The 72,089-nt window shown below is 34.3% G+C and overlaps 1 protein-coding gene across 1 annotated transcript; it reads left to right on the plus strand.

Annotated features, from left to right (window-relative positions):
* Positions 1-12,711: 12,711 nt before the first annotated feature.
* ZC2HC1A (zinc finger C2HC-type containing 1A) lies at positions 12,712-56,427 on the plus strand (the record flags this gene model as incomplete). The annotated part of the gene is made up of 10 exons (XM_079722137.1): positions 12,712-12,769; positions 14,215-14,288; positions 16,616-16,732; positions 21,580-21,721; positions 24,092-24,240; positions 36,472-36,571; positions 37,209-37,308; positions 46,299-46,415; positions 50,239-50,346; positions 56,262-56,427. The coding sequence occupies 10 exons, from the start codon at positions 12,712-12,714 to the stop codon at positions 56,425-56,427; spliced, it is 1,131 nt and encodes a 376-aa protein (XP_079578263.1).
* Positions 56,428-72,089: the final 15,662 nt, after the last annotated feature.

The raw sequence follows: 72,089 nt of genomic DNA on the forward strand, positions 1-72,089 counted from the left end.
AGCTTTAGAGCCGGGACAATAGATTAACCGCAGGATTTAAGGGTTTATTCACGAGGACTCTGTCAGGAAGAGCCAGCACTGATTCGTTATCTTTAGGTTTATCTTTGTGCTGTAACCACGACTCCACATTTTGCTTTGTTCCCAATTCTTTCACTTCTCTATTCTCTTTACCCATTTTATCTTGTGTAATACAGCATTCGCTTAAAAACAACAAAGGGGGGAAGAAAACCCAGCTAGCATTAGCAACAACAGTGTCAAAATTCCTTTTCAAATTGTGGTGAATCCTTCTGATGAAGAATAAGCCTGCAGAATTGACAGATCCTGTTGTCTTGATTTTTTTTCCCCTCTTAATTTACATAGATTCAGGTGGAATTAGTAAACAGAGGCACTGAGTTCTGTGTATTGTTGCATGCTAGAGAGTAAATTGTTTCAGGTTGTGTTATGAAAGGAAAAGTAATAACTGATGACTGCAGTGACCTAGGGTCACCAAAAAACAAATGCAGTAATGAGTATGATAGTATTTCATGCTTTTGCTCCTAGCTCATAGTAAACACCTTGAGGATGATAGATAATCAAGAATTCTGATGATTTTTCCACTTGTGAGCTGCTGCAGTATGCTACGACAAATGAAGTTCTTGTTCTTTGCTTGTTTAATTTTAGGCAGATCACTCAAGTTTCCATGAAATAGGAATTGTTATGAAAGTATTCCTTACTCAAGATACTTTTGTTTAGAGAGCTTCTGGAGGCAGCTTTTTTTTTTTTTTTAATAAATTTTCAAACGTGGTATTATAGCATAGTGGGTAGGATCATGGGTCCTGAAATTCTCATGAAATTATCATAATGTACATAAAGTGCCTTAGAATAGTTGTTTTTCTGCAGATTTCTATTATTTTATTCAACATTTATAATTGAGGCAAAGATCTTCATCTGATTTTTCATTTATGTATTCTAAGCATCTAAAACAGTGTCTGACACAAAGTAGGTATTCAGTAAATATTTCTTGTTAGATAAATGACTTTGTCTATGAGAGGCTCTGCGGATGCAGAAAAAAATAAAAATTCAAAGCCCTGCTCTCATGGAGCCTACGTTTTAGGGAATCTTATATTTTAGCAGTGCTAAGACATTACTATTGAAATCTTACCAAGGATGCTTTTAAAATATAATGAAAACCTATTATAATGCTCAATTACATGGGTGGAGGAAAACATGAATTCTGGTGTAATATGGTATGTTATCGTGGGCGTGTTTTAGGGGACCAGCTTGTGATGTTTCATGTTAAACAGTACTTGTTCTTCACTCATTTTTTTTTAAACAAAATAAGTTGCTGTCATTAACTATGATGTGTTTAATTGTAATGAATTAGGTTAAAATATATGAAATTATTCTTGTAGGCCAAAACAGTTGAATATTGGTAACTTCAAATAGTAATGAAATACAATTTTTTATTTTAATAAAATAAAAGCTCTAAGGGTGTTTTGTTGAAGTTAGTGCCTTTCTTTTACTCCTTTTTTAAAATTAGTCCTTGTTAGGTCATACTTTATAAAGATGAACTTTGAGTCTCAAGGTTACCATTCATTAATTCATTCATCTATGCCTTCGTTTAATAAACAGTGATACATTGGTACAGTGATAGTTAAGATAGTTCTTCCCTATTGGAAATTAAAACCTAGCACTTTGAAGGTGTCTAATGAACATTATATTACAACATCCAGTAGAAAATCTTTAAGAGTTTGCTTAATATATATCATAGTAATTGAACAAATATTGTACTGCTTGGCATTAGACCCATGTTTTTAGTTGAAGCCAGTTAGCAGACTAATCTTGATTGTAAAACCAGAAAATATATGGACTCCTGAAAAATTTTATTGAAGATTATCATACTCTTTATTTTTAAAATTACTTGCGTGTAGATCATATATCGCTTACATTATTTTTGGTCTTTCTGGGACTTTTATATTTCCTGGATTGTCAGGAGTTGAGCTGTTAGGCTGAACACTGTATTTCAAAATCAAATATAAATTATTGCTCATGATTTTGTATACTCTGTATCTGAGCACTTCTGCATTGTGTGCAATTAGAGTAAAGCCTTTAATTCTTTTTCACCTAAAGCTTGTGCCCTATAGGTATATCTAAAGGCAATAGAAGTATTTCTAGATTTGGGAGAGTTCAGTCTCTCATAAGCTTTTTATCTATAAAATGGAGAGGTGACAAACCCTAAGCAGATTTTATCCATATTATTTTCATTCCTTTCATAATATCTTGATAAGTGATTATTAACAAATATGACAGAGATCAAGCTGCCTTTTCCTCTTTTGGACTGCTAAAATTAGTAGATCTTAGTGTACTGCCCTGTAAAACTTGATTAGAAGTCTGATTGCTCTTTTCTAATGTAGCTCTTGATGTAGTTGAAGACAGCCATGCTGTCCCATTAGGGTTTTTTGTTTTGTTTTTCCCTAATCTAAGCAATGGTTTAACTGAATAATTCTTCATCTTTATTAATTTATCTAGATTCATTTTTTGTGTGAGTGCTGAATCTGATGCTAGGTTATTTTAATAGTCAGTGTATTGGACAGGTCTGTGTTTGGATTCTTGCTTTGTTTTGTTTTTTTAGCTCTGTGATTTGGTTAATCTGAACCTCAGTTTCCTGAGCTATAAAAAATGGAGCTAGTAAATACCAATCTACCTGAACTATATTAAGAATTTAATGATGAAAACATGTATAAAGCATTTGGCAAGCTGCCAGTACATAGGAGGCCCCCTCCTGTACTTGTTTATTGGATGGATAAAATCACAGGACATGTTTTAGGACCTTGAGAGTGGTTCAGTATAGGTAAAACGTAGCAGACTTGGAAGGGACTGTGGGCAATCTCACTAGATAATTATGGCAGCAGGATAGATTGGAGAAGGGAGAGGCTGGAAATACATATATGTGATAAGTATTTGAACTAAGGCAAAAGTAGCAGGAATTAAAAGGGGTATAGATTTAGAAGACATATCTGAGATGGAAAGATGAAATAGAACTGCTCGAAGTGAGAGGGAAAAGGAATCAAAGATAAAGCAGCTTTCTAGCTTGGACTTAGAGTTAACATTAAGATCTTTAACCAAGAGAAAGACAAGTTTGGAAGATGAGGTAATGATTTTGGCTTTAGAAGTGTTGTGTTTGAATGGTACTTGGGGCATATCTGGTGGAAAAGTTTTATAGCTACTTGTAAATATCTCTCTGGAGTTTTTAGTTTAGTAGTCATCAGCATATAAGTGACAGCAAATGGATGTGTTTGCCCAGGAAAGCTATATTTAACAAAACAAAGAAAAAAACTTGTGAGGGACTGATGCTTTAGGGTTGAGCAAGAAAGGAAGTTGGAGTGGGGAACAGTCTTTAAAAAGGTTTAAAATTGTCAAGAATGGGAATTGGGGGAGAACAAATATTTATTGAGTAATGAATATGCTAGAAAAAGCTTATAGCACCTGGTATTCCTGGAGATCTAAGTACTAACTAGGTCAAACTCTGCTTCGTTGTGAAATCTGAAAAACTTGGGCTTAGGAGAGAGAAATACCATTGAAGCCAAGAGAGAAAGGACTTTAAAGGCAGAAGGGATTGATCAGCAGAGCCTTATGATGTGGAAAGGTCCAGTAAGGTGAGGATTCAAAAGAGGGCTTTCAGTTTGACAATTAATAGATTAGCAGCGATCAGTTGCCTCTGTTTCTTAAGGTCTTTACTCTAATGCCTCATTTTTTTTTTAACAGTGAGTCTAAATTACTTCATTTTCAGATTTCTTCAGACATGAAAGAATTTGAGTCTATGCATTGTTCCCTGAATATAAACTCAGTTGGTTTAATATAAAGTGTTAAATGTGAAGTATTCTCCTTTCCATGCTTTCTAGATAGTATGTAATTTCAGTTTAAAATTTCTCTCTGATTCAGAGGTTATTTATGAGAGTGTTCCTTAACTTCCAAAATGTTAAGATTTTTTTTTTGTTAAGATATTTTTAGTCATTAGTTTTTATTTACTTCTCATTTTTGAGTAGTCTACCTTTCAAAAAGTTTTCTTTGTGGTCAAATACACCATCAATTTCTGCACGTTTTATAGTCATACAAAAATGCACACTCTGAATTGGTAGGAAACAAAGTACATAATTTTTAAAAATAAATTTATTTATTTTATTTTTGGCTGCTTTGGGTCTTCGTTGCTGCTCACGGGCTTTCTCTGGTTACGGTGAGCGGGGTCTACTCTTCATTGTGGTGCGCGGGCTTCTCATTGCGGTGGCTTCTCTTGTTGCGGAGCACGGGCTCTAGGCGCGTAGGCTTCAGTAGTTGTGGCTCGCGGGCTCTAGAGCACATAATGTCTCCTTATTAAAGAAGCTTTCACTGATCTTACCCACTTCTCAAACACACACACATAGGAAAATATATAAAATGTCAGGTAGTGAAAAAAAGTGATTTTTTCCCCCCAAAGAATAGAAACTCCATAAGATCAGGGTCTTTGTTTTTTTATCACTGTTTGCCTAACTCCTAGAACAGTTCCTGTGTCATGCTAGGTGCTCAGTAAATACTTGTTGAATCAACAAATGGGTCTATTTTAATATAGTGTTTAATCCTGATAAAGCTTGCCTGCAGTTCAGATAGGGGGAGAATGAAAGGTAGAAAGGAGCTAGTCAGTAAATGTAAGCCAGTGTTTCAAAGAATATGATACTTGGGGCATCAGTCCTAAATACCTTTTAGGGGCAGAAAGGATTTCTGTTGGGGAAATAACAGCATACTAAATCTTTCTGTCTTTTTTTTTTTTTTTTTAAGACTGAGGAAGTTCTGTTCTAAGAAAACCAGTTTGTTTAATTTAGCATTTTCCAAACATTTGACCATGAGCAAAGGATTTGAGGGTGCTTGGTAGAAGTAGTGGAAATGACTAGTCAGGTTCAGACTGGATAGGAAGGGAAGTGCAGTCAGGAATGGGTTATCAAGAAAATGCAAGTCACTCTGAGATCAAGAAGGTGATTTAGAGGTAGATGGTAGAAGCCTGTGGTTCCGGAGGGAGCTTGTGTATTTTAAGAGTCCAGAGGTGGATCATTCTAAGTTGTTTTAGCAGTGGTTGTTTTTGCTGAACTGGAGTGCAGGTCACTAAAGTGGAGTGGAGGGTGAAGGATGTGTGCTGAGTAGGTTAAGCATGAATGTTGAAACTTTGAAATCTAGGATGAGCTGAAAAGGAATATCTTGTGAGATATTAGAGATTGTTGACCTGGAAGTAATTCGGTTTTAAAAAAGGATTGTAGGAAGAAAGTAGTAAAACGGGTGCCGTGTACTTAAAAAGAGAGGTTTGTTGAGTTTTAAAGGTTGGTTTCAGATAAGCAGTGACCAGTGGTGAAGGAATAGACATGAAACACAGAGCCCAGAATTGTTCTTGATTTCCAGATTTTTCTTTTGGAAATGTTCTCTACTATTTCTTAAATATATACATTTTAGGATGTCATAACTATTTTAGATAAGAGCATATTATTTCACATCACCTGTATAATAGTATTTTATAAAGATACCATTTTAAGTCTTATTATTGTGCAGATTTTGAAATTACTCAATACAGTAACTCATAACAGAATCAACAGTACGTACAGGATACATTTTGTAAGGAGAGGTTGGCTTCTTTAAAGTTTTAGAATATTAAATACTTATTCACTCGGTTCTGTCCATCAGTTTGAGTGCTTCTTTCAACAGTGAATATCATCTCTCTCTACTGTATTTTTATAAGCTGCACAATTCTCTAGCATTCGCCACTCAGGAGAAAGTAGTGGAGTTTGCCTGCATGCCCTGGAGAGTAGTATTTTTTATTTCATTGGTTGTGAAACATTTTTATATATAAGCTCTCAGTTGATCCTCTTAAATTTTAAGGTAGATTGAGCGGATGTTATCTGCATTTAACAGATGTTAAACTTCAGGCTACCTATATGATTAGTCATACATTTTCTTGTAGTTCATATAGTGAAAACTTTTCCAGCAAGGAGAGAGACATCATGTTCTTTGCTATAGGTCCTCGCAGATTCTCAGTTCTGTATATAGACAAGTGGAAGTGATTTCCTCAGCATCCTGCACACTACCTGAAACATTCATTCTACTGTCCACAATCGGTCAATTGGTTTAATCATTCTTATATGTGACCAACTTTTTTTTTTTTAATATAACATCAGTAAGGGAGGTGTCTTATCATCATTTACTTTTCTTATTAATGTGGTCTTAAGGTAGATTTTATTAAATAAATATGCTATATTTATTATGGCATAATAGAGGTAGAAGCGGGCCACATAGTTCATTTAATCTAACTTTCTTATTTTATACAAGAGGAATTTCTGAACCTTAGGTTAAATATCTTGCCCAGCAAGTCATAGCTCTTAAGTGACAGAGCTGGGACGTGAACTTAGATAGTATGAGACAAATTCCAGTGCCTTTTCTACTACACTCTCGTGTCTTTTAATGAATGCCATTAGAACAAAATGTGGTGATGTGACTCTAAACCCTAAGCTGCTTATTGTTACCTGTCGGTAGAAGTTCTTTTCAGGGGATGTTGATACCAACACACATGACATGACATATTTTGTGGATTATACGGCTATACTCTATAAGAGGAAACTGCAAATTTATTTATTTATTTTATTTTGAATAAAGTAATAACTTAAAAAAATTTTTTGTGATAATTGTTTTTAAATGTTTTCTCTTTAATGCTGTTTTCTCTTTTGTATGCCTTGTAGCGATAATAATTTTCTTTTCCTTTAGAGACAATCTGAACATGTTTGATGACTTGTAGGAATTAATCCCAGGAGTTGGATTTTATTTTATGTTAGTATTCTAGTTGCTGTTATATTAAGTTTTAAGCTTTTGTATTAAAAGAAAAGGAAGATGATTTGGCTCTTTGATATAGTGAAGAAGTAACTCATGTAGACTGTTGGCTTTATGAAGCAAAGATTGTGTGACTCCACCCTTGTGTCACTGTTACTTGGTACATGCTTGGCAAGTATTGATAGTAGGTACTCAAGTAGACACTCACATTATTTCCATGTGTTGAATTGATTTTTCTCAATAGTTAATTTTTTATTAGATTTTGCTTTGTTATCTATTTAACAAGGAAATACTGAAATATACTTGTAAGCAAGTAACATGGTACTTTTCAACATTTTATATGGATAAAGTTTTAAATTATTGTTTGGAATTTAAAGGAAGACATGAAAACTATAAATAGGCAGGCCTAATAGATTATGCAGTGTGTGGTATCACTTTGACAGTCGTTATGAAGACATTATAATCTTCATATACCTAATGGATTCCATCCAGCAACTGCTTCAACTTTTTGTATAGTTAATGGAACTAAGTGATCCAGATAAATGAAGTTGCTTTGCTGTCTCTCCCTAAATAACCTCGTCTTTGCTATTGGAAAGGACAAATCAGGCAAATCTTAGTTTTTGCTTTCCTAGTGTTCACAGCTTACCTGCCTACCTACCACTGAAATAGTGCGGTAGAGTACTTGGAGAATGAGAGAACAAAACAATTCTTCTGTTACTGTTTGATTGCGTTCCCACCAATGTCTTTTTTGATTCTCCTAATAAGTTTTCTGTGGACTCTCTAAATGCCTGGAACAACACATTACATGAAGTCCATAATCGTACTTTTTTCATGAGTTTGTTACTTCTAAAAGAAAATGTTTTTTTTTTACTTGTCTTTCATATGATAAAAGAATTTTAACAGAAATTCAGCAGAAGGTATAAGGATATCATTTTTGTCATTTTTATGAAAATTACAGGTATGGAAATAAATTTAGGTGTGATGTTTGGCTAGATAATAAAATGACAAATTGACTTAGTTATGTAGTATCCCAAAGAATGTAGTTTGTGTGTGTGTATATGTGACAAAATTTGTTATGTGCAAGTACATGATAGATGCATTAACTTCTGATTTTGTAAAAGTTGCAGCTACTTCTTCCTTATTTAATCAGTTGTGCCGATAAGGTCAGATTATCTCAATTTGTTGGTCCAGTGAATCTTAACGTAATATTATATGTATAAAATAATGAACAATTCACATAATGCGAAGTAACTAGGTGATCTTTTCCTTAAAGCCTAATACTTCTGTTGTCGGGGAGGACAACATTCTTTTTATTCTAGACTCCCTAATCATATCAGGAAGCCACCTCACTGATCTCCAGGGTTATTTCTTACTTTTTTTTTTTTTTTAGTTTAAAAAATGTTGTATTGTGGAAAAATAGACATAACATAAAATTTACCATTTTAACCATTTTTAAGTGTACAATTCAGTGGTATTTAGTACATTCACATTGTTGTGCAACTGTCATTACTATCCATCCCCAGAACGTTTTCATCATCCCAAATTGTAGCACCTGTTTTTATCTTATTTTTTTCTTCCAGTTTTGTATATATAATTGACATAGAGCACTGTGTAAGGTGTACAGAATACTGATTTTATTTATATACATCATGAAATGATTACCACAATAAATTTAGTGAATACCCATCATCTTATACAGATATAAAATAAAAGGAAAAAAACATTTTTTTTCCTTGTGATGAGAAACTCCTATGATCCAATCTCTTAACTTTATACACAACATAGAACAGTGTTAATTATCTTTATCATATTGTACATTACATCTCTAGTACTTGTTTATCTCATTACTGGAAATTTGTACCTTTTGATGATGTTCATCCAGTTTCCCATCCTCCCCACCCCCCCACCCGGTAGCCACAAACCTGATCTCTTTTTCTATGAGTTTGTTTAGGAAGTATATTTGACTACAAAACTATTTTTGTTCCTGGTACACAATTTAGTAATTTGATGCTTCTCTACATTTCAAAATGATCACCATGATAAGTCTAGTTATCATCTGTCACCATACAAAGATATTACATTATTATTGACTATATTTTCTACACTATGCATTTCATACCTGTGACTCATTTATTTTGTAACTGGAAGTTTGGTTGTCTTAATCTCCCTCACCTATTTCCTCCCCACCCCTGGCAACTACCTGTTTGTTCTCTGTGTCTATGACTGTGTTTCTGTTTTAAGTTTGTTCATTTGTTTTTTAAATTCCACGTATAAGTGAAATTATACAGTATTTGTCTTTCTCTGTCTTACTTCACGTAGCATAATACCCTCTAGTTCCATCCATTTTGTCACAAATGATAAGATTTCATTTTTTAGGGCTGAGTAGTATTCGTGTGTGTGTGTGTGCACGTGTGCACACACATGTGTCATTTTCTTTATCCATTCGTCTCTGGATGAGCACTGATTTAGTCTTGGGGTATTGTATATTTCTAGGAATTTGTCCATATCTTCTGACTTGTCCATTTTATTGGCGTATAATTGTTCATGGTAATCTCTTATGATCCTTTGTATTTGCATGGTATTAAGTGTAACTTCTCCACTTCCATTTCTGATTTTTTTAAATTTGAGCCCTCTTTTCTTCTTGAGTTTAGCTGAAGTTTTATCAATTTTGTTTAGCTTTTCAAGGAACCAGCTCTTATTTTAATTGACATTTTCTATGATTTTTAGTCTCTATTTTATTTATTTCTGCTATATTTTTATGATTTCTTCTACTAAGTTTGGGTTTGGTTTGTTCTTCTTTCTATAGTTCCTTTAGGTATAAGGATAGGTTGTTTATTTGAGATTTTTCCTGTTTCCTGAGGTAGGTTTGTATTGCTATAAACTTCCCTCTTAGAACTGCTTTTGCTGAAACCTATAGATTTTGGATCATTGAGTTTTTCATTTTCATTTGTCTCCAGTTATTTTTTGATTTCTTCTTTGACTTCTTCAGTGACCCATTGGTTGTTTAGTTCTACATGTTTATGGGGTTTTTTGCAGTATTTTTTCCTTGTTGTTGATTTCTGGTCTCATAGCATTGCCTGAAAAGTTTCTTGATATGATTTCAGTCTCCTCAAATTCACTGAGACTTGTTTTTTTGCCTACCATGTGATCTATACTGGAGAGTGTTCCATGTGCACTTGAAAAGAATGTGTATTCTGATGCTTTTGGATGGAATATTCTATATTTATTAAGACCATCTGGTCTAATGTGTTGTGTAAGGCTAGTGTTTCTGTATTGATTTTCTCTCTGGATGATCTGTTCATTGATGTAAGTGGGGTGTTAAAGTCCCCTACTGTTATTGTGTTGCTGTCCATTTCTCCCTTTTGGTTTGTTAATATTTGCTTTATGTCTTTAGGTGCATCTATGTTGAGTGCATATATATTTACAATTGTTACAGCTTTTTCTTGGATTGACCCCTTTATTATTAGGTAAAGTCCTACTTTGTCTCTTGTTACAGTCATTGTTTTAAAGTCTACTTTGTCTGATATAAGTATTGCTACCTTGGTTTTTCTTAAATTTCCATTTGCATGGAATACCTTTGTCCATTCCCTCACTTGCAGTCTGTGTGTTCCTTTAGATCTGGACTGAATCTCTTGATTAGCATATATACAGGTCTTGTTTTTGTATCCATTGAGCCACCCTATGTCTTGATTGGAGCACTCTGTGTCCATATATACTTTAAGTGTAATTGTTGATAAGTATGTACTTATTGCCATTTTGTTAATTGTTTTCAGGTTTAGTTTGTAGTTTTGTTGTTGTTGTTATTCCTTCTTCTTTTGCTCTCACTCCGTGTGATTTGATGACTGTCTTTAATATTATGTTTAGATTTCTTTCAGTTTTTTGTGTTTGTATCTGTTATAGATTTTTAGTTTGGTTACCAGGAGGTTTATATATAGCAATCAATATATATGTGATTATTTTAAGTTGATGTGATGTCCTCTTAAGTTTGAATGTATTTTAACAACCCTGAGTTTTTACTCCCCTTCTATGTTTAATGTTTTTGACATCATAGTCTACATCTTTTGGGTATTTCTTAACTACTTATTTTGGGTATAGAAGATTTTACTAGTTTTGTCTTTTAACCTTTCTACTAGCTTTTTAAGTGGTTGGTCTACTACCTTTACGGTGTACTTGCTTTTACCAATGAGATTTCTCCTTTCGTAACTTTCATATTTCTAGTTGTGGCTTTTTCTTTTTCACTTAGAGAAGCACCTTTTCATTTCTTGTAAAGCTGGTTTTGTGGTACTGAACTTTTTTAGCTTTTAATATTTAAAATTTATTTATTTTATTTTATTTATTTTATTTTTGGCTGTGTTGGGTCTTGCTGCTTGTGGGCTTTTCTCTAGTCACGGTGAGTGGGGGCTACTCTTATTTGTGGTGCGTGGGCTTCTCATTGCAGTGGCTTCTCTTGTTGCGGAGCATGGGCTCTAGGCGCACGGGCTTCAGTAGTTGTGGCTTGCGGGCTCTAGAGCGCAGACTCAGCAGTTGTGGCACACGGGCTTAGTTGCTCCGCAGCATGTGGAATCTTACTGGATGAGGGCTCAAACCCATGTCCCCTTCATTGGCAGGTGGATTCTTAACCATTGTGCCACCAGGGAAACCCCTTTTTAGCTTTTGCTTGTCTGCAGTACTCTTTATCTTATCTTTCTGAATGATAGCTTTGCTGGCAAGAGTATTCTTGGTTGTAGGTTTTTTTCCTTTCATCACTTTAAATGTATCGTGATATTCCCTTCTGGTCTGCAGGGTTTCTACTGAAAAGTCAGCTAATAGACTTATGGAAGTTCCCTTGTATGTAACTAGTTGCTTTTCCCTTGCTGCTTTTAATACTCTGTCTTTAATTTTAGCCATTTTAATTACGATGTTCTTTTGGTGTGGTCGGTTTGGGGTAGATCCTGTTTGGAACTGTCTGTGCTTCCTGGACTTGTATATCTGTTTCCTCTCCCAGGTTAGGGAAGTTTTCAGCCATTATGTCTTCAAATATGTTCTGTGCCTCCCCTTTTCCTTTTGGAACCCCTATAATGCAAATGTTAGTATGCTTAGTGTTGTCTCACAGGTGCCTTGAACTGTCCTCATTTTTTTTTTTTTTTTTTTGCGGTACGCGGGCCTCTCACTGTTGTGGCCTCTCCCGTTGCGGAGCACAGGCCCTGGATGCGCAGGCTCAGCGGCCATGGCTCACAGGCCCAGCCGCTCCGCGGCAAGTGGGATCTTCCCAGACTGGGGCATGAACCCGTGTCCCCTGCATCAGCAGGCGGACTCTCAACCACTGCGCCACCAGGGAAGCCCCTGTCCTCATTTTTTAAACTCTTTTTTTCTCTTCAGGTTGAGTGATTTCTACTACTGTCTTCCAGCTTGCTGATCCATTTCTCCGTATTATCTAATCTACTGTTGATTCCTTCTAGTATGTTTTTATTTCACTTATTGTTGTCTTCAGCTCTGTTTTGTTCTTCTTTATATTTTATAACTCTTTGTTAAACTTCTCACTATGTTTTCCCATTCTTCTCCCAAGTTCCTTGAGCATTTTTATGATCATTACCTTGAACTCTTTATTGGGTAAGTTCCTTAGTTCCACTTCACTTAATTCTTCTGGTGTTTTATCTTATTCCTTTGTTTGGAACAAATTCTTCTGCCACCTCATTTTCCTAACCTGCTGTTTTTATTTCTGTGTATTTGGTAGGTTGGTTACCTTTCTTGATCTTGTTGAAGTGGTCTTTTATAGGAAAGGTCCTGTGCATCCCAGCAGCTCACTTCCCTTTGGTCACCAGAGCTTTATGTTCCAGGAATGTCCCCTATGTGGGTTTCATGGGCCCTTCTTTTGTGGTGGGCTCATTTCTATTGGTGGTCTAGTAGGCATGGATGGCCCCTGGTCTGATTGGTTGCCACGCTCTGCGTTTGTGGATGCTGACAGCTGCTGGTAGGTAGGGCCAGGTCACAAGGTGGCTGGCTGATTGTGAAGGCTTAGGGGGTCCCAAGGCTAGTGCTGGTCCACTGGTGGGCAGAGCTGGATCCTGGTGTGGCTGGCTGAAGGTGTCTCACAGATGGTCTGTCCACTGATCGGCAGCACTGGGGCCAAGGGAGTCCAGTGATTGGTGCCTGCCCATTGGTGGGTGAGGCCAGGTTCTGGAGTTAGTGCCAGCCCTCTGGTGGGTGGAGCTGGGTCCTGGGTTCTCTGGTGGCAGGGCTGGGTCCCTGGGTGGCTGGGGGAATCAAGGTGCTTATAGTCATTGCCAGCCTGCTGTTGGGTGAAGCTGTGCCCCCACAGTTAGCTGCCTGGCCTGTGGGTCCCAAGGACTGTTGCAGACTGGCTGGTGGGTAGGGCTGGGTCCTTGCACTTCGAAGCTAGAGGGAGGACTCCGTAATGTTTCTTGCCAGCACGAGCATTCCTCATGGTAGAATGAGCTCCAGAAAATGGCTGTCATCAGTGTCTGTGTCCCCAGGGTGAGTCCCACATGCCTCCTCCTCTCTGGGAGGCTCTCCAAGATCAGCATGTGTGTCTGACCCAGGCCAGTTTAAAATGACTGCTTCTGCCCTGGGTCTTGGAGCATGTAAATTTTCTGTGTGCCCTCTAACAGTGGAGTCTTTATTTCCCACAGCCCTCTGGGTCTTCTGAAAGTAAGCCCCCTGGGTCTCATCTTCTCATTGCAGGACCCTTCGGGCTGGGCAGTCCAAAGTGGGGCTTGGACCCCTTGCTCCTTGGGGAAAACCTCTGCAATTGTGATTATCCTCGTGTTTGTGGGTAGCCTACCTGCGGGTGTGGATCTTGACTGTACCATGTCTCTGCCTCTCTTACTTGTCTCAGTGTGGATCCTTCTTTATATTTTTAGTTGTGGAAGATCTTTTCTGCTAGTCCTTAGGTTGTTCTCATCATGATAGTTGCTCTGTAAATAGTTGTAATTTTGTTGTGCCCATGGAAGGAGGTGAGCTCAGGGTTTTCCTACTCATCTTCTCCATTCCACTAGCCACCAGTGTTATTTTTTAATGCTTTGAAGATAAATAATGTATTTAACCTTCAGATAAATTTGGTTTTTAAACTTCAGTAATTTACACTAGAGACAGCCTATAAATTAAGAGACTGTGACAAATTGATTTGGTTAAAATAGAAGAAAACCAGATATTTCCAACATTATCAGTTTGGTTCTCCTTAAATTATGTATTCTGTATTTGGCGTTTGCCTTTTTGACCACTGATAATTTTAAGTCTTCTGCCCATTTTAATTGATGATGTTACTTATTTCAAAATGACGTGACATTTTTCACAAGAACTGACAACTTACACATGAAACTAAGTGAAGACATTAAAATTTGGAACTTTCACAATTTGAGCCACTGAGTATATTGACTACATTCTTTTCGATTTTAGAAAATGGAAGTGTCCAAGTTGGAGAATTGTTACCTTGCAAGATTTGTGGAAGAACATTCTTTCCAGTGGCATTAGTGAGTACCTTTTTTTTTTTTTTTTGGAGTTTGGTTGATCTTTAATTGTTTAATACTTCAGGACAATGGAAAGAACCTTTGGAATAATTTAAAGAGATACTGGCTAGTATTCATTGCTCAGGAGTATCAGTTCCATCTTTGTCATTCTTCCAGAGTGCTCTCTTTCCTTCAGAGTTTGATTGGTCTTCAAAACTCCTCTCTGTTAAACTATTAAAGTGTTTCTCCCTTTGTGGGACTATTAACAAAATAAAACCAAAATAAACTCTTAGAAATACTGTTAGAAATAATGTATTTAAAGAAGCAGAAGGCTATGATGTCTGGGATTTTCTTTAAACTTAGGAAAAAGTGCTGGGGCTGGGATAGATGAAACAAAATTGCTTAAATGTTGGTAATTGTTGAAGCAGGGATGAGTAAATGGAGCTGATGACACTATTCTGTCAGTTCTTATGTATGTTTGAAATATTCCAAAGGAAAAAATATTTTAGTTAAAAGTGCATCTAAAATATATTATGCATTCTTTAGATGCTTAGTATATACAAATAGAAGCACATTTAACTGATTTGAATATAAAATCTCTAGCTAAATAGAGAATAAGAAAGTCAGTATGCCTTATGTAACTTCAAATATAAATATGTGTTTATTAATATTTTGATGTGGAATAAAGATTTTTCTTTGAGTATGGGTCTGCTGATTAGAGTTTTGCTACATTTTATTTTGCATCCTCTCATTGTTTCCAGTTTTTCTTTAAAGCAGTGAGGAATTAATGACCCAAAATGTCCACCTGACTGCAGACTCCTCTTAAATATTAACAGTTTTCTTTCTTAAACCTTTCTTGCCTGTGCTTAATTCATCAACTTTTTTTTTGTTATTAATTAACTATTTTTCAAACCATTTTCAAAGCATTAAGCTGAGTTTTCACCGGGAAAAATATGCCTTTTTTTGGCCCTCATTTATGTATTTATTTAATATTTAACTAAATGATATAATCACGATAACAACTACAATTTGTATACATCAGTTTTGGGAACAGGCACTACATACTTTTGACATACACAGCTCAATGTGAGAACAGACATCACTAGAAAGTCGCCCGTTAGCCATCCTTTTTTTTTTTTTTTAAGAGATTTTATTCTAATAGTTACAGTTACTGTGTTTGTTTGTCAGAATGATATCCAAAAACAAGTATCTAAAACAGTTGTGTATTGGAAATATTAGCGGCTCCATTAACATTGAATCAGCCATTTCTGCGGTTCCTATTTTCCCAGATAAAGTTTAACAGTTCTGACTTGTTCATTGTTTATCAAAATACAAAAGAAAAAAAAGGCATCTAGTATCCTCTATGTTATTAGTCAAAATGTTTTATTTAGGGGAAGGAGAACTATTATTTATCCAGTAGGTTAATTTGAGGTCAGTTAAGAGAGCTTCCATTGTAATGTCTTTAAAATGAATATATGAATGACTGAATGAGCTGGCAGCCATATTAAAACAGCAACAGCAACAACAAACCCCCATCCCCCCGCCAAAAAACTGTAGGAGTGGAACACTAGGTAGCACAAGAAAAATCCTTGGTAAAAAAAAGGTGGAAAATTTGAGTTCCAGAGAGGGGGAAGGGATGATAGTGGAGTAAGGACACAAACCTGACCACCTTGTCCTATATTGTGTTAACAAACTACTATTTTGTTAACTTGAGTAATCCCAACTATTATTATTATGTTAGCTTTTGTAATCCTAATGCTAATGTGTTTTCCATTTACATTCCTTTTTCTAGTATCTATTTTCAAGTATTTAGTAATAAAGGTAACTTTTTTCCCACTTCAATAGCTTTGACTTGCTTACATTAGTTTCCTTATTCTTAGCAGTGTAAAAACCAGGAGACTATTAAATAACTTTAAAAAAAATTTGGGGGAGTTCCCTGGTGGCGCAGTGGTTGAGAGTCTGCCTGCCGATGCAGGGGACACAGGTTCGTGCCCTGCTCTGGGAGGATCCCACATGCCGCAGAGCGGCTGGGCCCGTGAGCCATGGCCGCTGAGCCTGCGTGTCCGGAGCCTGTGCTCCGCAACGGGAGAGGCCACAGCAGTGAGAGGCCCGCGTACCAAAAAAAAAAAAAAATTTGGGAGAGTATTTATCAATACTTTCTTGTTGTGAGAAAGATAACTTGTAACATGCGTTGCATATATTTTTAAACAATTTTAGCTAAAACATTTCTTATTTATGGATTATTATTTATTTCATCTTTCAGGTTTTTAAACTGGTCTCAAATGACAATTTAAAGTTTTATAGTCTTTGTAGAAAAGAAAATGACATGTTGTATTTCCTCATCTTGACAGAAAAAACATGGACCTATTTGCCAGAAAACTGCCACTAAAAAACGGAAGACTTTTGATTCAAGCAGACAAAGAGCTGAAGGAACTGATATTCCAACAGTAAAACCTCTTAAACCTAGGGTAATTATATGACCTTGTGAACAGTATGAACATTGCTGCTATGAGTAATGAAAAAATTATAATAATATGTTATACTAAGATTGAAGAATAATCAGAATTCTGTGTCATATTCTCAGTTTAGAAGTGATCAGAAACTTGTTTATTTTGAATTTCAACAAAAGGGAGGCCAGAGTACTCTCCAACTATTACAGGGAGGTTTTTGTAGCATTGGAGAGCCAATTGCTTAGCTATAGGCTGGAAATAACTGAGAAGTCCTCATACATTCATTGTGAGTCGTTAATTACTTCAGCTATAATTAGGTTTATGTCTCAATATATTACACTATTACCAGTAGTGTAATCCCTGTAGTATACAAAAGGAAAGCTATTAGTTACAAACATCTTAGCATAATAAATATTATCTTGGCTGATTGATTTGTCGGCATTTATCATCTTATTATGCTTTCTGGGGAAGAGTTTTATCCGTTGCTCAATTGTTCACATATGGTCATTGTCAGCTTATTTTCTTCTTTGTAACTAAAAGCAATGAATCTCCTATGCTCATCTCTCCTTAATACCACCTGTCATGATATGTTATTTGCTAAGAATAAATCACATAAATGCTTTGTCCGACATATTAAAGAGTTATTTCAGTGTAATAGTCAAAATTTGAGTACCTGATTTAAATAGGTTTTTGAAACAAACTACTTTCAGTGGTAATAACTTTTCCCAGTGTTACAGGAAAACATTTCCCTATGAGGCAATTAATCTTACTAATAAAATCCTTTGATAACAGAAAAGTCAGTTCATCTTTGTTTTTCAGTTTATGAATATTTAAGGAAAGGATGGAGAAGCTTGAATAAGGTACATTATTATTTAAAGTTTTTCTTGGTAACCTGCCAGATGTATGATTGTATTAGCTTTAATTAGCTTAGATAAATTAATTAAATCTTGGTATAGCATAGTGGGTTTGAAAACTGGCTCAAGATTCAGACCGCCTGGATTTGACCCTGGCTCTGCTACTTTGTTGTGTTGGGTGAGTTACTTAATCTTTACTTCTGTTTGTCTGTAAAATGGAGGTATTAGTGGTAGTATCTATCTGTGGAATTATTAGGGGAATTAAGTTTATCCATGGTGATCTCTCAGTAAATGTTATTTATCTTGTTTCTTTAAGCGAGGAGGTTTGTATGCTTAAAAAAATTAATCTTTAGGAAAAAGTAAAGTAAAAACCATTATTTTACATTAAGTAGTTTTATTTTCTTGCTCCTTAAAGTGTGGTCCATAGAGCAGTTACATCAGCAGTATTTGGAAACTTGTTAGAAATGCAGAATCTCAGGTCCCACCAAGCATACTGAATTAGAACCTGCATTTTAACAGAATCTTCGGGTGAATCATATGCATGTTACTTGGAGAAGCAGTGTGTTAAAAGATTTTGAACATCATGGTGTAGTTCTCAGTATCTTTACTTGTATCAAGGAACTCCTACAAAGTCACAAGCAGAGTGGAGCAAAGCAAATACAAGCTCCATTTTTGGAGAAAGGCAGGCATAATCCAGGGACTACAAAATATATGTTAGAGCTGCCCAAAACAACTGAGATCCAGGAGAAGCTACCCATAGAGGAAGGGCAGGAAGTTGCTGGGGAGCCCATGGCCCAGAATCTGGGAACCTGCCACCTTAAAGGTGAAGGGTGTGCTCCCCCTTAAAGGTGACTCCTTAAAGATGAGGGGTCTTATCTGGAAGTATATATCTCTTGTTTATCACAGCCAAGGCAGTAACTGGGGTGAGCTGCAGGAACTTGGAATGAGCCGAAACTGGAATGAGCCTGGCTGAAATTGGACAAAAGCCAGGAGGGAGGAAGTGGGGAGAAGAGGCACAGAGAGTTGAAGAGGCCCGAGCAGAGGCTCTCAGAAAGCACTAATGGAAAAGAAAATACCCTTTCTGAAGGTGAGGGGCCCACTTTAAAAGGGCTGTGTCCTATTTTGCAAGTGGTTAGTGTAAGAACTGAGGGAAGTATGGATGGCAGCAGCAGGCCTCCTGGACACATATTGTTTTAGAGAAGCAGAAGAGGAGTGTCTGTGTTATCACACACAGAGGCCTTATTTGTATCAGTATCTGGTACATCAGAGAAGAGAACTGTTTTGTGTAGCCTAGAAAGCTACCCTGGGCGGCTCCTTTCTCCCAGAACCTCTTGTAAATAGCTGTACCAGGAAAACCTAACTCATTCAATGATGGGTAATAAAAAACATGAGCTAAGCATTAATATAATAATATATATAATAATACTTCGAGAAGAAAAGGTAGATGAGAACAGCAAAAATTAGTAATATTCACTGTGGAGCAGATGAATGTTGTGATCAGGAATCTCACTATAAAGTAAGAAACTCTAAAGAATCAGTCAACTCAAACATCTAAATCTGCTTTTATTTAGTTAAGATTTTTGCATCTATATTCATGAGAAAAGTGGCCTGTGATTTTTCATTTCATCAGTTTTGTTGCTCTCATAGGACTAGTTGGAAGGTTGTTCTCGTTTTCTATTTTTGAAAGAGTTTTTAAAAGATTGGTGCTGTTTCTTCCTTAAATTTCTGCAAGTACTCAACAGTAAAAGGCATCTGGGCCAGGAGTTTTCTCTGTGGGTCTTTTAATAATAGAGTCATTTAAAAAATAAATATAAGACTATTATAATTTTTCTGTTTCTGGTATCTGTTTTGTGGTGTTCGTCAAGGATATTACCCATTTCATCTTAAATGTCCCATGTATTACCATAAAGTTTTTTTTTATAATATCTTCTTTTCTTTCTCATGTTTGTAAGAACTGTTTTCCATTCCTTGGTAATTTTTGTTTTCTCTTTTTTTCTGAATTAGTCTTGCCTTATTAGTGTTTTTTTTTTTTTTTTGTGGTATGCGGGCCTCTCACTGTTGTGGCCTCTCCCGTTGCGGAGCACAGGCTCCGGACGCGCAGGCTCAGCGGCCATGGCCCACGGGCCCAGCCGCTCCGCGGCATGTGGGATCCTCCCAGACCGGGTCACAAACCCACGTCCCCTGCATCGGCAGGCAGACTCTCAACCACTGCGCCACCAGGGAAGCCCTTATTAGTGTTTTTAAAGAACAATCTTTTGACTTTGTTGGCTCAACATAATATTCTTGATTTAAAAAAACAAAGACATAATAGGAATAATCAGATATTTCAATATTATGACAAAATAAATTTCTTTGTAGCACACAAGCCAGCATTATGTTTAATGGAAAGATACTTAGAGGTAGTTCCATTAAAGTCAGGAACAAGATTAAGCTCCAGCCAATACAGTAAGTGCTAGTCAATAGAGTTAAATAATAACAAGAAATTAGATGCATAAGAATTGGAAAAGAGGGGGTAAAACTATCATTATTAGATGATGATATACCTGGAAAACCCAAGAGGATCAACTGAAAAATTAGTACAAACAATAAGAGAAATCAGTGAAGTAATGAGGTGTAATGTTAATATACAGAAATTATCAGCTTTCATATTCAACAAACAACTCCTTGAAATACAAAAATGATTAAACGACCCTTATAAAATAACAACACAAAATATAAATATTTAGGAATAAACCTTATAATAATGAAGGTACAAGACTTCCACAAAGACTACTTTAAAAAACCACTAAAAGACACAAACGAATACTTCTTCAGATGGAAATATATCTCATTCTTGGACAGGTAGACTTAGCAAAATAGAGTCCTTAAGTTCTTTAAGTTGTTTATGAATGTAATGTTTAATTTTTCCAGTTAAAATGTAGTTTAAAAAAATAGACAAGCTGAATCTAAAGTTCATATGGAAAAATACACATATAAGAATAACCAGAAAAGATTGAAAGAAAAGCAGAATAAAGTAGGGTTACCTTAGTGGATATTAAAATATTATTATAAAATTTCAATATTTAAAACATGGGTACTGACACACATATAGTCAGAACAGTACAACAGAGAATTCAGAAATAGACCCAAATGCCAAAGAGAATATGATAAAGGTGTTCTCTCAATTCACTGGGGAGAAAAGTTAATAAAGGATGGTGAGATAACAACATAGCCATGTTAAAAAAACAGAAAATAGAGTCCATATGTCATAAATCAGGATAAATTCCAAATGAATAAACGATTTAAGAATGGTTCTAGGTAGAAACATGGAAAAATTTTATTTTACCTTGGTATGAGGTTGGGCCTTGCTAACTGACTGCAAATCTGGAGACTATAAAAGAAAAAGTAAGTTAAACTACATTTAAAAATAATTCTGCATATCGGAAGACCCTTAAACAAGGTTAAAAGAGATGTATTGTGGGGGAGGGGTGGGGCTAGTCTCCTATAAAGAATTACAAGAAACTGTTAAAAAAAAAAAAAAGGCCAATAACCCAATAGATACATTGACCAGGCTTATAAACAGTTCACAGAAAAGACAATACAAATGATTCTTTATGATTTGAAAAGATGTTCGCTCTCACTCATTATAGGAAAAAAAGGCAGTTAAAACCACAGAGAGAGCTATTTTTCACCTCTCTAATCAGTTAAAAAACCAGAAGTTTAGTATCATACTATGTTGGAGAAACTATGGGAAAATAAAGAAATACACTCTTAGTGGTGGCTTAAGTGTTTGTAACACCTACAAGAGGCAATTTAGCACTGTCTGTCACAATTACAATTGTATTTTAAAAATTGCATATAATTTAGTTGCCTAAAGTTTCTTTTTAAAATTATAAATTTGGGGGGGAGATCATTTAAGGACTCCTGATGAGGGAACATTTAAAATAATATGGCGTTTTCTTGAGTTTTATTTAAATTTATTAAAAATTGTTTTGAAACTGTTTTTTGTTTGTTTTTTTAATTTGTTTGCAGCCTGAACCACCAAAGAAGCCATCTAATTGGAGGAGGAAGCACGAAGAGTTCATAGCCACCATAAGAGCAGCTAAAGGCCTTGGTCAGGCCCTTAAAGAGGGTGGCAAACTTCCTCCCCCTCCTCCACCTTCTTATGATCCTGGTATATGTCATATTGTTGACAGAAATTGTTCATGTGGGAAGGAAATATCGATAGTATTGATAGATTTCTTATAAATTTTAAGATATTATTAAACTTATAATAATTGAACCTAATGAAGCATGATCTTAAAAGTTTTCCTATAAAATAATGGTGACAATCCAGGCATTTAGGCTTATAAAGACACATCAGTGTTGAACATAGAATTGCATTATCTTTTTATCTCAATACTTTATAAAGCATTTAATATCATTTAAAAATTAATTGTAGTAACTATTAAATGTTAATATTCCAGGAATTTTTTTTTTTTTTTTTTTTTTTTTTTTTTTTTGCGATACATGGGCTCTCACTGTTGTGGCCTCTCCCATTGCGGAGCACAGGCTCCGGACACGCAGGCTCAGCAGCCATGGCTCACGGGCCCAGCCGCTCTGCGGCATGTGGGATCTTCCCAGACTGGGGCACGAACCTGTGTCCCCTGCATCGGCAGGCGGACTCTCAACCACTGCGCCACCAGGGAAACCCCTCCAGGAAATATTTTAATCATGCATAATGTCTATTGAAATGTAGTGATTCAGTAAGATTCAAATAATTATGTTGCCTGGTTCTTTGGTATCTTCTAATCTGGGAAGGGAAAAAAATCATAATTTTGCTTCTAAAAATGTATTATTCTAGTGGGGTAACCACCACATAGACAGATATACCTAGATTATGCCCTAAATTCATGTATTTTTATATTTTCTTCATTGGGTGGGTAAAAGTTTCTTGTTTATTCCCAAAAGCAAGGCAAGATGCTGGCAACCACATATGAGATAATTGAGATGATGAAAGATTTAAAATAGCACCGTTGACATTTTGACAGTGGTTAATGGAGTAGCCTCAAGGGGTAGTTATTTTAATATAATAAGTTAGCTGCATTAAAATTGTGTTAGTAATCTAAGTTGGGATTAATTTCTTAGTAAAGAGAAAGTTAGGTGTGATCCTTTATAACATTTTATTGTAGAGGAGAGGTTGATAAACAATTTCTATAAAGGACTAATAGTTAATATCTTAGGTTTTGCAGTCCATAAGGTCTCTGTTTCAACTCCTTAACTCTGCCACTGTTGCAAGAAATCAGCCACAGAAAATATGTATATGAATGAATGTGGCTGTGTTCCAGAAACATGCAGCAGGCAGACTGGATTTGGCCCATGGGCCCTTGTTTGCCAACTCCTGTTTGAGTCTTAGTAATTAACTTTAATGCTATGAGTATTTCTGGAATGTTCCATTTGGGTTTGCATCTCTTCAATTTCTACCTTAATACTCCCCATGAAGTTGAATTCTCTCTTTGTTTTAGAGGTATTTGTATATTGCATCTTATTCAACGCAGCTATATTTCTCATGTTTATGTTAAGTCAGAGCTGGGGTCGGGGGCAGTTCTTCAGGAAAATTTGGACTTCAGAAATTTTTTGATCTCTTAGTCCTGACAGAACAACTTCTTTGTTATTAGAGATTTTAGACCTATTTCACTAGTTAGCAGGACAAATTTCTGAGATTCAGATGAGTGTAAATTCTAAAGGGCAAAATACTCCATCTCAAAAAGTAAACCTGTTGAAATAAATTGAAAACTTTTTTTGACACTGCTGAGTTGTTATATTTATTTCTTCTCTGTATCTCATAGAGTTGAAATCTTTCACAGTGCTATAAAATTTGGTTCTTTCTGGGATAACTTTAAGATTTATTTTGTGAGAAGTTTTGTTTTTACTATATATTGCATTTGGGGAGAATACATAATCTGCAACATTTGCTGTTTCTTAAATTTGAATTAATTATGTTAAGGAGATATATTTTTATTACTTATTCCATCTGTTGGGATCTCTAAGAGAAAATAAAACTGTATAAAGTCTATTAAATTATATCTTGACAGCTTTCCTCTAATTGAAATTAAAGATTTTAACAGATAAGCCCAAATTTTAAATTTTTATTTTATGTAAATTTTTATATAATGTAATGTGTTATTAACTACTTAACCTAGTCTACCTTATGAAAATATATATTTGTGATGAAAACATATGGTAATATAGAAGCAAAAAGTAATTAACATTTTTCCTTTACTTATTCATTTTTATGTAGGGACGATTTATCTTTTTTTTCTCCTCAAATTTGATTCTAAGCTGGGAGAAAATTGTAGTTTATCATATACTAGCATACTTTTTTTCTTAAATGTCTTTACTAAGTTTAGATAAGTCAGGTTGGGTGGTTATAAGAAAATGAGAGTTTTTGCTTAGCAGTTGTTATTTATGTTATATGTCTTGAGTTACTGTTCATAAAACTTGTAACTCTTTATGCCCCATTTCAAGTATTATGTTACTAATCTGTTTCTTTTTTCTGTTTTAGATTATATTCAGTGTCCATATTGCCAGAGGAGATTTAATGAAAATGCAGCTGATAGACATATAAATTTCTGTAAAGAACAGGCAGCACGTATTAGTAATAAAGGCAAATTTTCTACTGATACCAAAGGAAAATCAACTTCTCGGACACAGGTAATCATTGTGGTCATTTCTACAAATAAATGAGAAAATGACTTTAAGTTCACAGTTTTGTATTTATTCTTTACAGCACATTTAACTACAGTTTTCTCACCTGCTAAAATTTATATATTACTGTTCAGGGATTTAGTAAGAAATTTGAATGGCTAGTTGAGAACAAAATTTGAAGTGGACTTGAGTTAGTAAAGACTTAAAAATATACAGATTTAAAGAGGTATTAGGAAAAAAGGGAGAAAATTAGTTTAAAATAGATGCAGCAGATTCAGAGGAAACTAGAGGGGTTAGATGAGTGAGAAAATGACAATAAAAATCCACATTTGAAAATCATGTAAGTTGTGAATGTTGCCATGTTATATATGAGTAACACATTTGAGGAAATGAAAGCATGGGGTCACATCCAGACTGCTACTTTTGAACTTTTAGGCAAATGACATTAATGTATGTAATCCTTCATTTCTTCATCTGTGAAGTGGTAATCTACATAACTATACTGAGAAGCAAATGAAATGATGTATGTGAAAGCACTTAGAGAACCATAAACCATGTAAAGATTTTGTAATATTAAATTTATTTTTACACTACTATTGTTTTTCTTTAAGCATATTGTTACATAAAAACTTTGACAATGTCATACTTTTAAGCAAATTTTATTTTTCACAAAGCTTTCATTTGTAAACTTTTTTTTAGTACTGTAAACTTAGCAAATAGTAAATAATCAAATCTATTTTTTTGTTACTTATGAATAAAATATTGGATTAAAAGACCACATTGCAATTGAGACCTCCTTGAGAGAATCCTCCTATTGAATTTTTGTTAGTATTATTGGAAATGGAGCATATCATTATTACCATCATCATTGTGGGGAAAGAATAGCAAAGAAAACTCATTTAGAAGAATTTTCAAAACAGATGGCAAACAATGTATATCTTTTGAACAGTTAAGAACATCAATAGGGGGCTTCCCTGGTGGTGCAGTGGTTGAAAGTCCGCCTGCCGATGCAGGGGACACGGGCTCGTGCCCCGGTCTGGGAAGATCCCACAGTGCCGCAGAGCAGCTGGGCCCGTGAGCCATGGCCGCTGAGCCTGCGCGTCCGGAACCTGTGCTCCGCAACGGGAGAGGCCACAACAGTGAGATGCCCGCGTACTGCAAAAAAAAAAAAAAACAAAAAAGAAATCAATAGGATTTTGTTTTGTTTTAAGAATAAAATAGTAGAGCAAAGGAAATACAATAGAATGGGTGTATTCCAGCAGCTTGGTGCCAAATGATTCGTAAATGTAAAATCCAAGTAGTTTTTAAGGTCCCACCTTAAATTTTATAAGTTCTGATACCATGCCTAGTCATATATATTTATTTCAGTCTGACCCCATATTTTCTCATCTGTATTCATTCAAGAAGTTTTTGAGTACTCTCTCTGAACCAGTCACTGTACCCGGTACTGGATCTACATTAGTAAACTAAGTAGAATACTTTTCCTAAACATGCTTTAATGCTTCCTTGTCATATTTAGCACCTGTAATCTGGCCCGATTACAGCCCACTTTTTGACCCTGCTCTAATCAGAATAATGATACAAACACAGTGAAGATCAGGTTTCTGTAGGTAAAAACAAGAAGTTCTACCTTTCAGTTAAGCTGTCATAATTCTTCTTCACTAGGAATTTTATCAAATTCAGGCATGGTTGTATTAAAGTAGACCCATGAAGACATAGCAAACCAAAAATATCATCTAATGTATGCTAAATTACATGTCTTGTTATTTTAAAAGAACAAATTATTTTGAAATAACTCATGCATAATTTAGATCCTGCAATAGTTTTTCATCAGATTAGGCTAGACTGAGTTACCTTATGATTTTAAAGCAATACGATAAGTATTTTATGATTTAGGAATTTTCCTAATCATATTCTGATAGGAAATCATATTCTGATTTCCAAATCAGTATTCTGATTGATTCTTACCCTACTTATTCTAAAGTAATGAAGTTTTAAGTCTGGAAAGATGATGTGCAATTTTTAATAAATTTTTTTCTGATTATTAAAGGGATTCCTATTCTTTATGGAAAATTTGAGAAATATATATATTTTGAAAGTTATCAACATAGTAAACATTTTAAATATTTATCTCTAAGCTCTTATTTTTTACAACACTTTTATTCTGATTTTTTCTTACAATTTTCCTGTTATTTTTTTTGTAAATTATACACATAGAAAAAAAGCACAAAACATAAGTACATGCATAACCACAGGAAAGTTGAGAAATACAATATTGTTAGTCTCACAAAAGCCTCCACTAGTGTTTCACTCCCAGAATGTAATGTTCTCTCACTCCTAGCCCCCAATACCCATGAAGTAGTCACTATTTTGACTTTACATATAATCAGTTTTTCCCTTTTTATATAGTCCCCAGACCTCAATAATATTTTTATTTACTATAGCTTTATGAAATTTTTTTTAATTGAAGTATAGTGGGTTTACAATATTACATTAATTTCAGGTATATAGCATAGTGATTCAGTATTTTTACAGATTATACTTCATTTAAATTTATTACATAATAGTGGCTATATTTCCCTGTGCTGTACAATATATCCTTGTTGCTTATTTATTTTATACATAGTAGTTTGTATCTCTTAATCCCTTATGCCTATTTTGCCCCTCCTGCCTTCTCTAACTCCACTGGTAACCACTAGTTTGTTCTCTGTATATGTGAATCTGCTTTTTTGTTATACTCACTAGTTTGGTTTTTTTTAGATTCCACACATAAGTGATAATATACAGTATTTGTCTTTCTCTGACTTCACTTACTATGATATTCTCTAGGTCCATTTATGTTGCTGCAAGTGGCAATATTTAATTCCTTTTTATGGATGAATAATATTTCATTGTGTATATATATATATATATATATATATATATATATATATATATATACCACATCTTCTTTATCCATTCATCTGTCAGTGGACATTTAGGTTGCTTCCATGTCTTGGCTATTGTAAATAGTGCTTCAGTGAACATTGGGGTGCATGTATCTTTTTGAATTAGTTTTCGTTTTTTCCAGATATATGCCCAGGAGTGGGATTGCAGTATCACATGGTAACTCTATTTTTAGTTTTTTAAGGAACCTCCATACTGTTCTCCATAGTGGCTCTACCAATTTACATTCCCACCAACAGTGTAGGAGGTTTCCTTTTTCTCCACTCTCTCCAGCATTTATTATTTGTAGACTTCTTGATGATAGCCATTCTGACTGGAGTGAGGTGATACCTCATTGTAGTTTTGATTTGCATTTCTCTGATAATTAGCAGTGTTGAGCATTTTTTCATGTGTCTGTTGGCCATCTCTGTCTTCTTTGGAAAAATGTCTATTTAAGTCTTCTGCCCTTTTTTTTTTTGCGGTACACGGGCCTCTCACTGTTGTGGCCTCTCCCGTTGCGGAGCACAGGCTCTGGACGCGCAGGCTCAGCGGCCATGGCTCACGGGCCTAGCCGCTCTGCGGCATGTGGGATCTTCCTGGACCGGGGCACGAACTCATGTCCCCTGCATCAGCAGGCGGACTCTCAACCACTGCGCCACCAGGGAAGCCCTCTTCTGCCCATTCTTTAGTTGGGTTGTTTGTGTTCTTCATGTTGAGTTGTATGAGCTGTTTATAAATTTTGGATACTAATCCCTTATCAGTCACATCATTTGCAAATGATTTTCTCCCACTCAGTAGGTAGTCTTTTTGTCTTGTCAGTGGTTTCCCTTGGCTGTGCAAAAGCTCTTAGGTTTAATTAGGTTCCATTCACTTATTTTTTCATTTATTTCCTTTGCCTTAGTAGGCATATCTAAAAAAAGTATTGCTATGCCTTATGTCAAAGAGTGTTCTGCCTGTTTTTTTTTCTAGGAATTTTATGGTTTCTGGTCTTACACTTAGGTCCTTAATCCATTCTGAGTTTATCTTTGTATATGGTTTGAGGAAATGTTATAATCTCATTCTTTTATATGTAGCCATCCAGTTTTCTCAGCACCACTTAATTAAACAGACTGTCTTTTCTCCCTTGTATATTCTTGCTTCCCTGTTGTAGATTAATTGACCAGAGGTGCATGGGTTTATTTCTGGGCTCTCTATCCTGTTCCATTGATCTAGGTGTCTTAGTTTTGTGCCAGTACCATGCTATGTTGATTATTGTAGCTTTATATTATAGTCTAAAGGCAGGGAGCATGATACCTCTGGCTTTGTTCTTAGCTTTATAAATCTTGATATCTGGTAGAACTTTTTCTCCTACCTTCTGTTTTTTAAGGTTGTTTTAGCTAATTTTGGTCCTTTGCATTTTCACATAAATTTGAAATTATCTTTTTAAGGTCATTGCACACATGTGCACATACATACACACCTGTATTTGATTTTTGATTAGGATTGCATTGAATCAGCTGGGATTGAGTTTATATCTTCACTGTCTCAGTTTTTCCCAGACTCAATATTATCAATCTTTTTCATTTTGGCTGTTGTTGTGCGTGTATGGTGGTGTATTGTTGTGATTTTAATTTACATTTCTTTGAAAACCAATTAGTTTTAGTACCATTTTGTGTTTTTATTGGTCATTTGTGTCTTCTGTGAAGTATCTGGAAGGTTTTTCTGGTCCTTTTTTTAGGTTCTCTTATTGAATGAAAGCATGTGTTAAATATTCTCAGTCTTTTCGCAAATGTGTATTAACAATATTTTCTTCCCTTCTGTGTCTTGGTTTTTTGTTTTTTTTTTTAAGGATGGTTTTTGAAAAGCAAAAGCTTAAAACTTTGATGAAGTCTAATTTATAAATTATTTCTTTTGTGATTTTTTTTTCTTCTTGTTTCTAAGGAATCTTTACCCTTACGAAGCTTGCAAAGATTTTTCTCCTTTGTCTTCTAGAAATTTTATAGTTTTAGCTCTTACATTTAGATCTGTGGATTATTTCAAGCTAATATTTGTATGATGTGAAGTAAAGGGCAATTTTTAATTTTTTTCTATATGGATAATCTGTTGTTTTGGCACCATTTGTTGAAAAGACTTCTTTACCCAATGAATTGGCCTAAGCACCTTGTTTGATCATCTGTTGAATGTATATTTTTAGGTCTATTTCAGGACATACTGTTCTGTTCTATTGATCTGTATGTTCTTTTATCAATACCACACTATTGCCATACTAAATATTATACTATATAAGCCTTAAAATCATGTAGTCTAAATTCTTCAACTTCTTTTTTCTTTTTAAAATTACTTTGGTTATTCTAGGTTGTTTACATTTTATATAAATTTTTTTTGTTTTGCTAATTTCTACAAAAAAAGTCTACTAGTGCTTGATTGAAATTACATTAAATACATAAATCATTTGGGGAAAATTAACATCTTAATATTGAATTTCCAGTCCATGAATTTGTTATATTTCTTGCTTATTTAGGTGTTCTTCTTTTTAATTGAATATAATTGATGTAGAACATTATATTAGTTTCAGGTGTACAACCTAATGACTCAATATTTGTTTATATTACAAAGTGATCACCATAATAAGTCTAGTTAACATCCATCATCATACACGATTACCGAATTTTTTTCTTATGATGAAAAACAAAATTTATTTCAAGAGTGTTTTCCTTATCTTGTTTGATCTTGACATTGTTTCTTAATCTTGCACCCTACTATTTTGCTAAATTCACTTATTAATTAGAATAGCTTATTGTAGATATCGTAGGGTTTTTCTGTGTACACAATCGTGTCATCTGTAAATAAGGACAGTTTTACTACCTCCTCTTCAATCTCTATGCCTTTTTCTCCCTGTAATAATTTATTGCACTAGCTAGAATTTTCAGTCCAGTGTTGAGTAAAAGTTGAGAAAGTGAGAGAGTTGCCTTCTTCCTGTTCTTAGGTGAAAACCATTCAGTTTTTCACCATTGAGTACGATATTGCTGTGGATTTTTGTTGATGCCCTTTGTCAGGCTAAGAAAGTTCTCTTCTAATTGTTGAGAGTTCTTTTTTAAACCAAGAATGCATTTTGCATTCTGTCGAATGCTCTTTATCTATTGAAATACCATAGTTTTTCTCTTACTCTGTTAATGTGATGAAATGCACTTATTTATTTTCAGATGTTAAACCAACTTTGCATTCCATGAATAAATTCTACTTTGTTATGAATTATTGCTCTTTTTATAAATTATTGGATTTGATATGCTAAAATTTAGAATTATTGCCTCTATGCTTGTGAGAAATATTGGTGTGTAGTTCTCTTCATTTGATGTTTTTAGCTGGTCTTGGTATCAGGGTAATGCTAGCCTCATATGGATTTGCAATTATTTCCTCCTCCATTTCCTGAAAGAGCTTGTAAATTCTTTTTTTGTAGACTTTTACAGTATTGGTATTATTCCTATTGTGTATGTTTGCTAAAATTCACCAGTGAAGCCATCTAGGTATGGGTTTTTCTTTTTTTCAGAGCTTTTCATCTACATCATTTTCTTGGGTAGATACAAAGCTGTTCAGATTTTCATTTCTTCTTGGTGTCAGTTTGGGCAGTTTGTATCTCTTAAGTAATTTGTGTAATTGGATTTATTGACCTAAGGTGTTAACTTCTTAATGTAGAAATTTGTTGTGATATCCTCTTTTTCATTCCTAATACAGGTATTTTGTATTCTCTCTTTTTTTCCCCTCTGATTAGTTTTTTCCCTTGATTATTCTGTTTAGAGATTTGTTGATTTCGTTACATCTTTTCAAAGAAACAGCTTTTGGTTTTATTGCTTTAGCATTGCTTTAGCTACATCTCAAAAATCTGAATATGTGTTTTTTTTTCTTATTCAGTTCAAAACATTTTTAAATTTGTGGCTTCTTTTACTCAAAGTCTAGTCAAATATGAGTCATTTACTTCCAGATACAGTCATCCCTTGGTATCCTTGGAGGACTGGTTCCAGGAACCCCACCCCACGCTCGCTGCCCCTCCAAGGATAAGTCCCTAATGTAAAATTGCATAGTGTTTGCATATAACCTACATCCTTCCCACATATTTTAATCAAATCATCTCTAGATTACTTATAATATCTAATACAATGTAAATGCTATGTAAATAGTTGTAAATACAGTATAAATGATATGTAAATAGTTGTGTACATGTGGCAAATTCAAGTTTTGCTTTTTGGAACTTTTTGGAATTTCTTTTGACCTGTGGTTAGTTGAATCCATGGATTTGGAACCTGTAAATGTGGAACCAGTAGATATAAAACCCATGGATACAGAGGGCCAACTGTGTTTGGAGCTGTTCTAGATGTTTTGTTGTTGTTGTTTTAATTCTGTTGTGGTCTGAGAACGTACTTGGTAAGATTTTTATCTTATTGGGATTTGTTTAATTGCCTAGCATGTGGTCTCTTAATGAATGTTCTGTGGCATATAAAAAGCAGAGTGTATTCTGAAGTTGTTGGGTATAAAGTTTTATAAATGTCCGTCTGGTAAGGTGGCTGGTAGCTTCATTCAGATCTTCCATGTTCTTTTTATTCCATCAGTTACTAAGAGAAATGTGTTAAAATCTTTATGACTGTGAGCTTTTCTATCTCATTAATTTTGCCAGTTTTTGCTTCAAGTATTTTGAATTTCTCTTATTAAATGTGTTTTACATTTACAAATGTAATATCTTCTGTATTTATTGATTCTTTTATCATATGGAGTGTCCCTTTTTGTCTTTAGTGACATTCCTTGTGTTGAAATTTGTTTCATCGATAACATAGCTGTTTCAGCTTAATTATCCTAATTTTCTTTCTATTCTTTAACTTAAATTTGTAGATTTGCATCTCCTGTAGACAGCCTATAATTTTCTTTAATCTATCTGACAACCTCAACCTGTTTGTTGAAGTGTTTCGGCATTTACATTTAATGTAATCATTGATATGTTTGTTTTTAGGTCTGCTGTGTTGCTATTTTCTCTTTTTTTATTTTTGTTTTTATTCCTCTGTTACTTCTTCCTTGCCTCTCTTGTTTTAGTAAAAGACATTTTATTTTCTCTATTGGCTTTCTAACCATAAGTCTCTATGTTTTTTAAAATCATTACTCTAGGGATAACAAAATGCATCTTTAACTTAACCCTGTCTATTGATATGTTTATATACGTCTCACCAATCTTAGTGCTGTTGTTGTATATGTGTAAAACTCTGTAGACATTATTAAACCATCAGTACTCTTGATGTGTATTGTTATAAGTGTTATACTTACTGCTTTAAAACCTGTCTTTTAAAGAAATTAGGAGAAAATAATATGTGAACATATATTTATATGTATATAGGCACACACACTATATATATTTATGCATACATGTATATACTCTGCATTTTATTATCATTTCCAAACCTCTTCATTTCTTTTTATAAATCTCTGTTGCCATATTTTGTCATTTTCCTTCAGCCCGAATAAGTTTCTTTAGCTTTCTAATAGTACAGATCTGCTGGCAATGAATTCTCTGTTTTTGGTTATCTGAAAAAATGCCTATATTTTACCTTCATTTCTCTGTTGAGATTCCTTATATGTTCATTCACTGTTACCATATTTCCCTTTAATTCTTGTGTATATGTTCCTTTACTTTTTGAACATATTTATAATAACTGTTTGAAATTCTTAATTACAAAGTCTTACACACCTGTGCCCACTTGAAGTCAGTTTCTATTGACTTTTTTTGCTGAATATGGGTCATGCTTTCCTGTTTTCATTTTCCTTTCCTTGTCTCCCCTTTCCCCTTCCCTTCCGCTTCCCTTCTCTTTCGTTTCCTGAAATGAAACCCAGAGATACACAGTTTCCAGAAGGACTGCTTTTGGATGATTTCCAATCTCTTAAAATCCTTTTTTTAAATCCTCTTTTTAAAATCATTATCTATAGGAGGATTATACAGCTGCTTCATTTCTCCACCATTGAATTTGTAATCTGTTATTTTAATTTCTTCTTCTAATTTTCTGTTACTTTTTTTTTTTTTTTTTTTTTTTTTTTTTTTTTTTTTTTGGCCATACGCGGGCCTCTCACTGTTGTGGCCTCTCCCGTTGCGGAGCACAGGCTCCGGACGTGCAGGCTCAGCGGCCGTGGCTCACGGGCCCAGCTGCTCTGCGGCATGTGGGATCTTCCCGGACCGGGGCACGAACCTGTGTCCCCTGCATCGGCAGGTGAACTCTCAACCACTGCGCCACCAGGGAAGCCCCCTATGTTACTTTTTATAGTTTCCAATTCCCCGTTGATATTTTCAAAGTTGTCTTTTATATCTTTGAATGTAGTAAGCATAATTGTTTTATGTTATGTGTCTGATAATTGTTATGTCATGTGACCTTTATGGATATGTTCTTGCTTTTTTCATTCGTGGTTCCTTATATCATTATGTTTGTAATTATTGACCATTTTCTGCTGTTGCTCTTAAAATGTTATTCTCAAGGATTAATCTTGTGAAGTGCCTTTTTCAGAGAAAATTTGTACTTGTTTCTTCCAGGTATCTACCAGTCTGGAGACACATTAAATTAAATTACTGGCTTTGGTTTGCTGTACCATCTAGTAATGCATAATCATAAAGCAAATCCATGTGATGGCCAGACCCTGTTACAATCTCACATGGTGTTGGCCTGGCAGTTCTTTTTCCTCTCATCTGACATTCAGTGCTTTTAAAATGATTTTTTGTACTTTCCTGAGCATTTTAAAATTTTTAATTGAAGGTTTGGTACAAATAGTACCTTTTACCATTTTATCAGAAATGAACGTCCTCCACGTTCTTTAAGCTTTTTCCAATTTCAATAAAAAGTCTTCGTAAATATAAATATTTTACTAACAAAATTTATTAGATTTGTGATCTGTATAAAAACACATGAAATAATCACCTAACAAATACTTACATGATGAATGAAATATGTATTGAGTATAACTATAAAATCAGAGTTTGTTCTTTTGATCATTAAAGTAAATTTATACAAAATTGTTGCTAGCTAGAGTCATCCTGAAATCCTACCAGTAGAATTTCAGCTTGATGTTGTAGAATAGAAAAAATACAGGTCAGTAAGGAAGGAGTCATATTATCTAGGTCAGGGGAACAACAAGTTACTGAGAGACAGGTGAATATGTTTTAAACAAGAGGCATTCAGAGTAGTATGAGGATTCAGTAAGGAAACTAACGTGACTAGTTTTGGTTGAAAATAATAGGAAATATTATAGGAGATAGATAAAGTTGGGCTAGGTTCTGGTCATCTCAGAAGATCTGGCCAAAAAATTGAATAAAATAGTAGGAGGTCTCTACGGAGGGGGAAAAACAAAGCACCTTTTGAAAGGAATATTCTGCCTTTTTCTGTTTGTAAGCCATTAAGTTAATAATAGTAATTCCGAACATGTGAATAAAAATTTCTAGTACCGGTATGTAATGCTGCCAGGGCCCTTCCTGCCTAAAATTTGACCTCTCAATGTGTAATACGCTATACCAGTATCTTTTATTTTATTTTATTATTTTATTATTTTTATTGTTTTTGTGGTACACGGGCCTCTCCCGTTGCAGAGCACAGGCTCCGGATGTGCAGGCTCAGCGGCCATGGCTCACGGGCCCAGCCGCTCCGCGGCATGTGGTATCTTCCCGGACCAGGGCACGAACCTGTGTCCCCTGCATCGGCAGGCGGACTCTCAACCGCTGCGCCACCAGGGAAGCCCACCAATATCTTTTATTAATGCTAATCATTTTGCTCTGTTTTTGGTAATTAGCACAATATGAGTGGGTTACCAATCCTGTTTCTTAATCCAATTTTATTGACCCCATTTTTAGTAGATATGCCTCTAATATTTTGACAAATCTTTGTTAGGTCTTTTTTTCCATATTGTTAGTTTTAAAATCTTGCCTAATGTCTTCATTAGCATTGGTATTTTAGTAGGAGAGACTACCACTAACCAGAAATACCCCTTAGGTTTTCAAAGAAACAGTATATTTATATGGCTCATCTCCAAAGTCTCCTAGTCATTTGTTCATTTGACAGACAGTTATTGAAGGTTTTCTAGTTGCCAAGTGCTTAAGAAATTGCAGTTTCTGGCATTACACTGCCAAATGTCCATGATGTGTGTGTGTGTGTGTGTGTGTGTGTGTGTGTGTGTGTGTGTGTGAGAGAGAGAGAGAGAGAGAGAGAGAGAGAGAGAGACCATTTTACCAAGATTTGTTTTTGTAAAAGGTCAGTTACTGAATTTTGAAGAGAGATAATATTTGACTTCAAAATTTGTGCTTAGCAGTTTTCATTAGTAGCACATCTTAAATTTTTTACTGATTATAGGTTATAAATATGATTTGATTTTTGAAAATTAGGTTTCAAACCAATTTTTCTCATTAAGTCCAGAGCAATCTAAATAATGCATTGGGCTCAAGTACACATACATGCAAGCACAGTAATCACCTTATAGTTGCAGTATGGGGCTAGAACTAAGGTGGCGTGAGTCTTAATTCCTATTTTGTTGTTAAGTTGGGGTGTAACCCTGGGCAAATTCACTTCTTTATATTGGAGTAGGTGTTCAATAAGATTCTTTTAAATTCAGTAACAGAGCAAAATTTGACTCAAGTAAGAGACAGTAAAAATTAATGGTGATACCTCTAGAGAATAGAGAAAAAATGAGAATAAACGAGATAAGCTAAAATACCCTGTCTTTCTCAGCCCACATTCCATTCATCTAACATTGTCTGGTGAGGTTAATAAAGCCAGAATTAGCTCTTTCCACATTGGGACAATAATCCATTAAGCAGCTATTGTAAAACTTGTTCAGACTGATAGGTACTCTTATGAATTTTTATCAGTAAGAAATATGACTGGATTATATATATGAAATATAAAACCATACCCAGGAACATGTAAAAATCTTGACCTTTAAAGCTACACCACTGAGTGAGCATCATTGGGCATTTCGAAGTTTTTCTGTTATTATGGTTGGCATTTAAAATCTTAACATTGAGGAAATTTTTTTTCCATTTCATCCATTTTGTTTTCTTTGAATTGGGAATAGTTGCTCTTTGTTTATTTCAGCAGTACAACATCTGAGCCAAACTTTTAGTTCTCTAGTTTTGAGAAGAAACATATTTTAGGAAACCTCTCTGTGAGGTGATATATTTTAACCTACAGTTTCTAAATTTGGATAATTCAGGAACTAATAAAAAGATTGCTCATTTAAGGTAATGTATGCTTTTGAAATACTGGTTTACAATCCATAATCAAAGAGTGATGATGATCAAATATTTTATTTTCATTATTTTAGTATAAGCCTCCTGCACTCAAAAAGTCCAATTCTCCTGGAGCCACCTCATCAGGATCTTCACGATTACCACAGCCAAGTGGCACTAGCAAAACTGTTGTAGGTAATGAGATCCATAAAATAACTTGATTTTTTTTTTTCTTTTAACAGTGTTGGTACAGAAGGAAATGAATATAGTATTCTCTTCTGGATTATTCAAAATAGATTTATAATTAGGATGAGATGTGGAGGATAAGTAATTATTTTGGCTTAGAAATAAAGTAACTTTCAGTAGCTTCTACTTTAGATATTTTATAGTACTTTTTTTTTTTTTTTTTAGCTATATGTCTACCATCAGTGTTGTAGTGATATATCATCTCTTGAGAATAGTCAACCAAGTTCTTTTCTTGATTCTTTGACCACAGTATTTTTCCCCTCATTTCTCCCTACCCCTCTCCGAACTTGACAGGTATCCTTAATAGACAAATATTTAATGGTTTGAAGAAAATACTGATTACTGAAGTGTATCTTTACTTGTATATAAATTGTAAGAAAGAAATACAGAAATTATAAATGAAGGATGTGTATATTGTTCCCTGGAAATTTTATTTATTTATTTTTTCTTATTTGATAACTCATTTTGTTCTTTTGCCACAAAGATTTATTGCCACTAAAGCACTGTTTTCCTTGTCAGCTGCTCTGTTTTTTGTGATTTTTGTTTTTCAGACTGTCGTTAAAACTAATACCTTTTTTATTATAAGGTGTTCCTTCAGGTAAAGTGTCTTCAGTTAGCAGCTCTTTGGGAAACAAACTTCAGACCTTGTCTCCCTCCCATAAAGGGATAGCAGTCCCTCATGTAGGGTAAGTCGACATTGAATTTAATTTATTAGTGATATATACATATATATACACACACACGATACTAAGGTTTTATTTTGTTTAGGTAATTGGCTTTTTCATTAATCTTAATTTCTAAGTTTGTCTTTTAACATATTGCTCATTAGGAGCTCACACATTGCTATTGAGAATCTAAATTAGTATAACCAGTTAGGAAGAAAATCTGGTGGCATTTATCAAGAGTCTTAACATTCATATCTTCGATTGAATAATTTTATTTCTGGGAATCTAGTCTAAGGAAATCACTTAAAATATGGTAGATTTTTATAATCATTATTTTTTAAGCACGTATCAGGCACTGTGCTAGACATTTTACATTATTTTTATTAAAACTGTCCACTGCCATAGGATGAGAGGATCAGAGAAGCAGAGTAATTCACTCAAAGCTACACAGCTGTTAAGAGTTGGAAGCAGGATACAAATTGGAGTCTCTTTGGCAGTAAACACTGGTCTCTTTTCATGTTTTTATTATAAAGTAAAAAAAATAAAATCACCTAAATGTCTAGCTTTGTTTGAATAGCAAATTGTGAAAATCTACAAAGGGATATTATATAATCATAAAATATATATAAATTTTAAAAAGATGATCCTGCTATTATAGGAGAAGTATGTGGGATACAAACTCCATGTATACTTTGATAGAAGCTATAAAAATTTAATAATTTTAAAATACTTTTTATCTTTCTATTGTTTTATATACATGGCTTTTAATAAAGTAGCATAATTAAGCTTTCAACAATTATTTTAATCTGGGAAAATTTGTTGATAACACTAGAGTCTTTAATAGAAGTCTTTCTATTCCAGTAGAAACTCACTTTCCATTTTGATAAACTAGAAAATTAAGGAATTGCCATATGATTATTAGAATGCAGCCTTATTCTTTATCTTTACACATACTGATAAAGTTGATTTAGGAAACATAGCATACATTATTTTCAGATCTAATTTCTCACTTTGGTTTTTATATAGGAAATATATATGATGGTATCTATCCATATAGACTAACTGCCTTTTGTTTCCTAATTTGGACTACATAGAAAGTGTAAGACCTTAAAAGAGTTTAATGTAATTATTATAGAAAAAGAACGAGATCTCTTTAGTTAAATGTCTTTCCTCTTTGTTGTGCTTCCAAAAAGAAGAGACAGGCTATCCTTAAGAAAGAGACAGGTTATCAGTAGAACAGGTGGTTGAAAAGTAAAAAGTTCTCATCTTCCAGTGCTAAAAAAAACTCATCGATTTTTTTTGTTTGTTTTGCTTCTCTGCTGAGTTGACCCACTAGATATTTCACTGAAGTATAGACATAGCAATATGTTTTAACTTTACAAACAGTAGCTTCATTTAGTTGATTATGAATTAAAGGCTGGTAGTTTTTTAGTACCTTTCCTAGCATACTGGTAATTTTATCAGTTGACACTATTAAGTTGTACTGACACTGTTTTTAAAAGAGAACATGTGAAGCTGGCTGGGAAAATGAAAAGGGTTACTGACTTTGGATTAGAAAGCTAGGCTTCTAGATCCTACTTTGCCCCTAAATACCTATATGACTTTGTGCATATCTCTTTTCTCTGTCTCTCTCTGACAACTTTCTGTGACTCTGCTTACACCTTGACAGATGATCTAAGAAAATCTGACCAACATTTATTGATCTTTAGGAGAAAATGTTTTTACTATCTAGCAAAGGCTTTAGGCACAAGAACTTTATAAGTTATGCACTGCTACAGTGCTGTAAAGATTTAAAATTTTTGGTGGTCCCATATTATATTAAACTGTCAAACATAACTGTTTAAATCCCAATTTTATATATGATCCTTATGTGTTAAAGGCGTTGTTTCCAACTACTGGAAGGAGAGTGCTGATGTGTGCTTCTGACCAATATATTACTGTATTAACTGGAACATTACTGTATTACTATATTGAATAGAATCCTTCATGACTATTTAGTCACACAGCCGGTTATTTTTTTAGATTATTGAGATAATGATTTGTCTCTTTCCCTTACTAGATTATAAGCTCTGTGATAGCAAAGCCCTGTGTCTGCTTTGCTTACAAATATAACTACAAAATGTAAATAGTATAATGCTTGGCATATAGGCACACGAATTTTTGGTGAATATACGAAAAAAATAGTGAATCAATAAATTCCTCATTTGTCAATTTTTTGACCCATCACAGAATCATGGTCTGGTAGTGGTAAGAAAATTACTAGAGGTTTATATGATAATAATCATTTTTATTGACACAGATAATTCAGGATTGAGTAAAGATAGAATTAAGACATCTGACTAGCTATGATGTTCAAGCAGTTGAACACCCTTCTGAGATTAGTAAAATGAGTTGTTTTAGTGGCTTGATTATTTAGAGCCTGGTATATATAATCTTTATTGTGGTCAGCTTTAATCATACATATCAGTGGTCTGTAATGCTTAGCATATATTGGAGTCATACGACAGAAAAATTTATCTTTTTACTTGGAAAAATTCTCATACGTTTGATAATTCTAGACAACCTGTGGGTTGACTGATTTAAACAGAATTTTTATTTAAGCAAAACATACCCCTGATAGAAAATTTTTTTCTTAGCTAAAAGATGATTTTCTTTACTACTAGAGATTTTAGACATATGATGAAACACAGAGCTTTTAAATAAATATTGCCACGCTTGAATTGTATCAGAGAGTTTACATAGTCATGCCTTGAGAATTGTGTTTTCTTAATGGTTAATTACTAGCTTAAATGAATACGTCAGCTGATAATTTTCAATAGCTAAATTATCAAATTTCAAAGATTTACTTCTGTTCAGTTACTCTGAAAAACAGGAGTTTAACTTTGGAGATATAATGTAATAGATGTGGTAAAACTAGAGAAACAGAATGCATGTAAGGAGCATTTTTTAATAAAAAAAAAAGAAATTGGTTTCTCATACTTTACGTTAACAAAAGTGAGAAATAAATGTCTAGTTTTTAAGTATATTTTTGTATGAATGGAAGCAGGCTTTTCTTATAAGCCAATCTTTTGATGTGTGTGGTTTGTGTGGACCATTATTTAGATTTTTCTGAATTTCTCTTTCTTTTATTATTGATCTAGAAATGCCACAACCTAGAATTTCAGAGTTTGGCTTATTTTATGGATAACAATGATTTAGGCTATTGGACTAGGGAGGCTCACTTTGCCATGGAATTGAGATACTACATTATCTGTATAGGATTGATGAGTTTAGGATTAAAATTAATTTGTCATTAATCTTATGACAGATTTCAAAACTTTGAGTGCCTCAAAGTATCAGAGCTATAGATGTCTACAGAGATACAGAATACCACTTGATAAAATTTTTCCCCAAATTATTTCAGACATCATTTTTTAAATTTTATCTATTCTGCTTTGTTACAGTCGTACAGGACTGAGTGGCTTATTTTCTAAGGGTTCATTCTAATGGTATCAACAATAAACAAGGACCTTCCCTAAGTTAAAGTTTGTCTCAAATTAGAAATAGATTGATACTGTTGCCAAATATTTTTTTTAAATGTTCATTCAGGTATGAATATTTGGAAAGCCTGCCAAAGTATTGCTCCTTTCTAGATATACTAATCATATCATAGCAGTTACATGCACCTAGAGATAGTCCTTTTAAAAAGTCTAGGTCAAAATTGAAGAGTTTATCATCTACAGAAATGTATTAGCTTGACAAAAAGTTAAGTGTTTTTGTCTAGGAATACAGGATAATCTAGTGATATTTATCATAACTCTTTATAGTAAAATTTTAAGGATCATCATTGAAATCTACCTTTCATTTAGATTTTCAAAGTCCTAAAATACTGGCATGCTCTCATGTATGTAATTTTGATATTTTAGAACAGGTGATCTTTTTGTACTTATTTTATTATTATTATTATTTTTATTTTGCGGTACGCGGGCCTCTCACTGTTGTGGCCTCTCCCGTTGCGGAACACAGGCTCCGGACGCGCAGGCTCAGTGGCCATGGCTCACGGGCCCAGCCGCTCCACAGCATGTGGATCTTCCCGGACCGGGGCACGAACCCGTGTCCCCTGCATCGGCAGATGGACTCTCAACCACTGTGCCACCAGGGAAGCCCCCAACAATTGTTTTTATTGGAACATGGCCACACCCAATTGTTTATATATTGTCTGTGGCTGCATTCACGCTACAGTTACAAAGTTGAGTGTGACAGAGATGGTGTGGCTTACAAAGCCTAAAATATTTACTGTCTGGCTTTTTACAGGAAAAGTTTGCCACTCCCTTTTTTTCTGAATGAGCGAGTTATCATAGGAATTAGATATTTGTAATTTGAAGGTATGGGTTTTAAGGATTCTTCATTTATTCCCAAGGATAGAACTGTTTTTAAGTCATGTGGAATATCTAGGAAGTTAGGCCAAAGATTAGTGTTCCCGTGAACCAAAGGGTTTTTTAAAAAAAAAACTTTTATTAATCCATTCAAACACATTTCTGTGGTTGAATTGAAAGAACAATAAGGGATTACAAATACACTTTCATGTTGATTCTGACCAAATCTAGGTGCCAATTTCAGGACATATCCTTGAATTTCTTATGGGATTCTACGTTATGTGTAGAATTGCTTATTCTGCACCAAATTTACACTGTGTAGATGTGCTTGCTTGGCTTCAAAATACCTTCCTTTTTTTCCTTAGCAGTAGCAAGACTTCTTTTACTGCTGAATGGATTTGTTTATTCCTGCCTTAATTTCTTTCAGACCTTGGGTGTGTCACTGTCATTACTGAATTGGACCCTTTAAAAGAAAAATAGCATAGAGACACTCTAAAAACATTGATATTGATAGTCCATAATTATTACTATCAAATTGAAATTTCTCAAACTTTGTCAATAATGTAAAAATACATTATAGAGTAGATTTCTCATTGTACTTTTTCAAAATTTATTATCAGAGTAACCCCTGATGTAGATAGATGTATAAATGCAGTATTAAAATCAACAAAGGTGATTGTTTTTTTCATAACTTGAAACATCTAAGGCATCTGAGGGCAGGCCAAACATGTAATAGAGAACTCCTGGTTCCTTTACTTGTTTTATTCACTTCCTTAAGTCAGTTACTGATGGTGTGCAAGACCAAGAAAGACATAGAGAAGAAACTTTGACCAAAGAGCAATCAGTTGGGTTTAAAACTTTAAATTCCTTTTGAATATATGTCACTACTTTCGCAAAGATTTCAGTTTCTTTTCAAATGTCCCTTTATCTTGTTTCTGCTTTGACTTATCTTTAGTGCTACTGAAGGTATAGGGACAGAAAAGAAGGGGTTTAATAGAAAAGGAGACAAGAGCAAAGAAGTGTTCTTGTTCACTAAAATAAATATGAAGATGGTAAATGGTCTGGATCCGAGTCAGTTTAGGGAACGATTTAAGTATTTGAAAGGTCTTCTTTCATAAACTGATAATTTTACCTTTTAAATTTTTTATTGAAGTATAGTTGATGTACAATATTATATGTTTCAGGTGTACAACATAGTGATTCACAATTTTTAAGGTTATAATCCATTTATAGTCTTAAAAATATTGGCAATATTCCTTTTGTTGTTCAGTATATCCTTGTAGCCTGTTTATTTTATACATGGTAGTTTGAACCTCTTAATCTCTTGCCCCAAACTTTCCCTCCCTCCTTCCGTCTCCGCACTGGTAACCACTAGCTTGTTCTCTATATCTGTGAGTCTGTTTCTTTTTTGTTATATTCACTATTTTATTTTATTTTTTAGATTCCACATATAAGTGATACCATACAGTATTTGTCTTTCTCTCTCTGACTTATGTTCACTTAGCATAATAATACCCTCCAAGTCCATCCATATTGTTGCAAATGGCAAAATTTCATTTCTTTTTAAGGCTGTATAGTATTCCGGGGTGTGTGTGTGTGTGTTTGTGTGTATGTGTGTATTCAGTACATATGTGTGTGTGTGTGTATATGTACATATATATGTATATATCACATCTTCTTTATCCATTCATCTGTTGATGGACACTTAGGTTGCTTCCATATCTTGGCAATTGTAAATAATGCCACTATGAACATTGGGTGCATGTATCCTTTTGAATTAGTGTTTTTTTGGATCTGTACCCAGGAGTGGAATTACTGGACCATATGGTAGTTCTATTTTTAGTTTTTTGAGAAACCTCCTTACCGTTTTCCACAATAGCTGCACCAGTTTACATTTTCACCAACAGTGTACAAGGGTTCCCTTTTTTCCACATCCTCACCAACATTTGTTATTTGCGGTCGTTTTGATGGTAGCCTTTCTGACAGGTGTAAGTTTTGATAGCTCATTGTGGTTTTGATTTGCATTTCTCTGATGATTAACAATGATGAGCATCTTTTCATGTGCCTGTTGGCCATCTGTAGGTCGTCTTTGGAAAAATGTCTTTTCAGGTCTTTTGTTTGTTTTTTTCATGTTGAGTTGTATGAGCTGTTTATATTTTGGATATTAACCCCTTAAGGGTCGTATTACTTGCAAATATTTTCTGCCATTCAGTTGGTTGTCTTTTTGTTTTGTTGATGGTTTCTTTTGCTGTGCAAAAGCCTCTAAGTTTAATTAGGTCCCAGGATAATTTTAAAATTTATTTAATTACACCACATTGACTATTATTTCATGGCATTTAAAATATATATGTAAGCAAAATTTATATGTAAAAACACAAATATATAAATTCATTTATATAAAATTATATTTATTAAAAATTATAGAAAATACATTATGTATAAATTTATTATATAATCTTGATTACATTATGAAATTTTTAGATTGTATTTTTGTACGGTTAGACCTTGATAATAACATAGCATAACAGTAGCAAATTTTACTAGAACATAAGTTCAAGTGATTTGAGCTTAATACAACATTTAGCCTAAGTAACATTTAAACACACACATACATATACATAGGTAGATATATCAATTGAGTTGAATTTCATAACACAGGTATGTGGTACGGTAAAATCATCATTGGAACTGCCTTTTAATTACGTTTTTAAAATCTGAAAATACTAGCAGTTTTTTCATATATGGAAAATATATAATATTCCCACTAGATAATTACCTTTAGATTTTTATTAGATTTTACTCATCTCCTTTGTTTTATCGTACATAAGATTTTAATAGTTCTTATCATGTTAGAAGAATCCATTTTTAAAATGTTTCTAAATTTTTAAATTTTAATTGCCATAACTTTTTTCTGAGGGAGAAAGTAAGGTCTTGTATTTCTTTTTCCAAATCCACAGATGCCTTTTGTGAGATAAACATGTTTGGAACAATAATGTTTTGATTGTTATTAAGTAATTTAAAGAAAAATCTGATTTCTTAATTAAAATTCTAAATAGGTGAATTTTCCAGTAGTCTCTCACAAATAAAGCCCATAAAATTAATATTCTGAGACATGAGTCTCAGAATTAATGTTCTGAGACTAAAGTCTCAGAAATTTTAGAAATTTTGATATATATACATATATTTAATGGAGACATCTAAAAAATCCTTTAAAATGTTTTTAGGAGTATGATGTAAACACCTAATTTAAGTATCACCGCCAGCAAAATATTAATATCACCTTTTACAACAAAATGCCTGCTATGTATAGGATACTGAAGGAACAGAATGTGGATAAAATGTGTCCTTCCTTAGAGACCCTTATTATCTAGAGGAATGAACAAATTCGTTTTAGACACTAAACTCCTTAGTAAGAACAAAGCATCAGGTCTGTCTTATTTGCCACAATATCCGCATAATTTAGCACAGTGCCTGATACATAGTAGGTGCTCAAGGTTTAAATGAGTAAAAAAAAAAAAAAAAAAAAAAAAAATCCCTTAAAAAAAACTATACTTTTTTTTTTTTTTTTTTGCGGTATGTGGGCCTCTCACTGTTGTGGCCTCTCCCGTTGCGGAGCGCAGGCTCCGGACGCGCAGGCTTAGCGGCCATGGCTCACGGGCCTAGCCGCTCCGCGGCATGTGGGATCTTCCCAGACGGGGGCACGAACCCGTGTCCCCTGCGTCGGCAGGTGGACTCTCAACCACTGCACCACCAGAGAAGCCCAATACTTTTTAAGTTATCAAACAGTGATGTGTCATTCAGTAGTCATTTAAGATAGTTCTAGTTTCCTAATTTAATTTTCCCTGCTCCCTACTATGAATGGATATTGGTTGGTGATAATATAATTCGGTTGATGTAAAACAATGAGTTCTTTGCAAACCTGTAGTTTTTCTATTATTCACTAACTGGAAATCCTTTACACTTCTGGTTAAAAAAAAAATTAGTAAGCTTCAGATGGCATGGCCACTTAACATTTTTACATGTGATTTTTAGAATTGCCATCCACATTTTCATAGGATCCTGTTTTACATTTCTCTGGATAAATTTTAGAAATAGTCATTCTTTGTTAGAAAGTCAGATAGGGATAAAGATAAAAATATATTATTTGATTCATTATTTTATATTTAGAATTTTTAAAGGTAGGGGAAATCATAAAATAAAGTAATAAAGAAGAAAACAGAGAAAGGTTCTGTGATTCAAGGAAGGGGAAAATTAGATTATTTGTGAGCTCCACAAGAACAGACGTCAAATCTGTCTTTATTTACCAGACTAACAACTTTCAGTTCATCTCTGGCTTCACGAATTTTATTTGAAACAAATCCTTTTTAAGTTTTTTTTATTGATTCCATTGCCCTTCTGTGTATAAGTGTGGGATTTGTTAGGATATTTATCAAAACTGGCAGGGTGGCCTGCATGGTCAGAATATTCATATCTAATAATGGACATTGTATGAACTATCTGAGGATTCTTTTTTGACATTAGTCCTTAGCCTGGCAGATAATTAAGAGCTTGGGGGTTGGATTTCTGATGAACCAGAATAATGTCTTAAAAAAATTTTTTTAATATAAACAAACAGTAGCATTCTCCTCATGAGTACACCTTTATATATTTTAATAGTAAGATGGACAAGTTAGGCCCTCCACTTCGAACTGGAAGACATGTGCAAGGGTTGCATGACAGTGATACAAAATCAGACAGTGCCATCAAAAGACATGAGTTATTACCCATTTACAAGTAAGTATTTGTAACTCAGTTTGATTAATCTTTTTCAGATATTTCCTTAAAGGCTTTATATAATGGAATACTGTAAATTTGTACATTCCTATACTTAAAATTTTTTTTATTTTAAACATTTTTAAGCCAAGAAGTACTAAATACTCTTCTAGGATTTATCACACTTTGATTTTTGATGAACATTTCTATTGTCCTAAATCTGTTTTTAGAGCTTTCATTTTATTCCATTAAATTTTAATTTTTAGGGGGTTGAAATAGGGGTCACCTTCAATAATTGTTATTTTTATGAAGCTCTTTTTTAGGAGTAACATTTTTTAGAGAAGAATATGGGGAATATTACATATATTTAACATTGTTAGATTATCTTTTAGTTAAGCAGATGATAAATTATTATAAAAAAGCTGGAAAAAAAAAGAAATCTTAGAAAACATTCAGTCCAGGATCCTGTCTTTTTGTTAGATGGTTACAAATTCCACATAAAACGGGGAAAAGGTTATGACACTGCCAAGCACACTCCCCTCTGTGTACTGGCCTAGCAGACTGAGTGAGGCAAGAGTGGCAGTGGCAGTCTCGGAGCTCTCCCACACAGGCCTTCAAGGTTTACTAGTTTGGGCCCCCAAACCAAGTCTAGCCCTCTCATCTTAAAATGATGAACTTAGGGTCTCATAAATTAAACTACTTACTAACATTGAAAAATATGTTGTTAAATAGAGTTTACTTAGTTAAATTTTAAACCAAGGCCCACTACAACATTCTCTTAACACTAGATTATAATAAATTTAACTAGATATACAATAAAACAAAGATGGGAAAAGTCTGGTGCATTAGCAGCCGTCATGTGTTATTTTTAAGTAGTTAGTGATAAATCCTAGAAGGAAGAATTTGTGCCCTGAGCCTTTTTCTTTGTACTCCAGCTCTGTGTAGCCTCTGAAGCAGATCTCAAAGAAACAGTGATTAGCAGTGAGGTAGATTAAGTGCAGTTCCAAAATTAAACCTTTTTTATTATTGCTTGAACTACAGCAGGCAGACTATAGATACATAATATGGGTAGCACTTTTCAGACTCTGGCCAGGAAGAAAAATGTGTTGACCATGTTAGACTGTGGTAACATGTTTTAAGTACTGCTCAAAATGGTTCTAGTTCTCCAGTCTCTTAAGAATGGTTCTCAACGTTCCGATTCTACTTCATAGATGTTACTAAAAGTACACAATGGGCATTGAATAATGGCAGCTGTAGTTGATAACCTTATATTTTTCTCTAATTTTTAAAATTTTCTAATTATTTGAATAACTTGATAATGAAGTTGTGTGTATATATTCATGGGTTTGTTTGCATTATCTATATATCTCATGTACATATTATATGAAGGTGATAGGATTTCTAACAAGACTTTATTCTAGAGCCCCCCCAAAAAAGAAATGTGTCCTTCCTGATTCTCTTATAACTCTTATTACTTGGAGGAATTGCCATCCTTTGGCAATGAATTTTCAGAGATTGAGTTCCTAAAAAAGCATGTGATAGTTCTACAACATCCCTAGAGAGGCTGTATAAAAGTAGAGTAGAATACACCTCATGGATGGACTTGCATATTGAATATAAGATTTGTAATAAGACCCACCTAAATTCAAGTTCAAACACTCTGGCCATGTAATAGCTTTGCACTTTACTTAATCTCTCTGAATATGAGTTTCTTCAACTTTAAAATGGGAATAATATCTTCTGAGATTTTTGTGAAGATTAAAGAAGCAAAGTATGTATAGTACCTGGTATCATATTTGATATGTAATGGGCATTTGAAAAATAGTAGATGTTGTTATTTCCTGCATGTATTTTGGAGATAGCCCTTTAAAATTTTGGGAGACTCTCTCCAACTTTGCTGTATAAGTAGAAAAGGAAGAATTTCAGCCAGTTTGAGAACTTCCAATATAAAGGCATTTTTTAAAGTATCTATTTGATCATATAACACAACATTGCTTATCTCTGAAATGAAAAGATTTGACTACATTTCTAAGGAGTGGGAGGGAACTAACACTTTATTAAACATCTTACCCCTGGTTCTGCAACATACTGACTGTGTCTGTCACCTTGGGTAAATTACTCTTTGCCTCAATTGCCTCCTTTGTAAGATGGAATTATTAATCCTTCCTACTTCATAGGATTATTATGAAGATTAAATGAGTTGGGCTTCCCTGGTGGCACAGTGGTTGAGAGTCCGCCTGCCGGTGCAGGGGACATGGGTTCGTGCCCTGGTCCAGGAAGATCCCACATGCCGCAGAGTGGCTGGGCCCGTGAGCCATGGCCGCTGGGCCTGCGTGTCCGGAGCCTGTGCTCCACAGCGGGAGAGGCCACAGCGGTGAGAGGCCCGCGTACCGCGCAAAAAAAAAAAAAATGAGTTTTATGTGAAGGCAATTAGAAATGTAGCTATACCAAACGTAGTAAGCGCTGTTATATAAATGTTAATTTGTAGTAGCAATAGCCATAGTAGTAATAGTAGTATTACCACCATCAACTATGCTAAATGTTTATAAAAATTACAATTTATATATCTAACTTTCTGTAAGATAAGCGATGATGGTCATATTTTATAAATGAGGGAACTTGGACTCAGAGAGGTTGCCACTACCACAGAGTTGTTCAGAAGCAGTTGGAATTTGAATCCAGATTCATCTGAATTCCAAAGCCTATACTTTTACCATTATTACCTCATATAGTTTACAAGCTTTCTTTGGTTCTGACAGGTTCAGAAAGGGAATTCAGTTATGATCCAACCACAACTGCTTCTTTACTGGTAACAGGTAGCCCAGGCTGTATAGTTGGTGAAATTAAATCTTCATATTAACCCACTTATTTTAGTTGCTCTTTCCAGCAACAGACTTTCGTAAATAGAATATTATCCTTTTAAAATGGTTAGCTGATTTTTTTAACCACATCTCATACGCTTTTAACATTATTATTTAACAGTTATTCATAGGCACTTAACGAAACACATCTCTATTTTGAGGGAACTATAGATTTCAACTTTAAAAAATTTGAAACCTTTTAGAATGATTAACTTATAAATTTCAACTAAAGAATATACACATATGTCAAATGATTTTATGTACCATCAAGATAATGTTAGTAAATGCAGAATGCTTTGGCTTATCCTTAGTATTAAGGATTTCATTTTGAAATAATCATTTGGATTTTAATCTTTTGAATTTACACCTCTCTACAGCTTCTAATTATTATTATTTTTTTATTGGAGTATAATTGCTTTACAATGTTGTGTTAGTTTCTGCTGTACAATGAAGTGAATCAGCTATATGTATACCTATATCCCCTCCCTCTTGGACCTCCCTCCTACCACCCCCTCCAACCCCCCCATCTAGGTCATCACAGAGCACCGACCTGAACTCCCTGTGCTATACAGCAGGTTCCCACTAGCTCTCTGTTTTACACATGGTAGTATATTTATGTCAAACCTAATCTCCCAATTCGTCCCACCCTCCCCTGCCCCGTGTCCACATGTCCATTCTCTACGTCTGTGTCTCCATTCCTGCCCTACGTATAAATTCATCTGTACCATTTTTCTGGATTCCACATATATGCACTAATGTACAGTATTTGTTTTCTCTTTCTGGCTTACTTCACTCTGTATGACAGACTCTAGGTCCATCCACATCCTACAAACGACCCAATTACATTCCTTTTTATGGCTGATTAATATTCCATTGTATATATGTACCTAATTATTTTTCTAATCATGTAAATAAGCAATTCAAGAAAGAAATGCTTACTATTCAGTAGGGTTTTCATTATGCCATCTCTTTCTCTCTTCTAGAGCTAACATCAAACCTCGAAATTCCACACCACCTAGTTTGGCTAGAACTCCTGCCTCAAGTATGCTTGCAAGCAAAAGAAAAACATATACTGAGAGCTACATGGCCAGGTATGTTTAACTCTGATATTCTAATAACTAAAATAAAAATGAGTATATGCTGTTTTCCAAGGACCATATACAAAAATTTCTATCAGGCTATTTATAGAAAATCTAAGTTTTCCTTTGCTATATGATTTAATGTGGCTTTTATGTTATACACTAAAGAAATAGTTTGGGCATAAATAATGTTTTCTTATACCTTACAGTTATAATCTTTATGGTAAATACTCAAGGATGTTTGTTCATTTACACTGGATGCATTTGTTTTTTATGTCTTAATTTTAACTGCAACATGCTTATTTTTACTTCTAGAAATTGAATAATAGACCCTTTACGCCACTGCTATTATAATTTTCAGCAGCATTTTAATACATTTAAATTCCCCTGCTGAGATTGTGATTATCTATGTACTTCCCTTTCTAATCTGTCACAGTATTTGTACAGCTTCGACATTCACTCTGTTTTTAAGCATATAATGAAATCATTTTAGTTATAAATATTTATTTTTTATATGTATCCCAGTTTATTCCAGAAAGTTTTAAGGAAAGGTACAGAAGGCCATGATGTATAGTGAGATACAGCATTTTTTTTAAATGAAGGAAGAATAGGAAAAGGAAAGACGAGAATTAAAAGATACAGTGGAAGAAGGAACGGGGTTAGTCCATAAAATGTGTGTCATGAGACCCTGTAGGTGGACTAGCCCTGGGCCACAAAGTGGAGTTTGAACTTTGTTTTAGGAGCCAAAGTACAGGAGAGGATAGGAGTAGTTACATGATTCATGATGTCTAAAACAGAAAAATAAATCACTTTCTCTGTGAAAGTACAACTCGTTCTGAGGCTTCAAAAATTCTCCTTTGATTTCTCATAAGGAGACACTGGATAACTTAATTGTTAACTTCTTAATTAACATCCCTACTGAATCCATACTAAATATGGCAGTGGATTTCATAGGGTGTTTTTTTAAGATGCCCTCAATGCAGGCCTATAACATGACATCCTATGATTCACCAAAACCAGTTGTGATGTGGGTGTGTTATGTGTAACTGTATATATTGTCTGCTTTTGTTGTAAGTATGTAACATGTACATAGTCATTATTCAGATTTAATCCGGGGATAGATTTTCAGGTATCTAAGATGCTAGCTCTCCATCCTGGTTGCCCATTAAAAAGAAGCATCTGTGGAGCTTTCTGAAAATGAACATGTCAGGGTCCCTCCCTAAGATTTTGATTTCTTTAATTTGGAGAGTGGGATCTGGGCATCTGCCATTTGGAAAGTTTTAAGAGTGATGCCTGTGCATAAGATGAGGACCGCAGAGGAATTGCTGAATTGCTGTCTTTTCAGCTAGATTCTTTAATAAATATTGTTTGTCTCACCTGAGGTTTTAATACATGTTAAATATCAAAGAAGTGAACTTATGTTTCTTAGAGTCCTGGAGTGTGGTTGTACTGTGTTGTCATATATGTGTGGAACCATGTGTTTTGGATCAATGCTGAGTATAAGATTAACGTTCTTATAAAATGGAAAACTTAATAAATACATATGCTTGAATAAAAGGATCATTTTATCTTTCCAAAGAGGTGGACAAAAGAAGTGTCAACAGGCAGGAGCAAAAATCACATTAAAAAATGTTTGGCTTATTCTTTTTTTTTTTTACTTTTTAGAGCTTTATATGTGATAGGAAGGCCTGGGCCTTACTCACTTGACTTATACTCTATCCCCATCCCAGACAGAAATAATTATAACCATAACAGATAGAGAATTCTCAGAGATTTACTTTTCTGGCAGTGTGATAGACTACATTTCCAGGACAACCCCTCCCACCCAAAACACCTAGAAATGCTGGATAAAAAAGAAAAAATATCTTTCTGAATGTATAGCTTAGCTCTCAGAAAAGTAACGGGAACTTCTACAGAACAAAAATATAAAGGAAGCTAGAGGTCAAATTGTAAATTAACTGTGACACTGCAGCTACATTTGAGGTTTTCAGTGATCTTCACTATGTAGAGATTTGGGTTTTAAGGTCATTCTGGGAGAGAGGAGTTGACTTCTTGGACTTGTACAAAATGGAGTGTTAAAATCAACTCTTCCTTACCCTTCCCGCCGTGCCTCTTGCTCTAAGCCAAGACTCTTGAAAGATTCAGTAAGGAATCTTCTTAGACTCAGCCAGAGATACTTATGTGACAGTATATTACATTTGTCACTGGAATTGTTTACAGAAATATAGGATAATAGCAGGACAGTGTCAGGTGTTTCTCTTTCATGGGAGCCCTTGCAGCGGTCCTGGAGCTCGTCTTCCTTGGCTGTCTAGTTGACAGCTTAGGTGTGAGAGAATAAGTTCTCATAGGTGGGTGTAGGGACAGTTTAATGAGAAATCCTTTGTCCCCAAAGGGAACCAGTATCTCATATAACAGTTTCATAGGCATAGCTTCCAGGTTATCCTGAGGGAGATATCCAGTTTCAGTGGACTGCTTATAAGCACTGTTGCCTAGAAACACAGCTGGCATTTCACCTATGTTGGGTTTTCATTAAACAGAGCTAGGAAGTTATCCCAAGGTCAAATATATCCACAGAAAAGGAGAAAGAGTGTGTTAACCCTTCTCTCACAGTATTCAAAGGGTTATCTCTCAGTGAAAGGATGGACTAGGAAAAAAAAATTTTTTTACCACCCAGGAATAAGAGACTCCAAGGAAACTTGTCTGTCTCAGCCATGGCTCAGAGGGATGTGAGAATTCCCACCAATAATTCATAACTATAGGCGCACCTTCCCATGAGTTTAAGGTTTGAAAGCACAACATCTGCATATTTTAAGAAATTCTTAACTGAAAAAATAACTTAGATACTCTTGGTTTAAGAGCTTCCTTGGAGCTTGTAAAAGCAAAAGCAAAAAGAATCATCTCTGGTGTGAAATGCTGTTAACCCAGGCCTCCTGATTCTCACAGGTAAACAAACATGAGCTTGCAATTCTGAATTACAGAACACACATGGAAATTTCAAACTGTACAAGGAAACAAGGAATCAGTCATGAAAGCAAAAAAATGAACACATGTGCCCATGAGTTATGATACTGAAATCATCATAATTATGACTTATAAAGTAAGTCAGTTTGAAGTATATAAGGAAATAAGACAGGGAATTGAAGTCATTAACAGTGATAATATACTATCAAAAAAAGATTAGAGCATCTTTACAAAAGAACCAAACAACTCAATATAAGGGAAAAAAACCTCAAAAGATGGTGTTTAAATTGTAGATTACACTCAACTGAAGAAGAGAGGAGTGAACTAGAGGAAAGATTCAAAGACATTATCTAGAGTGTAGTCCTAAGAGAGAAGGAAGGCGTGAGAGAGATTAAAAATCATAGGTGGTAAAATAAGGTCTAAGATTTTTTGAGTCAGAGGTCGAAAGAGTGAGAGGCAACATTTGAATAATTTATACCTGAAAATAATCCAGGATTAATGAAAAACATGAGTTCTCATAATCAAAGAACAACAATCCCAAGCAGGACAAATAAAATGAAAACAACATGTAGATACATTGTAATGAAGCTTGGGAAGACAGACCATGAGAAGGTCTTAAAAGGTCTTAAAAGGAGGAATTTTGCAAGGCGGACTGGTGAAGAAATCAGTAATTAAGTAAATCTAAACTAATAGTACATAAAATAATAAAGATAAGACAGAAATTAATGAAATAAAAAGATTATAATGGAGAGCATTAAGGAAATAAATTGGTGGTCAAATAGGAGCTTCCTCCCAGTTGATGCTCAGCAACTGCTAGAGATCCTGATTAGACCAGTAGATCCGAATCTTGGCTTCTGTATCTTTGTTGGCAGGAGGTAGAGAGGGAGCTTCAGGATTCTGTGTGGTACTTCACCTTTAATTAATTCAAATTCTCATCAGCCTGCTGTCATCAGGTTGAATTTTGTCAGGGCCTTTGTTCTAATTTACTTTGTTATCACAACATGCTCCAAACTCTTTCATTCTTCATCCCCTCTACTGCAATCCTAATGGCTCTGACCAGTCTCTGCCACCCTGTACCATGTCCTCTTTGCTTTATTGTTTTCTAGCTGACATGCTATATATGGTATTTATGTTGTTTCTTGTCTTCTCCATAAAACTAAGCTCCCTAGGCACAGGGATTCTTATCTGTTTTGTTACTGCTCTTAACTCTAGGATCAAGAGGAGTACTTTACGTAAACTAGGCTCCCAGTAAATATTTTTAAATGAATAAGTGAATGAATAATGCATGATGAAGACTCACAAAACGAGAAGGTTGGTTGATTTAAAATGATATATCAAACTTCTCAAGATGGATCAACAAAAAACGAGAGACGGTACAAATAATATGCAGAATGAAAAGAGGAATGCAACCACAGATGCAACAGAGATTTAAAATTATAAGAACAACTTTTTGCCAGTAACTTGAAACAGATAAAATGCACAATTTCCTAGAAAAATATAACTTTTGAAAACTGATTTCAAATGAACTAGAAACTATAATCATTAAAGAAATTGGATCAGTAATTAAACTATGCTTACTTCCTCACTACACGAGTGCACGTACACACACATACGGTACACACACACACATACAAAATGGTCTCATGATAGTTTTATATAGTAAGTTCTACCAAACTTTTCCAGGGGAGTGAGGTGAAAAACAACATTCTTCAACTTCTTTTCAAAGGTTAGTGAAACCTTTATATCCAGACTAATGAGAATGCAAAATTATGATCAGGCTTACTTATAAACTTGAAAATACATATAAAAATCTCCAAGAAATTTATCAAACCCAAGCCACAGACGTGAAATTCATGACACTGTAGATTCATCACAGAAAATGATTGATTTAACATTAGAAAGTCTATTAATATAATTTTTCACATCAACAGATGGAAGGATTAAAAAATATTCGTCAAATAATAATATATGATTTACCACCTATTTTTGATTTTAAAAAAAAAGCTCTTAGAAAATTGGGAATAGAAGGGATTGTCATTAAATTGACAAGAACGCTAGATTTACTAGAACCCTACGTCACTCTTCATATTTAGTGGTGGCATGTAAGAAGCATTTTCTGTAAAAGCAGAAATAACACAAGAATGTCAGCTATAATTTCTATTTTAATCTAGCTAGTGTAGTAAAAAAAATTAAAATTACAAGACATGGAAATAAGGAACAAAACTGTTATATTTACATATATATATTATGATTATATATAGAATACCCAAAAAAAGACAAATTAATGAATAAATAATAATGAAGTATTTTAATAAATTTGCTGGTTTTGTTATCATTATATTGAAAGTTATTGCAGTCTGTTTATCAGCAACAAACAGAAAATGCAGTCTTCAGAAATACACACACACACACACACACACACACACACACACACACACACACTCTCAAGGTATTTAGGAATCAATTTAAAAACCAAGCAAGAAGTTTAATTTTGATGGAGAAAATTACAAAACTTCAGAGATGTTAAAACCTAAGTAGAAATATACCTTCTTTATAAAATAGAAAATTCAATATTATAAAGCTATCTGTTCTCTCCTAAATCAGTGTATAAATTCTGTGCCATTTTCAAACAAAGTTTATGAATCCTGACAAGTTCTTTTCATATGAAAAAACAAAAGCCTAACATTAGCCAAGACAAGTTAAAGAATAATGAATGAATGATTTATGAAGCTATAGTAATTAGTGTGATACTGATTCAAGGGTAGACAAACAGAACAATAGATCATGATGGAGTGGTTAGAAAAAGACCCCATGGATTTTGTTTAATCTGAACTAGAAGAATATTAACAATGAGATTAAGCGAGCTTTTAGTTACACTTAATATTATGTTCTGTTTCCCAAGGCTTACAGATTGAAAACTACTGACATGAACTTTGTGTTTCTACTTTCTTTCTGTACCTCTCCAGGCCAGATGGAGACTATGTCTCTTCACTTAATGGTGGAAACATTAAAGGCATTGAAGGAAACTCAGTGGGACACTTACCAAAATTCTGCCATGAGTGTGGGACTAAATACCCTGTAGAATGGGCAAAGTTCTGCTGCGAATGTGGCGTTCGAAGAATGATTCTGTGAACAGAATCCAAAAAGAGAAAGAGCTAAGTCCAGAATTTTATGACTGTTGATGCTTGGACATCTAGAGCACTTCCTCTAGTGATCTTGTGCTAAAATCATTCATAATACTTTTTTCAACAGTTTTTGGAGCATAATCCTTTGGCTGTGTAATGTGTGTGTGTATGTATGTGTGTGTACATATACTGTATATAATAAATACCTGACAACCTAAACTGTGCCATACAAGGAGATATTCACTTATCAGTCAGAAAATAATTTCAAGTGGGATCATTAACTTAGGTATTACTTTCCTGTTGTTGTTAAAGCACATTAAACATACCTCCACAAACTCTCAAACACTAGTGCTTAGCCCTTTAAGCTTTAGGATGACCATTACTTTGAGCAAAAAATCAGAATAAACATTTTTATTATTGGTGCCTATTTTCAGATAGTATCATTTAGGCTGGGATGCTTGGAATTTTGGAACTGAAGAGAATATTTTTAGTTACACTTAGTTATGTGAGGTCATTTTTCTGTAGAGCTCTTTCATAATTAATTTTATAAATATTTTTTAGAAAGAGAGGGGAAAAAAACCCCTATGGTCTCTGTTGCCCTTTACTCGGTGTATTATTGATTATATAATTTAGAGGTCTTTACTCAATTCTTTAAAATGTAATTATGCAATTTTTTTTTCAGAGATACAGGCTGAAAATACAGATGTATCTTATTCTAGTTATAGCTGAATGAGTTTTTAAGTCAGTGTGTATTAGTTGAACATATATTCTTTCTACTGCTAATTGTCTTCAAATTTCACTTTTTTTTCCTTTCTTTTCCATAAACTCATGTCTGAACAGTAATTTTAATTTGCTACTTCATTTTTGCAAAGTTTGCATATTATTTAATAGAAGATGCAAAAAATTCCTTGCAAAATCTTGCATTTATATCTATGTACTTGATTTAGAAGAAATATTAATGGATTTTAAAACAAACCATCTCAGCTAATAGACAGTAACTTCAATAATTAATCATTAGTGCAGGGCATGCAGGTTTAAAAGAATTTGCATTTTAGTCACTTGAAGTATAGTTATATGTAGTTATGGGTAGGTTAAGATAACATCTAATTTTTCCTACTCATATTTCCTTTCTAGTGTTTAGCACTGAATCACCATTCACATCACAATAAAAAGCCACTGAAAATGCATTGCTTTAATGGATAGCTGATTTATTATGTAATTAAACATTCACAAAAATGTAATTATACTTCCTCTTTAACTTTGACTAAAATACCGCTTTTAATCATTGTCACTTTCAGTGTAACATAGTATTTAGTAGTAGATATCTTTGATTGCTTGTGCAGCCATATTCAGTAATTCAGTAGTAGTTTCTGTCGAATCAAACCTAACAGAGCCTTGATCTTATTATAAAGGTACAAGCAGATCTATTATAGGTAGTTTCCAGCTTCTTATTTATGATTCTGATCAGTTGTAAGGATCAGTGTAGAATTTTGTGGCTTATAACTTTCTCTGAAATTTATTTATACATATACTTTATAATTTTCTTCATTGGTTTTTTTGTTTTGGGGTTTGTTTTTTTTTTTCCATTTGGGCAGGGGATAACTTAGTAGTAATGGGAATTATTTACCTTATAGTTTCTTTCCTTTCTATTAATTTTTTTCTGGTTGCCTTTATTCAATCATATTGGTCAAAAGGAAGGGTCAAAAGTCAAAAAAAAATGTATTACAGCTTATTCCATCAACTAGAATAAGCTGTAATAAATTTAGGAAAATAATGTACATATTAGGATTCCATTTCAATAGTTTGTTCTTCTGTTCTAATTATTATAAATCATTTGAAGAAGAACTTCAAACCCTTGTCTTGATCTAGAATTGAGCACTGTCTTCTTTCAAATATATTTTTAAAGATCACATTTTTTGTCTGCCCAAGGAAGGGATAGGTGAATGAGCTTAAAGTGGCACATGTTTGTTTCTCACTGAATTTTACTGTGGCAAGTAAATGTTATAATGTGCTACATGGAAATGGGTTGGTAAGAAATCATCTAATTCCAGAACCCAGAGATTATTATAAACAGTAAGTAGGTGAAATATATTTATGAATTATGAAACATGATGCAATGTATTTAAATGCATTTTTATATTACTTGCATATATTATTCTCATGTTGATTTGTTGTGCAATAGTTCAGTTTTTAAGAAATTTTCCTTGATCTATGCATCATTTATTTTATTTTTATTTATTTTCACAAGTATTTTCCATTGTGGTAGGATAAAAAGATGACTGTAAGCATAAATTAAAAATGTAAAAATTGCTTATGTAATATTCTGAAAGTTATTAGCTTGGAAAAGTAAGATTATTTTGGCTGCTGTTGTCTCTTGTTCACTGTTTTTTGATTACAAATAATGTCCTCATTTTTGAACCTATTCAATAAAGACATGAAGCAAAAAAATGCTAGTTGGTTTTCACTGATGTCTTATCTTTTATCCAGAAACAGGTAGAAAGATAGGAATGTACTGAAATATAAAGAAAATATTTGAAGTCAGAATATAGACTTTTTAATGAGAAAAGAGTTTTCTTTGGCAGTTTTTTTGTGCTGTCAGCTTTTAAAGGAATTATTACTATTTTGTTGAATTGAAATGTTTTATAAATTTAAAGCACTATAAATATGTTTCTTCACAAGATTTTTAAGGCATAGAATCATTCTCTTCATAGCCAATAAAATTTAGCAGTTGAAAACATTAGGGAAATCAAGGTTGATAGGAAACATTATGGATATTTCTAATTAGGTAATATACAGTTCAATGGCAGAAAGTATTTGTGATGAATACTTAGTGATTTAGATCATCATATTTAAAATTTTAAACAGGAGCTGTGTCTAGTGAAAATATGATCAGGTTAGACATGTTTAATTTTCACTCAATTTTTCTTAGGCTAGAGGTGGACACTTTCTACCATGAGTAGCTCAGGGAATGAAAAAATAGTAGAATACCTACATAGCTACAGAAAGTCAGCAGAACTCTTATGTCTTTATTAGCATTGCAGATATATGTATTTTTATATGCTAAGTATATTTTCAGTTTTTTAATGGTAAGTGTATTTTTAGTACTAAGATAGGTTGATTTTTCCAACTGACTATGTTATTGCATAGAGCAGTGGAGAATCATTGAAACAAAGTTTATGGTAGCCACACTCATCTTTATTTTCATTTAGAAAATTTTTAGTTAAATATTATTGTCATGATATTCATTATTTCTATACAATTTTGCTTTTATATGTGAATTGCTTTTTTGCCACTAGAGGGTGCTTTTGGATAATTTTTTTTTATTATTAGTTTCTGCTTTATAACAAAGTGAATCAGTCATACATATACATCTGTTACCACATCCCTTCCCTCTTGCGACTCCCTCCCTCCCACCCTCCCTATCCCACCCCTCCAGGCGGTCACAAAGCACCGAGCTGGATAATTTATATTGCCAGCCTCCAGTTATTACTTGAAGGCCCTTCAGCAATAAGTATGATTTTTTTTTTGATAACGTGAAATTACACAGATTTATAAGATGTAGTTTTTTGCTGTTTATTTTGTCATGATTTTAATAACCCATATGTTTTTTGTTTGTTTGTTTTTAAGAAACCTAGTGTAGCTCATTTTGGGTACCAGCCTGGCAGTTTTTGATAGAAATATTTCACATTAACACCTCACATAATTTTGTTAGCAAAATTATGCATCTCAAACATATTACTTATGCACATCACCAAATAATTCTTGTACTATTACTTTAACATTTCATCTTAATTGTATAACAGTTACAATCTCCTTTTAAGACGGGGATTTCGTTTTCCATCAATCAGCTAGTCTTAACATTATATCTAACATACGCAAGTGACATCGATTTAGATAGCTAAATAAGTGGTTAGACCAACTAATGTAAGATGCACAAAGCTAAAACTTTCCAAACAGTTAAAAAAATGCTTCACATGTTCTTAAATCTATGAAATGCTAGGAATCAAGAGATATAAGTAAAATGTGATTTAGTCCCTGCCTTGAAGTTGATAATTTATTTGGAAAAGCTGTTATATAAATAGACAATTACAACTTAGGACAAAAAGAAGGATTTTTTAAAATCGAAGTATAGTTGATTTGCAATGTTGTGAAAGGATTCATCTTAATGGAACTTTTCCTTATAAAAGTACCAACAAAATGCTTTATTAAGTGTTGAAGCTTCTTATCACAAGTCATACAGTTGACCATTTCCTATTATCTTTTTTTTCCTTCCTTGTTCCAATGCTTAGGAGAAAACTTGGTAGAATATAAGTGAGAGCTGCACCACCTTTTAGTGAGGAAAAGGCAAGTGGCAGTGGAGAAGGATATGTGTGTGATGGGGTTTGTCAGAGCTGTAAAATGTGAACTACGTGGACTGTCCTGAGGACTGAGGAAAATCAGTACTGAGTAAAAGTTACTGAAAATTCCAGCTGTTCAATCTTATCTCACATAACTCTTCACTTTAACTTTCACTGTCCTTTTTTTTCCCTGTCCTTTTTTTTTTTTTTTTCTTTCCTCTCTTTGCTCCATTTCTATGCCTATTTTGAATCTGCAACAATAAGGCCGGGGAGAAGAGGCTGCCAGTATTGGTGAGTAGATTATACTTGACAATGAAATGCTGATTTTCACTCATCAAATCAGCGATCTTAAATTATAATAAAACTGAAAACCGTCTGGGGCATTAAGATAAATGTCCTTATCTACTGATGACGGAGATATAAATTGATAATACTTTTTGAAGAAGTTGACTAAATTTACTTTAAAAGCCTTTAAAATACACATGCCTCATAACCCAGTAATTTTATTTCTAAGATGTATTTCTTCTTGAAGGAGTAATCTAAAGAAAAATATTTATGCAGAATACATTTAATAGTACTATTTGTAGCGATAAAAATTAATTTAGTAAGTTAATAAAGCACTTTCAAATAATTTTTAATGGCATGATGAGGTTATGTTTTATTAGGACAAATAGCCTAAAATAGGGAATGTGTGTAAAATATGATTCCAGCTATATAAAAGATTGCACAAATAAAAAGGCTTGAAATATATTCCTCATCATATTTTCCTTGTTTCTACTAAGTATTTGTGATGTTACATATTCTTTATATTTTTTGTATTGTCAATTTTTTTTTTTTTTTTTTTTTTTTTTTTTTTGCGGTATGCGGGCCTCTCACTCTTGTGGCCTCTCCCGTTGCGGAGCACAGGCTCTGGACGCGCAGGCTCAGCAGCCATGGCTCACAGGCCTAGCCGCTCCGCGGCATGTGGGATCCTCCTGGACCAGGGTACAAACCCGTGTCCACTGCATCGGCAGGCGGACTCTCATCCACTTTGCCACCAGGGAAGCCCATGTATTGTCAATTTTTAAATGAATATATAATACTTTTTTAATCTTTAGAAATAAGGGTTATGTTTTTCAGAATCACTTGTATGTGATAATCGTTTATTTAAAATCACTACCTCATCTTCATTTGTTTTCTGACATTCACAAATGTAGATGATAGCCCTTGTAATATAGTTAAGCTAGTTTGTTTCTGATACCTCTGTTGCTGAAAGTGGTTTCTGTCAACTCTATATAATTTTAGTAAGATAATTTTTCTTGAATTTTAGTCATATTATATTCTTATATAGCCCTCCCTCCCTTAACTGTTTATCATCTGTGAAGAGTCCAAGGAATACAAGTGAATTTTAAATTTATAGAGCATAAAGTAAAAAACCTGGTCTAAATATTTTAGAGGTTTTGGTTTTTTTTTTTTTTTTTTTTTTTTTGCCATTCCGTTGTTGAGCTGTGGGGGCAAAAAATTGTGTGTGTGTGTGTGTGTGTGTGTATCTGTGTATGTGTGTATATGTATGTGCGTGGGTATGTGTGTATATGTGTGTCTGTGTATGTGTGTGTATTTGAAACATTCACATCTATTTTCACATACCTACTATAAAACTTTAAAGATTTTTTAAAAGTTATCTTACTTTCTTCTCCTTGTTATTTTAATCAAGAAGAATACTTTAAGAACCAGAAAGTTTTAAAAATAGATTTCCATTTTTACTAATCTTCCCAAACTTAAGAGTCCTTATAGGGAAAACTCATATATACCTCACAAGAAACATCAGAAATTCTTTATTTTTTTTTTTTTTTTTTTTTTTTTTTTTTGTTGCTGTACGTGGGCCTCTCACTGTTGTGGCGTCTCCCGTTGCGGAGCACAGGCTCCGGACGCGCAGGCTCAGCGGCCATGGCTCACGGGCCCAGCCGCTCCGCGGCATGTGGGATCTTCCCAGACCGGGGCACGAACGCACGTCCCCTGCATCGGCAGGCGGACTCTCAACCACTGCGCCACCAGGGAAGCCCAGAAATTCTTTATTTTGAACACTAGTTCTTCAAGGGTGATTCTCTTTGGAAACATACTATTCTAACTGTTAATTTGAAATTTTAAAACAATAGGTTTGTTTTTCAATTTATTCCTTACTATAGACAAAATCAAAACACCATTTGAATGAGTAGCACGTCTGCTAGATCAGCTCTGTATCCTTGGTGAGGCACTGTATTCTCATGGTCTTTGCTTTTGATAAACAGTGTTATGATTCTCCCTCAAGTATCTCTAGAAAGATTGTTTCTCACTGATGCCATTACCAGAAAGCTGATATGAGGAGGAGGGGCACTTATCACTCACTGCCTTAGATACTTTACTATAATTTAAGTAGAAAACTTTGAACAATATTAGAAGTTAAACACTGCTCAAAACATAGCTAGTAGTGAAAAATTATCTTGATCTAATTTTAAACCTAAATTTTCTTGCTATCTATAATGGGCATTTGTCCTGTTTATGGACAGCATCTTTTGAAAATCCTGTGTTCGGTGAGTTTTCTGTATTGAATCCCACTGCCTTGAAATCATAGCCAGAGTTTAGTTTTCCATGCTTTCTTGTGGGTAAGGAGTAGTCATGTGACTTGGGAACTACCGACCAGACTCAGATTCTGAAACAAGTAATGCAGGAAAGCAGATGCTGTATAACATCTTTTTCTATTGAGGATGGTGGGGAGACACTGAGCTTTGAAGGGAACTGTGGCAGAGTCAAGAAATGGCACCCTTATTGCAAGATGTGACTTGTCACCCTTTAACTCGGAACCAGTGACTATGCCAAGGGGAAAAGCAGGAAGAACACACTGATTCATCTGAGGAAGTCAAATGACATCAAATGGATTAAAGGGAATGGGTTATTAAAATATCAGTGCTAAATGATGCTTTTTCAAAGGCAATTGGGAATCTTTCTTTTTACATTTGTATACACAATATCTGTGACAACAGCCCTAGAATGTGAGTCCAGAGCTTCAGATCTAAGTCCAAATGCTAAATGATTTAAAGTTGTTTTAATTTTAACTTGAAAACTTAAAGTCACATGTCCCCATGGTAGCACTTTAGCTGACTGTCCTCCACTGGAGTAGTGTTTCATTATGATTTGGACATTGTTTCTGGCTGAACAACTGCCAGACTTGATTAGCGGGCTCTTCCAGAGATTCTGTGAGTTACCTAATAGCTTTTAATAAATTCCTTTTTGCTTAAACTAAGTAGACTGGCATCTGTTATTTGAACTGAAAAAGCTTTCAAAGGTAGAATTTGGTATGACCTTGTGCTTCCCTTTTGAAAAGTGCTTAAAACCATATTCTACAGCAGGACTCTTCAATGTACTGAGTTAAGACAACTTTCCTCATCCCAAGCATGCTGTTAGATAATCACAAACTGAATTTTAAGAAATGTATTTAAGTTAATGTAATTATATCCATCTGGCAGGGCTAATTTTAGGATTATCAATAATGTGTATAAAATCTTTGCCACAAGGTCTGACACTTAACAGGTTCTCAATAAATGATATAAATTACTTATATAATTTTGGATATATGTACATGTTCCTCAAATAATTACTTAATTCCTATTATGTGCCAGGCACTATTCTAGGGGCAGTGAACAAAACAGTCAAAAGTCCCTGACCTTTTGAAGTTTACATTCTAGGGGAGGAAGATTGAAAATAAAGAAGCTAAATCAATAAATATATGTTGTATTAGAATGTGATGAGTGCTATGGAGAAAAATGAAGCGGGGAAGAGATGGTTAGAATGAGATAGGAGGGAGAGTGGACATGAGTTGCAGTTTTAAGTAAGGTGTTGAAGGATGATGACAGTAGGTGACATTTGAGCGCACAACTTCTAGAGGGATGAGCCCTTACTGTTTGTCCTTTTTGTTTACTCTGTTGAATTGTTTGTTGCATCGTTCCCCCTAATGTTAAGTGCTTTCTGTTAAGAGTATTTAATATCTTGAAGCATGCAGGTGGACAAGAGAGAAAAGAGTATTTCATGCGGAAGATAAAAAAGAACAAAGCCTCTGAGGTAGGACCCCTGGAAATGTGGAATGGTGTGAGCAAGGAACAGAAGATTAGAAATTTAAGGTAGCCAGATTGTTCATGCTGTAGAAGCCACCAAAATGAGTTTGGCTTACTCAGAATAAGATAGGGATAGGGAGTGACATGATCTGCCTTAAACATATACTCTGAATATGTGTTCTTTGGCCCCTAAATGAATGAGAAATAAAAGGCAAAAGAAAATAGTCGTCACCCATTCTGTCCTAAAATGTCTGTGTTTATCGATGAAATTAAGTTCTCTTAACACTCAGCTTTCGTGAAAGAATTACATGATGCACTTTAGAGTTGAAACAAACTGAAACTTTCCAACCCCACCTGAGTATAACACAAAATGAGCTGCTGCTTCATTTCACAGGTTTCCACTCACTGGAAATGAAGCCCTATTTGTTATTGACGCAGCTATTTTGTCTTACTTAGGGAGGCAAAGTTTAGTCATTAATTTTACCTTCTTAATATAGTACCTAATATTCATAAACTTATATTTCATTCTTATTTCCTCATTCATCAATGTAAAATAATCTCAACATAACCTTCAAATGTGAGGAACAGAGATCCTTCTAAGATACCTTGAAAAGCAGGAGAGAGGGTTAGTAAAAGATGCACGTGGACTAAAACTGGAAGGTCATTAGGTCCTGAGGAAGCTCTAAGTATTGGTCCATCTGCCAGCCTCTATGCTTCTCTTAGCTCTTCTGTCCATTCTCTAATTGCCAATCTTCTTCACTCACTCCTATGTACCTTGTTCTCCCATTCCTTAGCTTGCCAATGCCCAACTTAATAAAACCTTAAAACATTCTATTTCAGGCTTAACTTTGGGCAAATTTATTTAGGATTGTGGCTCAAATTTCTGGAACAGAGCACGTGAACTCTAGCTCCTCTTCTCAAGCTATGTGATATACGTCACAGATCACTACCCAGTCTATCAATTAGTTGTACTTTGAGCAGATGCCCTATACCCTCTTCCCATTAGTTGCGATAGAGGCATGAGTTCACGTGGTTAAGAACAGAGTCACTTAGCAGAAGTCATGGGTGGTGCAGACTGCCTTACAGGAGGCGTGGATATGTCAGGGAATGACTGACATGTTTAGAAAACAAGTATTTGTTTATATTTGTAATAGTCTTCAAACTAGCAAATTTGAAAACTGAAGTGAAATGTTTTATGTAGAAAATTTGTTAATAGCTCTTTATTCGTATTAATCTGGTGCAAAGATTCTCAATGGCAGGAGAGAGACAAACCTCTGGGAAATACGTATCCAAATTTTCTGATGATGCAGTGGAGTAATGTATAGTTTAAAAAAGCAAATTCATTGCATCTCTTACTTTCATAATACCTCAGAAAGTAAAGCTTGACAAAATCTTGGCTGGTGGGGTTATGCTGAAGGTAAATTAAGAATTTAAAAAGTGATTTTAGAAGTTTCTACATTCATGGAACACATGACTTCTGTTTACAGATGACATGATTTTCTATGTAGAAAATCTCAAGGAATCTACCAAAAAAACCTAGAACTTATAAGTTTAGTTCTAACAAGGTCATAGGATCCAAGGACAATATCCAAAACTCAGTTAATCCTGTATGGCAGCAATAAACAATAAGGATTTGAATTTTAAATACAATAGCATGCAGGCACGCACACACACACAAATAGTTATGCATAAATGTAACAATATATGTGTATGCTGAAAACTATAAAGCACTGATGAAAGAACACAAAAATTTAAGGATATATATACTGTGTTTATTAATTCAAAGAATAAAAATAACATAGATGTCAGTTCTCCCCAGTTGAATCAATGCAATCTCAATCAAAATTCCAGCAAGTTTTGGGGGTTTTTTGGGGGGATGGTGGAGTTTGTGGTTTGACATCCTGATCCTAAAATGTATATGGAAGGGCAAAATAGCTAGAATAGCCAAAACAATTCTGAAAAAGAAAAACTTGGAGAACTCATTCAACCCAATTACTAGATATTATAAGGTCATAGTAATCAAGTCAGTGTGGTTTTGTAGAAAAGACAGACATTTAGATCATTGGAACAGAATAGAGCATCCATAACTCAATCCACACAAAAACAGTCAACTGAAGTTTACAAAAGCACAAAAGTAATTCAGTTGATAAAGTATAGTCTTTTCAACAAATGGCAAGTGATTGTCCATGTGCAAAAAAATGAACCTTAATACACACCTTATATTCAGACAGAGTGAAGTAAGTCAGAAAGAGAAAAACAAATATTATATATTAACACATATGTGGAATCTGAAAAATTTGGTATAAATGATTTTATTTACAAAGCAGAAATAGAGACACAGATGTAGAGAACAAATGTATGGATACCAAAGGGGAAGGAGGTGTGGGATGAACTGGGAGATTGGGATTGATATATATATACTATAGATACTATGTATAAAATAGATAACTAATGAGAACCTACTATATAGCACAGGGAACTCTACTCAGTGCTCTGCGGTGACTTAAATGATAAGGAAATCCAAAAGAGGGGATATATGTTTACGTATAGCTGATTCACTTGGCTGTACAGTATAAACTAACACAATATTGTAAAGCAACTACACTCCAATAAAAAAAATAAATAACTTAAGTGCTTCCCTGGTGGCACAGTGGTTGAGAATCCGCCTGCCAATGCAGGGGACAAGGGTTCGAGCCCTGGTCTGGGAAGATCCCACATGCTGCGGAGCAGCTACGCCCGTGCGCCACAACTACTGAAGCCCATGAACCTAGAGCCCGTGCTCCGCAAAAAGAGAAGCCACCGTACTGAGAAGCCTGTGCACCGCAACAAAGAGCCCTTGCTCTCTGCAACTAGAAAAAGCCTGTGTGCAGCAACGAAGACTCAATGCAGCCAAAAAACAAAACAAAACAAAAAAACTCAAAATGAGTCATAGACCTAACTGTAAAACATATGACTCTAAAAACTTTTAGGACAGTGGTTTCAACTGTCTGTCTGGGACAGATCAGCAATGGCTGGGGACATTTATTTATTTATTTATTTATTTTCCGGTACGCGGGCCTCTCACTGCTGTGGACTCTCCCATTGCGGAGCACAGGCTCCGGACGCGAAGGCTCAGCGGCCATGGCTCACGGGCCCAGCCGCTCCGCGGCATGTGGGATCCTCCCGGACCGGGGCACAAACCCGTATCCCCTGCATCGGCAGGCGGACCCTCAACCACTGCGCCACCAGGGAAGCCCTGGAGACATTTTTGATTGTCAGTTCTTGGAGGAGGATGCTATTGGTGTCGAGTGAGTAGAGACCAGGGATGCTGCTAAACATCCTACAATGTACAGCACAACCATACCCACAACAAATAATGCTAATTTTTTTAGTTTGGATAAATGTACTATGGTTTTGTAAGATATTAGCGTTAGAGGAATCTTGGTAAAGGGTATTTGGGAACATGCTGTACTCTTTTTGTAACTCTTCTATGCATCTGAAATTATTTCAAACTAAAAAGTAAAGCTTGTGTATCACTACTTTAGAGTAGCAGGCTACTTCAAAGTCAAACATTTGGTAATTTCATAATTTATTTCTATGACAGCATCATGTACTATTGTTGAAGCATTCTGTTTTGATTTCTGTTGCAAAATGACTTGAATCCTTCAATGAAATGTATTAAATGTGTAAATATTGCCAGTCGTATTAAATGCTAAAATTTTTGAGACTAAGAAAATGTTTTCAAAAGTCTTCTCTTAAAAGGGGGTCTTCTTTGATTATCTAACCTAAAATATCACCTCTTTCCACCAGTCTGTTTTTTTTTCTTTTCCATTAGAACTTGTTTTATGTAGTAATTTTGTTTATTTATTGTTTACTGTTTCCTCTCCTAGAATATATGCTTCATGAAAGCACAGACTTTATTGTACCAATAGGATCAGGACTATCACATTAGAGATGGATGCTTAATAAGTGTTTGTTGAGTGAATGAATTATCTATTTGTGTTGCGTCTTCCTGTTAAGTGGTCAGTATTTAGAAGTTGGAGCTTCTTCTTTAAACCCACTGGCTCTGAATATATTAGTCCCAACCCTAGTAATTTCCCCTGAGTGAAACTCTTTCCTAAGCAGAAAGATGTATTGGTCTACACACTTAAGATTTTTCACAGCAAAAGACAAATCCCTTTCCTCCTTTCTGTTGGGAAGGAGGCAAGGAGATGACAGAGTAAATAGCTGTTGTTTTGTACTTTTCTGTCAGATCTTTCTGGTTCTACTAGAAGGCTTTTATCTCACCATATTGGATGCTCTGCCACCTAAGCTCCTTTCATTTGTGATAGTATTTGGACCACTGCCAGGACAATTTATTAGATTTTCTTCTGTTTAATTAAATTTTTAAGTAAAATGCTGCTGTTAGAACCAGATTATTTCAGACATAAGAAAGTTTGTGATAAGCATCAAAGATGGAAATTGGCAAACACATGTCCACTTTCCACATGGCAGCATCTGGTGATTGAGTTATTTGCTGAGCTGAGCAGTGGAGACACAAACAAAGGAATCCTCAACCCCACCTGGGAAGGTGTGAAAAGACTTCAGAAAGGATGGGACCCTTAGAATGAGTCTTGGAAGAAAAGGAATAAATCAGCATGCAAGAGTAGCTAAACTTAAATTGTGAATATTGCCACTTGTCTACATTTTCTTCATTTTAAATGTGATAGAAAATTAATTCACCTTTAAGATAATATCTTAAAGAACACTAACCAATCCCCCACTTAGGAAATTTCTTATACAGAAAAATGTACTTCTTTCTTACCATTTTGTATGGAGAGGTAGAAAAACAAACCCCAGTTTATTCCCAAATGAGAATAACCATTTTTGCATCTTTCTCAAATACTAATTTTGTGGATCTAGATGAATACATATATTTTGATATTTAGACATTAAAAACTGTTGGAATTGGCAATTATCAATGTATCTACCTATTTTGTTTCTCTTATTCTGTAAGATTTCCTATTAGGTCAGAATCAAGACTGAAAAATGTTTCACAACTAATAGCGTTTAGAAATCAAAGAAAGTTCCATTGAGATTGTGAGAAGATGACGTTGAGGGGTCATGTTCATTTAAATTAGTTATGTTTTAGGGCCTTATCTATCTTTAAGTAATCTATATTATAGAAATGTATTTTCTGGATTATTTAAATAGGTTTATTAATTAATTTACAATTCATCTTTATTAACTACCATATGTGTGGCTTTATCCATTAGGTGCTGAAGGAAACAAAAGGTCATACATTCTTTCAGGGGAGAGAAAACATTTTAAACAACTCTGAATAGAAAAATTAATAATAATTGTATTTAAGATAAAATAGTAAGAGGAACATGATCAAATAATAATGCACAATGCAGGCAATTAAGTTCTGCAAGCAACTAAAGGAGGAAACATTAGCATTAGAGGCAGACTTTTGAGATATTGCGTGTTCAGTTCCAGATCACTGCAATAAAGCGAGTCACATGAATGTTTTTGGTTTCCCAGTACATGTAAAATTTATGTTTACACTATCCTGTAGTGTAAAAAGTGTGCAATAGCATTGTGTCTAAAGAAAAAATAAGCAATGTACATACCTTAATTAAATACTTTATTGTTAAAAAATGCTAAGCATCACCTGAGCTTTCAGTGAGTCATAATCTTTTTGCAATAGTAGCATCAAAAATCACAGATTACAATAACATATAATAATAATCATAATAAAGTTTGAAATATTGCAAGATTCACCAAAATGTAACCAGAGACATTAAGTGAGCAAATGCTGTTGCAAAAAATGGTACAGATAAACTTGTTTGACACAGCGTTGCCACAAATTTTCAATTTGTAAAAAACCCAGTATCTGTGAAGCTCAGTAAAGTGAAGCACAAAAAAACAAGTTTATCCCTTATCTACAACTATCATAGAAGTCACAGCAATTGAGAAGAAAGGAATTAAGATGCCCCTAGAAGTTTGAGCAGGATCTGAATAGAATTTGGAAGAACTTTCTAAGCAGTAAGAACATAATGACTAAAGATATGAAGATTGCATTGACAGAGTACTATACAGACTGCAGAGTAGAAATGTATGTTTCTGGAGAAATATTTACAGTAGATTTGATGAGATGTCCTTCTTAAACTGGCTGTCAATGAAAGAATGGCTTAAAGAAAAGAAACACTTCTAATTGTAATAGAACTATCTTAATCTTGAAAGGAGTATTTCCTTCAGCAGATCCCTTTAAAGCTTATTTTAAAAGACTTCTAACGGAGTTCCTTTGTATAAAGCAATATTCCTCAAAGTGTGATAGGATAATGGTTTTCACATAAAAGTGTTCTGTAGTCAAATTTTGGAAATGCTATGTTAGTGTTAAACTTTTTTTAAAAAAGCTTTATGAGTTTACAGAGTTTTAAATTACTTACATGAATTATGAGTCTCCAAGAGAAAATTATCTGACCTCAGAACTCTCTGGGGTTTTAATTATTATTATTATTATTATCATTATTTTAATAATCAATAAGTTTTAGGGTTTCTTGAGACAAGCTTTAGAAAATGCTGATTGAAAGCATCCACATACATATTTCAAAGAAAATGTTCATTGAGATAAAACAAGTCTAACTGAGAGATAGAAATAATAAAAAAAATATAGTATCCAAGATCATTATTAACCAGCCTGCCTTGTCTTTACTTACCTTGCTGGTAGCTAGGAAACATAGAAGGGAAATATAACCATAAAAGCCTGGGTATTTTTTTCCAAGCATTTGACACACCACGCTGAATAAAAATTTTTGAGTGCGAATTTTCTGTAAAATTCAATTCTATCATAAACAATGATAAAAATCAAGATCAAAGGTTAAAATAAAATGGTAGAGCATTTTAAAATATTTTTCCTTATTTTGCCACAATCTCAGAATTTTTTCAACACTGTTGGAAACGTTATAGACAGCCTTCAAGGAAACATCTTTTATTTTATTATTATTATTTTTTTTGTGTGGTATGCGGGCCTCTCACTGTTGTGGCCTCTCCCGTTGCGGAGCACAGGCTCCAGACACGCAGGCTCAGCGGCCATGGCTCACGGGCCCAGCCACTCCGTGGCATGTGGGATCTTCCCGGACCGGGGCACGAACCCGTGTCCCCTGCATTGGCAGGTGGACTCTCAACCACTGCGCCACCAGGGAATCCCCCAAGGAAACATCTTAAAGAACAGTTTTAAGTTTTCCTTTAGAAATTTAAAATTTCACCATTTCATAGCTGATGGTTTACCAATAGCACCAGTT

Source organism: Hyperoodon ampullatus, assembly GCF_949752795.1.
Source record: "Hyperoodon ampullatus genome assembly, chromosome: 17".
In the NCBI taxonomy this organism is placed as follows: Eukaryota; Metazoa; Chordata; class Mammalia; order Artiodactyla; family Ziphiidae; genus Hyperoodon; species Hyperoodon ampullatus.